The 70,679-nt window shown below is 47.0% G+C and overlaps 3 protein-coding genes across 3 annotated transcripts in view; all 3 read left to right on the forward strand.

Annotated features, from left to right (window-relative positions):
* The first annotated feature begins 32,261 nt into the window (after nt 1-32,261).
* Nucleotides 32,262-40,115, forward strand: ABT1 (activator of basal transcription 1). Its single transcript, XM_060253408.1, has 4 exons — nt 32,262-32,536; nt 35,953-36,237; nt 37,290-37,465; nt 38,406-40,115. The coding sequence occupies exons 2-4, from the start codon at nt 36,021-36,023 to the stop codon at nt 38,742-38,744; spliced, it is 732 nt and encodes a 243-aa protein (XP_060109391.1). The 5' UTR covers nt 32,262-32,536; nt 35,953-36,020; the 3' UTR covers nt 38,745-40,115.
* An 8,734-nt stretch (nt 40,116-48,849) lies between these two features.
* LOC132581337 (lysozyme C-like) lies at nt 48,850-53,274 on the forward strand. The gene is made up of 4 exons (XM_060252544.1): nt 48,850-49,029; nt 49,871-50,029; nt 50,610-50,688; nt 53,001-53,274. Exons 1-4 carry the CDS (start codon nt 48,882-48,884, stop codon nt 53,083-53,085), a joined length of 471 nt encoding a protein of 156 aa, XP_060108527.1. The 5' UTR covers nt 48,850-48,881; the 3' UTR covers nt 53,086-53,274.
* Nucleotides 53,275-69,959: 16,685 nt separating this feature from the next.
* The window catches only part of LOC132581794 (lysozyme C-like), a 6,735-nt gene continuing 6,015 nt past the window's right edge, over nt 69,960-70,679 (forward strand). The window contains exon 1 of the mRNA XM_060253206.1: nt 69,960-70,107. Coding sequence (XP_060109189.1) covers nt 69,960-70,107 — 148 coding nt within the window. The remainder of the gene's footprint in view (nt 70,108-70,679) is intronic.

The following is a 70,679-nucleotide window of genomic DNA, read 5'->3' on the forward strand; positions in this document are numbered from 1 at the left end:
TGGGGCTGCCTCTGTGCCGGACCCGGAAGTTACAGCTAGTGCAGAACGCGGCGGCCAGGCTGTTGCTCGGTCTCCCAAGATGGGAACATGTACGGCCGGGGCTACGCGAACTGCACTGGTTACCGATTGTATACCGGGTCCAGTACAAAGTGCTGGTTATCACCTTTAAAGCCCTATATGGCCGAGGACCAGCCTACCTGAAGGACCGTCTCTCCCCGTATGAACCCCAGAGAGCACTGAGGTCAGTAGGAAAGAACAGACTGACTACCCCTGGGCCAAGACAAATTAAACTACAGAATACTCGCTCTCGGGCCTTTTCGGCCGCAGCCCCATATCTCTGGAACCAACTCCCAGAGGAGGTGCGGGCCCTGCGGAACCTTGATCAGTTCCGCAGGGCCTGCAAGACCACCCTTTTTAAATTAGCTTTTATGAATAACTGAATTATACCGACAACGAAGAAAATCCGCCATCAGTACTAACTAGAAGAGCGTCAAGGATAGTGTTATAATATGTTTTAGTTAATTGTTTTAACAGGTTTTTAAGGTTAATTAATGTTTAATTTAATGTTTCTAATGTAACTGTTTTATTGTTTGGTGCACCATTGGTCATCGTATTGTTAGCCGCCCTGAGCCTGCTTCGGCAGGGGAGGGCGGGGTACAAATAAAAATTTATTATTATTATTATTATTATTATTATTATTATTATTATTATTATTATTATTATTATTATTATTATTATCTTGACCTGCAGTAACCAATTATAAATTTTTGAAATAAGTTTTTTGGGATCATGGATCCCCAAAAGGTCATCCTGTATCCTGTTTCCCTGACAGGGACAGGGTCATCAAAAGGGGGGGGGGAGGGAAATGTCTGCTGGGCACTCTATTATTCCCTATGGAGACCGATTCTGAGGCTCTGGGGGAGGCTGTTTTTTGAGGCAGAGGCACCAAATTTGTAGCATAGCATTCAGTGCCTCTCCACAAAATACCCTCCAAGTTTCGGAAGGATTGGAGCAGGGGGTCCAATTCTATGAGCCCCAAAGAAGGTGCCCCTATCCTTCATTATTTCCAATGGAGAGAAAGCATTTAAAAGTTGTGCGGTCCCTTTAAATGTAATGGCCAGAACTCCCTTTGGAGTTCAATTATGCTTGTCGCAACCTTGCTCCTGGCTCCATCCCCAAAGTCTCCTGGCTCCACCCCCAAAGTCTCCTGGCTCTACCCCCAAAGTCCCCAGATATTTCTTGAATTGGACTTGGCAACTCTAACCTAACCAGAACCTCTTACAAAGTTGCAGAGGGTGGGCCCCAGAGACACATCTGAATCCTCTGCATGAGGTCATGGTGTGAATCTCTCAGACTGTACGTTGTTTTGTCGGCACCTGTGACAATATTACCATCCCGCTTAGGGTCCTCTAGATGGGCTTGGCCTGCCTTTGGTGAGGGGGAGATGACTGACCATCAAATGTTACTTTCACTCTGTCCCCCTAGAGACTGGTTTCTGTCCTGATCTGCTGTCCATCTAGTCCAGCATCCTGCCTCACATCAGTGGCCAACCAGTTCCTCTGGAGGGCCAACAACAGAGCAGAGAAGCTGAGGCCTTCAGAAAAACAGCAGAAGAGCCCTGCTGGATCAGAAATAGGCCATCTAGTCTCACACAGTGGCCAACCAGTTCCTCTGGAGGGCCAACAGCAGGGCAGAGAGACCGAGACCTTTATAAGAACATCAGAAGAGCCCTGCTGGATCAGACTAGTGGTCCATCTAACACAGTATCCTATCTCACACAGTGGCCAACCAGTTCCTCTGGAGCGCCAACAGTAGGGCACAGAGAAAAAGAAGATGAATTGGTTTTTATACCCCATTCTGCAGTACCCGAAGGAGTCTCAGAGCGACTTACAATTGCCTTCCCTTCCTCTCCCCACAAGAGACACCCTGTGAGGCAGGTGAGCTTGAGAGAGCTCTAAGGGAACTGTGACTGACCCAAGGTCACCCAGCTGGTTTCATGTGGGGGAATCAAACTTGGTTCTCCAGATTAGAGCCTAGACATAAGAGAAGCCATGTTGAATCAGGCCAATGGCCTATCCAGTCCAACATTCTGTGTCACACAGTGGCCAAAACAACAACAAAAAAGCCATCAGGAGGTACATCAGTGGGGCCAGGGCACTAGAAGCCTTCCCGCTGTGCCCCCCCCCCCAGCACCAAGAATACAGAGCAGAGGGGCGGGGCGACGCGGCTAATGGCGGACGCTTGAACGAGCTGTTCTCTCCAACTGTCCTCTCGCGCCCCCCCCTGCTCCTTCCAAACACGCTGAACTTGCTCGGGCATGGGCAAACGTAACTCCGGATCTCACAGAGCACCTAGAAAGACTCCTACAACGCGGCAACAGGTACTAACTTTCCCCCCGGCGGCCCCTGAAGCTCCCGCTCTCTCGCCTGGGTCCTTTCCTCCACCAGAGAAAATGGCGTCCGACGCTACTCCCGCCACTGAGGAAAACGCTCTGCTTACCTCCCAGTCCTTCCATACAGCCATGGCTCGATTGGAGGAGACCATCGGGGAGGCTATCTCCAAAGCAACTGCCCCCATCTATGCCGAACTCAAAAAAATAAATGAAACCCTGGCAGCAGTCACACAAACCGCGGACGCTGCTTTTGAGATAGCTACCAAGGCACAAGAAGCTGTAGAGAGCCTCCAGTATTCTGATTTATGGGTGCATGACAAAGTTCTTTACCTTGACAATAAACTGAGGGCGGCAAATTTGAAATTCAGAGGCCTGCCTGAACAGGCTGAAGAGAACCAAGAGATTAAAACTTTCATAGCCACTTGGCTGGCCTCTGCCCTTCACCTCCATGATGACATTGCCCCCTTAATTGACTCTGCATACCGTTTGGGTGCTCTACGACAAAACTCAAAGGACTTCCCACGAGACATCTTAGCTACCATTCCAGATTCCAGGACCAGGTCTGCAATTTTACAAAAAGCCCGGTCTGAGGATGGTCTACTTTACAAGGAAAAGAAGATTCTTGTTCTGGCTGACCTCTCCCCAGAGACTTTGCAGCACAGAAAAGACATGAAACCCATTCTCAACTTGCTTGCTTCACACAATATTCGATTTCGTTGGTCCTCTCCTACCCAGGTCTTGGTCGTTCATCAGGGTCTTCGTCTGACTGCCTCAGATTTCGCTTCGGGATGCAATCTTCTTAACCACCTCCACATCGACCCACCTCCAGCCACTGACCCAAACCTGGCCAATGTTCTTCAACCACTCAGCAAGCCACTTTTCTCCAAACCAAGAAGACGACGTTGAGCTTATTCTACGTTTTGAGTAGCCTGACTGTGTGTTTCCATGTTCACACTAGTTTAGCAATAACTGCCATGCCCTGGCTTTACTTCTATGCTATGGAGGGGAGCAGGGGGAGGGGAAATTTTTTCATTTGTAATTTTATCTAGACGGGACAGTCGAGAGTTCTCTCCTTCTAGCCCTCCTTCTTTGGTTAGTGATCTACCAATATAAACACGATTTTTCATTGATCTCTATTTAGAGCCAATGAATAGTTTAGATAGATTTGTGTTTTATATGTTGTTCTTTGTGTGTTTGTTTAGATGGGAAAGCCTTGTAATGGCACTGTTTATGGACCTGATTGTTCATTCTGTTAACTTCAACCACTTTTGGTCAATTTTGCCTGTTTTTAGCCGTGATTCATTGGTTAAACGGCCCTCTCCAATTAAGCACTGGACTCTGAAATCCTTGTTTGCATTCCAGAAAAGTCTTATGAAGCTAGACCTGAATTATGCTGTTTATGTTTATGTCCTGGTTCCCTGGTTCACGTTTATATTCTTAACAGACGCTGACTTAAGCATCAAAAAAAAAAAAAGAATACAGAGCATCACTTGCCCCAGAAAGAGAGCTCCAACAATACGCTGTGGCTAAGAGCCATTGATGGACCTCTGCTCCATATATTGATCCAATCTCCTCTTGAAGCTGTCTATGCTGGCAGCCGCTGCCACCTCCTGTGGCAGTGAATCCCACATGTTAATCACCTACTGCTCTTGACCACTACAGCACAGGGGCTGAGGCCTTCCCCTGATGTTGCCTCCTGGCTCTGGGGTTCAGAGGCTGACTACCTCTAAAATGTGGAGGTTCCCTTCAGTCGCCGTGGCTAGCAGCCACCGGCAGACCTCTCCACCGTGAATCTATCTAATCCCCATTTAAAGCCGTTCACTCCTGAGGCTCTCACTGCATCCTCTGGCAGCAAATCCCACCTTTTAATCGCTCTCCGTGTAAAGAAGTATTTCCTTTTGTCCCGCCTGAATCTACCACCCCTCAGCTTCACTGGATGCCCTGGAGTCTTTGGGGAGAGGGAGAAAGATTTCCCTTTGTCAGCTCTCTCTGCCCCCCGGCATAATTTTATAAACCTCTGTAAGGAGATAAAAATGCTACAGCTTTTTCTCCTTCAGTTTGCGTGCCTGCAGATTGGGAAGAACAAATTATCTTCCCGGCTCCACCCTGGATTCACATGAACATATGAAGCTGCCTTATACTGAATCAGACCCTCGATCCATCCAAGTCAGTATTGTCTACTCAGACTGGCAGCAGATCTCCAGGGTCTCAAGCAGAGGTTTTTCACGCCTATTTTGTCTGGACCCTTTTTAGTTGGAGATGCCGGGAATTGAACCTGGGACCTTCTGCTTCCCAAGCAGAGGCACTACCGCTGAGCCACCATCCCTCCCCTCTGGCAAACTGAACAGAAGAAGCTCCGTTATTCCTAATCAGATCCCCAGTCCATCAAAGTCAGCGTTGTCTACTCAGACAGCAGCCTCTGTTCCGGAGTTGGGTTAAGGATTTTCACATTGCCTACTGCCTGGTTCTTACTGGAGATGCTGGGGATTGAACCTGGGGCCTTCCGCATGCCGAGCAGAGGCTCTGCCACTGAGCCACAGCTCCTCTAAGACAGGGGACCCCAACCCCCGGTTCATGGACCAAGACCAGTCCGTGGCCTGTTAGCAACTGGGCCGTGAGTTCTATAATTATTTCATCACATATTACAATGTAGTCATAAGAAGAAGAAAACGACAACATTGGATTTATATCCTGCCCTCTACTCTGAATTTCAGAGTCTCAGACTGGCTCACAATCTCTTTTACCTTCCTCCCCCACACAAGGCACCCTGTGAGGTGGGTGGGGCTGAGAGAGCTCTCCCAGAAGCTGCCCTTTCAAGGACAGCTCTGCGAGAGCTATGGCTGACCCAAGGCCATTCCAGCAGCTGCAAGTGGAGAAGTGGGGAATCAAAGCCGGTTCTCCCAGATAAGAGTCTGGGAGATAAGTCTCCCAGATAAGAGCACTTAACTGCTCCACCAAACAAATAGAAATAATGTGTACAATTGTGTCATCATGAAACCATTGCCCCTGCCCCCTGGAAAAACTGTCTTCCACAAAACCGCTCCCTGGTGCCCAGAAGGTTGGGGACTGCCGCTCTGGGAAAATGAATAGAAGAAGTTCTGTTATTCCTAATCAGATCCCCCAGTCCATCAAAGTCAGTGTTGTCTACTCAGACTGCAGCCTGTGTCCAGGGTTGGGTTAAGGATTTTTAGCATCGCCTACTGCTTGGTTCTTACTGGAGATGCTGGGGGTTGAACCTGGGGCCTTCTGCATGCTGAGCAGAGGCTCTGCCACTGAGCCACGGCCCCTCCAAGATGTCCGGGGCAGGGACGAAGAATGAGAAGCTCAGCAAGGAAACACCGGTGGATGCGGTCACGTACATTTCGCCCCAAACCCCATGCGACTTTGGGTACCCGAGCGGTGCCAAACCTCTTTGTGGAAGCAGCCAGCGATTAGGCTCGGATCACGGAATCAGAGAGATGGAAGGGGCCTCCAGGGTCATCTAATCCAACTCCCTGCACGTTGCGGGAAAGTAAAAAAATACCTCTCCCCCATGCACACCCCCAGCGACCTCTGCTTCATGCCAAAAAGATGCAAAACACACACAAACCCCTCCAGGAGCCCTGGCCAAACTGGCCAGGAGAAAAATTGCTGCCTGACCCCAAAGTGACAATCAGCATTTCCCTGGGCGTGTAAGAAAGGGCCATGAGAACTAAGCACTGATGCAGCCCTTCCTGCCCGCCTTCCCGTAATCTGCCTGAGTTAACAGAAGAGAAGCCATGTTGGATCAGGCCAGTGGCCCATCCGGTCCAACACTCTGTGTCACACAGTGGCCAAAATAACCAGGTGCCATCAGGAGGTCCATCAGTGGAGCCAGGCCACTAGGAGGCCTCCCACTATTCCCACCCCCCAGCACCAAAAATACAGAGCATTACTGCTGTACACATAAGAGCTTAAGAGAAGCCATGCTGGATCACGCCAATGGCCCATCCAGTCCAACACTCTGTGTCACACAGTGGCCCCAAAAAACCAGGTGCCATCAGGAGGTCCATCAGTGGGGCCAGGACGCTAGAAGCCCTCCCACTGCTCCCCCCCAAGCACCAAGAATACAGAGCATCACTTGTCCCAGACAGAGAGTTCCAACAATACGCTGTGGCTAAGAGCCACTGATGGACCTCTGCTCCAGATGTTGATCCAGAATCATTGTGGAGCACTGTGGAGCAGGCAGCCATTCCAATTGCCAGCTGACCATGGGCAAACAGGAGCATCCGGGGGTCTGAGACAGATGATCCAAATGGCACCTTCTTCCATACTAAATACTACTGGGCACGATCCACTGGAACAGTCTCCTGCAAGACCCGCACTGAAATGAATGGGAGCTGGTGGAGATCATTCCCATGGAGCTCGTGCAGGACCATACCAGGTGGGTCGTGTCCCTGCGGGTCTCCTTTCCAGTCATCCTTAATGTTCTCCTGGAACCTCACCTGGCACTCTGGTTCTCTCCAGGTGCCTGAGACCCACGCTGGATAAAACCCTGTATGTGGCGCTTCACCTCAGAGCCGGATTAACAATTAGGCCAAGTAAGTACTGGCCTATGAGACTCCACGCCTTTAGGGGCCCTGGGCTGGCTTTCGCCCCTGGTTCCCCCCCCCTGCTTGCAGCCCTCCCAGCCTGAATGTGCAGCCAGCAACTGAGCCGCTCTTTGCCCAACTTGCCCGGTGTGGCTGCTGCTGGCATTGTCGCCAACTTTGCCTCTCTCCGCCTCTCCCCTACAGCTTTGTCAAAGGGGCTTTCGAGAAGGTGCCTGCAGGTTGCAGCAAGGGCCATGGGCAGCGGGGCGGGTGCTCAGACTCTAATTTGTGAGCCTCCCCCCCAAGATTTTGACTGCCTAGGGACCTCTACAGGATTTAATCCGGCACTGCTTCACGCCAGCTAGCAGAGCCTTTTATAACCCCTTCCCCAGCTCTCTTGGGTGTTTCCCCAAAGGCCGAGGGAGCCTGTCTGTTGGTCTGGGCCAGAAGATGGGAGTTCAACAGATGTGGTTGTCCTCTTCCCTGCCCCAGCCCCGGACAATCATTTCAGGTCCCAAAGCCCTGAAAGGGCTTCCTGAGGGTTGGCGCTCTGAGCATGTACAGAGTGCCATTCCAACAAAAGAAAGCAGGGCTCAGGGGCTTCCAGATCGGAAGGACGGTCTTGCCAGATCTAGCTGAGCTCCAGTGTGTCTTTGTCTGCCAACAAAGAGCTTTCCCCCTCCAAAGGGAAACCATGAGAGAGAGAGACAGAGACGGGAAGAGAGAGAGATTGGGAGAGAGAGAGACAGAGACGGGGAGAGACAGAGAGGGAGACAGAGAGAGATAGAGGGAGAGAGAGAGGGAGAGAGATAGGAGAGAGAGAAAGAAAGAGACAGAGAGATACAGAGAAAGAGACAGAGACATAGGAGAGAGAGAGAGAGGAGAGAGAGAGGGAGATATAGGAGAGAGACAGAGAAAGACAGAGACAGAGAGATGATACAGAGAAAGAGACAGAGGAGAGAGAGATAGGAGAGACAGAGAAAGACAGAAACAGAGATAGGAGAGAGATACAGAGAAAGAGACAGAGACATAGGAGAGAGAGATAGGAGAGACAGAGGGAGAGACAGAGAGAGAGATGGTGAGCGAGACAGAGGTGAGAGAGACAGCAAGAGAGAGAGAGAAAGCACTCTGCATAAGCTCAGAGGCTCTCTGGCTCCCCCGTCTTGGCAGGCGCCCTCCCCGCTCGGCCCCTCCCCTCCGCGCCTTACCTGACCCCGTCGCCTGCCGCCTTCCCTGGGGACCCGGCGGGCTCTGTGGCCGGCATCTCTCCGGGGCGCCCTCCTGCTGCCCAGCCGGCCGGGCGCCCGATGGCATGAAGAGACGGCAGCGAAAGGACGGCGGGGAAATCCGCGGGCAAAAGCCGCGCGCCTTAATGCAGCCGGCTTGGAGGGGATTGGAGCGCCGGCGGGAGCGGGAGCGGGGGGGGGGGAGAGGCCGGGACGGAGGGCGCCCCCTCCCCGGATGCATTCGCGGTGAGTGAGTGAGTGGCAGCCGCCAGCGCGCTCCGCTCTGGTTCTTCTCGCGTGCTGGTTACTGCCAGTTCCCACCCCCTCTTTCTTCTCTGCAGCCCTCCCCCTCTTGCTTTCTTCCTGCACCCCCCTCTCCCCTTCTCGCTCCTGTTCTCCCCCCCCCCCTTTGCTAGCTTGGGGGGCTGGGTCGTGGGGAGGGGGACAGGGCTCCCCCCAAGGGTTGCCAGTCTCCGGGTGGGTAGACCCAAAAGAACATCCTGCACAAATAACTATAGAGAGATATCACTGGGGCTTTTTTTTGTAGAAAAAGACCAGCAGGAACTCATTTGCATATTAGGCCACACACCCCTGATGTCACCATTGTCTCCCATGGGGCTTTTTGTAGAAAAAGCCCAGCAATTACTCATGTGCATATTAGGGCACATCCCCTGCCACCAAGTCAGCCGGAACTACGTTCCTGTTAAAAACAAACAAACCCTGGATATAGCTACAACTGCTGTTGTCGTTCAATTCTGATTTGTGCAAATTTCATGCAAAAGTCATAATCTCCGGGACTGTGAATGTTCAAGCACAGAAATCAATGAAACGATTAATAGTCGGGTTGTCGCCCCACTTTCCAATGGATTAAAACAGGGGTGTCAAACATGTGACCAGGGGAGGGGGGCAGCAACTGGTTGTCATTTGCTTTCTTCTCCCTCTTTTTGCTTTCTTCTGCATAACAGCTTGCTTTGCCAGGCTTGCTAAATCGCACAGGAGCTACAGAGCAAAACCTCTATTTTCTCCATTGGCTGAGGCTCCTCCCATGGGGAGGAAGGGGGACGGGAGAGCTTGCTTTGCCAAGCTCTCTCAATATCACATCAGAGCTACTGAGCCAAGCCTCTCCTCCTTCTTTTGGCTGAGGCTCCTCCCCCTCCTGGTCCCCTGGGAGAAGGAAGGAAGCAGCCAGAGCTTCCTTTGCTCAGTTCCCTGGATCCCATGGGAGAGATACAAAGAAAGCACCTTTAAGACTAGCAAGTGCTAATGTTTTAAGCAGGTTTTATTTTAAGGGTTTTTTTTAAAAAAAATCTTTAATTGTGTTTATCTGTGTGCTTTATAAAGTTTATATCTCTGGTACCTAATTTTAAATAGGTACACATGTGGCCCAGCCCAACATGGCCTGGCCCAACAAGGTCTCATTTATGTCAGATCCTAACCCTAACCCTCATAACAAATGAGTTCCACACATCTGGATTATAGGGCCATGAAGAATAGTCCATGTCGAACTGTGGATCGCTGGAAGGGTGCTCCTGTTTGGCCTCTCCCCTAGGTGTTGCCAGTCTCCAGGTGGGGCCTGGAGAGATCTTGGAACTGCAAGTTGATCCCTAGACAAGGGGGTTTGGTTCCCCTGCAGGGGATGGCAGTTTCGGAGGGTAAACTATAGGGCATCACAACCCTACTAGGTTCCCTTCACCATAGTTTCCCCCCAAATCTCCAGTGATTTCCCCACCTGGAGTTAGTAGCCCTGTATCCACATTTTCCCCAACAGCTCTGGTCAATATTCCCTCTAAGCTGCGGAGTCCTGTGAGCAAAAATGCTACTTTGTGAGCTACCAGCATGAAATCTGTGGGATGCTGCATCAGTTAGTTTGCTCTGGGGCTATTTTTCCTGAGCTAAGACAAAAATGTGTGAGCTGGAGACTAAAAAACAGTGAGCTAGTTTACACTATCTCAACTTAGAGGAAACACTGGTTCTGGTGTATCCCAATGTTTTGGGGGAAGCAGCCATCCCCTCTATTGTGGCAAATCTTCCCCCTGGGGAGCTTGGCCTGTACAATCTCCTCAGGCACAGTGGGGTTTTTTGGTGACACCCCCCCCCGCCCATTCAACATTTGTAGCATAATCCCAGGGACCCTTTCCTAGGAGTATGCCCCACTGAATAGACCGGAGTATGATTCTTGAGTAGACCTGCCAAGGGTCACTTTCTTGGTTAAGTTCAAAGGAACAGAAGGGAAATTTGTTCCAAGGCTCTGTGTGGGCAGCAGGCCAAGCTAAAAGGAATCCTTCCTATTGGCCTAGGGTTGCCAAGTCCAATTTAAGAAATATCTGGGGACTTTGGGGGTGGAGCCAGGAGACATTGTGGGTGGAGCCAGGAGCAAGAGTGTGACAAGCGTAATTGAACTCCAAGGGAGTTCTGGCCATCACATTTAAAGGGACAGCACGCCTTCCTTCCATAGAAAATAATGAAGGATAGGGGCACCTTCTTTTGGGGTTCATAGAATTGGACCCCATGGTCCAATCCTTTTGAAACTTGAGAGGTATTTTGGGGAGAGGCACTAGGTGCTGTACTGAAAATTTGGCATCTCTACCTAAAAAAAACAGCCCCCCCCCAGAGCCCCCGATACCCGCAGATCAATTCCCCATCATTCCCTATGGGAATCGTTCATGGAGGTGCATAATGGCTGTGGGGGCAGGGTTTCCCCTGCCGGCCAGCTGGCTGGGGGGAGGGGGGAAGCCTGTAAAATCGGGGGATCCCCCGCTGGGACCTGGGGATTGGGAAGCCTAACCGCTTACCTTCGATCTCCCTTTGAAATTCCTTTGTAAGAGAACCAGGGCTTTTTTTTTTAAGTAGGAATGCAGTTCCGGCTGGCTTGGCATCAGGGAGTGTGACCTAATATGCAAATGAGTGCCTGCTGGGCTTTTTCTACCAAAAAAGCCCTGCAGAGAACTACTACTCTGAGGTCTGCAACTGAATGGCCTGGAAGATTAAAATGTTCCTCTACCTGTTGGAACAGGTAGTAATTGTAATGAGTCTATAATAAAAAAATTGAGAATGAAAATGTTCCTCTACTTTAAAACAAACAAACTCATTGTGGTTGCCAGTGTCAGACTTATCTCCATTAATACTCTGTCGAAGGGACTGGCCTGTTTGTCCTTTGGAAGGGTAATGCTGACAATCATAAGCTGAGATGCAACTTCAGTTAAGACTGTCTGTACAACAGAGGAAATCCAACCAGTGGAAATCCCAGCATTTGGATGGACCAACATATCAAGCAATACGCTTGGCTTAGCATGATGTCTGAATGCATTCGAAGAAGACGACTGCAGATTTATACCCTGCCCTTCTCTCTGAATCAGAGGGTGTTTTTACATTCAGTTTGATCCAGAGTTTTAGAGTCTTCAAATCGCCTGCCACCATTCTGTTTTAATTATTTTCCTTTTACATTTGTGGATTTGCTCTGCTCATTTTGCGTAGCCAATATTTCCTGTTGAAAGCGTTTCAGGGGTTTTTTTGGGGGGGGGGGTCTCTGATCAGAGGGCAGACGGAATACCAGTGCTTAGTTAAATGTATACGATTGCTTGGAAATCCTGTCAACACTGCAAAAACAATACAAATTTAAATTACAAGATGAGGCAAGCAATGATATGTAAAAATTTCAAGTGCTGTCAGTTCTCATGCAAATTACTGCACCTTGTGACTTTTGGAGGAGTCTTTTAAAATGCATGAAAACTTCTACAATACAAGTTTGAAACACCTGTAGAGAAATGACCGGATCAAAACTAGTTTCGAGAAAAACGTTGCAGCAGCAGCACCAGAACTCATCTCACCAAAACAAATGTAGATGCTTCAGGCAGCAATGAAGCAAAACATTTGTGAGAACGTTAGGTAATGTAAAAGGTGAGTTCCCAATGTGGTGATGGAGAGCCACAAACTGTCAGTGCAAAAATACCCATTGTCTCAGAGCAGTTTACAATCTCCTTTATCTTCTTCCCCCACAATCTCCTTTATCTTCTTCCCCTACAATCTCCTTTATCTTCTTTCTTTGGAGCCAGGTGAGAATATTTGGGGAACTGGTCTATAAAGCAGAACACAGCTTGAAAGATGCTAACCCCCCCAGCATTCTGTTTGCAAAAGAGGTTGGGGTTAGTGGCAGGAATTATGGGGGTCAAGGCTCAAGCCTTCCCTGGGATTTCCCCAGAGGAGGCAAAAACCCCTCCTGCCAAGTAGTACACTGAGTATCCAGTATGTGAGTAGTGTGGTTGTTTAAGAGTGTTAGTCTAAGATTACAGAGACCAGAGTTCAAATCCGTACTTAGCTACAATGCACAGTATGCGATCTTGAGCAAATCACACATTCAGCTTAAATTGTGAGGAAAAGAAAGTGGGGGAGGAAGTACTTTCTTTCATAAATGAAATATTTACTCAGATTGTCTTGCTTAAGGAGTTCATGAACAAAGTAGGAGTTAAGCCGCACCTTTAAGACCAACAAAGTTTTATTCAGAATGTAAGCTTTCGTGTGCATGCAGACTTCTTCAGACAATGGAATGGGGTACAGTGGGGTGAAGTACATGTAGTTTTAAGAGTGTAAACTGATACAAAGTTAGGATTAAATGGCGAAATAGTGTAATAAATTGGAAGACCATTTGGTCTGGATAGCAATAGAAGGTAATAAAAGTTGCCTGTTGATTGTTGTCTAGGTAAAACAAAAGGACATGTGTTTCCTAGAGATATTCTTGTTCACCTAATTTACTTTTTAGCATCATTCTATACGTTATAAACATCATTCTAGTTTGCAATTAGAAAAAAAAGAATACATAGTTCATGACATCTTTTGGTGTTCATGACATCAGTTTGATGTCACAGTTAAGAGTGTGGACTCTAATCTGGGAGAACCGGCTTTGATTCCCCACTCCTCCACTTGCAGCTCCTGGGTGACCTTTGGACAGTCACAATTCTCATGGAGCTCTTCTCTCAAAAGCAGTTCTCAAAAGAGCTCTCTCATCTCCACCTACCTCACAGGGTGTCTGTTGTGGAGGGAGGAAGGGAAGAAAGCTGCTCTGAGACTCTGAGTGAAGGACGAGGTGTAACTCCAATCTCTTCTTCTCTCTCTGTCTTCTCTTCCTCTTACAAAGCCCTCTTTCTCTGGCTGAGAGTCAGAATATTATGGATGAAGAAAAGCTATTTTTTTAAAAAACCTACATAGCTAATTGTTGATGGTATATGGTTTTTGGAAATAAACATAATTTCATAGTGAAATCATTTAATATAGATAGCTAAGTATGGACTCAAATCAGGTTCAGCCCTGTGCCCCACCCAGGGCTTTTTTTTGAACAGGAACTCCTTTGCATATTAGACCACACACCCCATGCAGTAGCCAATCCTCCAAGAGCTTGTAGGAGGCTCTTCTAACAGGGCCTACTGAAAGCTTCAGGAGGATTGGCTACATCAGGGGTGTGTGGCCTAATATGCAAAGGAACTCCTGCTCCAAAAAAAGCCCTGTGTGTATTTACTAATTATTGTGGAAGCGAGTGGGTTGATGGCGCTAACTCAGGGCTTTTTTTGTAGCAGGAACTCCTTTGCATATTAGGCCACACATCCCTTATGTAGCCAATCCTCCTGGAGTTTATAGTAGGCCCTGAACTAAGAGCCCTGTAAGCTCTTGGAGAATTGGCTACATCGGGAGTGTGTGGCCTAATATGTAAAGGAGTTCCTGCTACAAAAAAAGCCCTGCAGAAATCTATGCCCTTGCTTGGGGTGTAAATTCCCAGAAGCGGCAGAATACTTTGAGACATCTCTGAAGACTCTCAGCTTTCATTGCAAGAAGAAGACTACAGATTTATACCCTGCCCTTCTCTCTGAATCAGAGACTCAGAGTGGCTTACAATCTCCTTTATCTTCTCCCCCCACAACAGACACCCTGTGAGGGGGGTGGGGCTGAGAGAACTCTTACAGCAGCTGCCCTCTCAAGGACAACCTCTGCGAGAGCTATGGCTGACCCAAGGCCATTCCAGCAGCTGCAAGCGGAAGAGTGGGGAATCAAATCCAGTTCTCCCAGATAAGAGTCCACACACTTAACCACTACACCAAACTGGCTCTCATTAGATTCCCTCTCAGCAGTGGCTGTATTAGAATTGCCAGGTCTGTGTTGGAAAACACCTGGTGAGGATGAATCCAGGAAAGGGCAGAGTTTGACGCCTCAGCATGATCCAATGCCCTAAAGTCCGCCTTCAGAAGCAACCATTTTCTCCAGGGAAGCTGTTCTCTGCCAGCTGGAGATCAGATGTAAAAGCAGGAGATCTCCAGGCCCCACCTGGAGGCTGGCAACCCTGGGCCTTGTGCACTATTCAGAAACCTTGGCTCTGTGGTGCTGGTCATTGGGCCCTCCCTTTATTGTCCGCTGTCACTCGGCTTTTGGTCCATGACTCCTCCCTGTTGGCGTTTTCTCTCTTCTCCTGAGTGCTATTTCTCGAGGTGCCCCGAGCAAGGGAGAGCTGATGGAGAAGAGACGCAGCTGATGGTTCGGAACCTATTCTCCTGCTCTCGTCTGGCCCCGCGGCCTTTGAGTTTCGCTCTCCGCTGTGAGATGACGAAGGTTGACTGTCGGAGGCCGTGTTGGCCTGTTTTCTGAAGGAAGAAGCCAAAGAGGTTATAAAAGGGTATGTTTGTTAGAAAACCGGGGGGGGGGGGCAGGGAGGGCACAAATGACTGGTGTAACTGGTCTCATCCAGTCCACAGAGACTGGCCAAGAATGGCTTGATTTTTGGGTTGCCAACCTCCAGGTGGGGGGGCTGGTGATCCCCAGAATTACAACTGATATCCAGATGACATAGATGGCTTAGTGATGATTTATTTCTTTAAGACATAAAAACGTGATCACACGTGCCAAATAATGCCATTTCAATCCACCTTCCATGCGCTTTCAGATCGGATTTTCTCAGTTTATGCAGTAGAATCCAGTTGGAAAGTGCATTGAAAGCGGATTGAAACAGCATTATTCAGCATGTGTGACTGCAGCCTTATTACACTTCTCCCAGAGAAGATGGCTACTTTGGAAGGCGGACTGTACGGCACTGCACTCTACAGAGGTCCTCCCCCTAAATTCCATCCTCCAGGCTCCACCCTCAGATCTCCAGGTATTTCTGAACCTGAAGTTGGCAACCCTACTTGATTTCTCTTGCATCTTTAACAGCAGTTTGATTCCCCCCCCCCCAGCTTTTCACAAAACAACTGTGTGTGTGTGCGTGTGAATCCAGACATCTGGAGTGTTTTATTTTTGGAGTTGAAGTATTATTTTGCATATTTTTTGTATTTTTGAACATTTCTTATGTAATTTTGTAGATATTTGATTTCAGACTCTAAGACTGGAGTTCAAGCTACAAGCTCTGAGGAAGGCAGAGGAAACAGGAAGTCTGGCTCGAAACACCCCCCCACCCCGTTGTCCTGTCTTGTGAAAAGCTTGAACCTATACTGTGAGAGACTTATGGACACTTGGTTTGACCTAATGGGTTTTGTTTATGCATTTGAGATGGTATCTTTTAAGTATTTGCACAAAATACAGTTCACTTCACACAGTGTTACTTGACATAAGGTTTAGTATCATCCGTTATAGACAAAGTGGAAGGTACTGAAATCTATATACTTGTGCAGTGCTCATCGTTTTGATTTATCCTCCACATCGTGGTCCTTTCTTGTGATCTGGGGGTTGGAAACCCCACCCAGAGGTATTGGGGGGAGGGTGCATTCCAGGTATAATAGAAAGGTCGAGAGTGAAAGTGCCATAGTATAAAACAAGAGCGGCCAAACTGAGGCTCGGGAGCCACATGTGGCTGTTTCACACAAATCGTGTGGCTCTTGGAGCCCCCAACATACTGTTGGATGGCTTGGAGAAAACATTTGTCTCTTTAAATCCCTTCTCCAAGCCAAACCAGCCAGCAGCTTGGAGAATATATTTAAAGCTAAAATTGCTTTCTTTCCACTTCTCCCTCCCTCCCTCATCTATTTTCCTTCCTTCCTTATTCCTTCCTTCCAATATCTGACGTTCATGTCTTGTGTCTCTCAAACATCTGACATTTATTCTACGTAGCTCTTTTGTTAAGCAAAGTTTGGGCACCCTTGGTATAAAATGACAGAATCTGCAGGCAAAAATACAACAGCAGAATGAAAGGATGGGGTAAAACTGGGGGAGCGTTCAAGGTGAGGCCAAGGAGCAAGTGTGGGGCGTCCAGGGACAGATGCTCCATCCAGTTGCCCCCACTTAGATGACAGCTTTCTCAGGAGACCTTGGGTCACCCCAGCTTGTCAGCATTCCCCTCTCTCCCCTCTCGTCACCTCTCGCCTTCCTCCAATTAAATCATCCCGCTTAATTACAATAAAAGGCCAACTGTTTTCCCCAGCTCAACATAATTAATATTTTGCTGGGCCCGGGCCTGCAAAGTTGGGTGTCGCCAGCAGCCAGGGGGTTGGGGAAAGGATTTGGCTGCATTAGCAGGGGACGAGACAGCTGTCTCACTTACTGATACAGGGGAGGGTGCGGATGGGATTAAAAAGGAGCACTTGGCATTAGACTCCGCGGGGTCGTGCAGAAGAGGAGGGGAAACGATCCACCCCAAACACGTCCTCATCGCGGGCCTAATTGCCACATCCCTGCTTTCTTTCTTTAAGAAGGCCTTTGGCTAAAAAGCGGAGAAACAGTTACTTCGCCTCCTGTTCCCTGTGACACTTTTTTATCCTTTTATATTAAAAAAAAATAATCTATGTAGAATAACCGGGGCAAACGTGTCAGCCGAAGAACAAGATATTCAGATAGAGCTGTCAGACCGATGCGAGGCAAGCCGAGTGATGAATGCCAGCGTTGATAGACATTTGGGTTTGATTAAATCAAGATGGCTTTAATAGCGGCAGCTTTGGCTGTTCTCGCTGTTAATCTGTCGAGGTGAGACGTGGGCGAGCTATTAGAGTGGTTGGTTTGGGTTGCCAGCCTCCAGGAGGTGGTCAAAGATCTCTTGAGATTACAACTGATCTCCAAGAGACAGAGACCCAAATGGCTGATTTGGAAGGTGGACTCTATGGCATTATACCAAGGTTGCCAAGTCCCCCCACCTGCGAGTGATGTCATTGTGCCAGTGATGTTGACCGCCAGCTGCTCTAGGCATTTCCAGGAAAACTCTATGGTTTTCCTGGACGCGCTAGCAATTTGGGAGGGAAAACTCTATGGTGCAATATCTATGATACAACAGTGTGGGCCGGCAGGTTGGGAACCTCCTGGGCAGGAGAATCTCCGCCCAGACCGGGGGCTTGGCAACCCTACATTATACCTCATTGGAATCCCTCCTCTTCAGGCTCCACCCCCCAAAATCTCCAGGTATTTCCCAAGTCTGAGCTGGCAACCGTATTACCAACTCCAGGTTGGGAAATCCATGGAGATTTGGGGGTAGAGACTGATGGGTTTTGGGGAAGAACCTCAGCGGGGTATAATGCCATGGACTTTACCCTCCAAAGCAGCCGTTTTCTCCAGGAGAGTAGCGGCCAAACTTCCTTAATGTCAGAGCCACAAAGAATAAACGTCAGATGTTTGAGAGCCACAAGATATGAATGTCAGATGTTCAAGACCTGCAAGACAGGAAGCAAGGAAGGAAAATAGATGACGGAGGGAAAGCTGGTAAAATACTCCTGTTGTGCCCATGTCAAAAGATCTACTTGGGGAGCACAATATGTGTAAATCATGCACGTGTGCTCGAACATAAGTCTCGAATGAAAAATTCTGTGACTGATGCTCCTCTCGTGGAGCATTTTAGAGATTTCCAACTCGACCCGAATACCCTTAGATTTTTTGTTGTAGAAAGGTTTTCTTCGAAACTACAGGGTAAGGTCGATGTTACAAAATGGCTGCTGAGACGAAAAATGAGGTGGATATTCTTATTGCAGACTCTTTCACCGAAGGGTCTAAATAATGACTGGGATCTTTCTTGTTTTTTCATAAAGACTTTTTCTATGGATTGTTCTGTTGTCTGTGTGTTTAACCCAATTCAGGGAGGAAATACTATATTTATAATGCTGTACCTTTAAGAGCCCCGTGGCGCAGAGTGGTAAAGCTGCAGTACTGCAGTCGGAGCCCTCTGCACACGACCTGAGTTCGATCCCAGCAGAAGCTGGTTCAGGTAGCTGGCTCGAGGTTGACTCAGCCTTCCATCCTAACGAGGTCGGTAAAATGAATACCCAGCTTGCTGGGGGGGAAAGTGTAGATGACTGGGGAAGGCAATGGCAAACCACCCCATAAAAAGTCTGCCGTGAAAACGTTGTGAAAGCAACGTCACTCCAGAGTCGAAAACGACTGGTGCTTGCAAAGGGGCTACCTTTACCTTTTTACCTTTAAGGAACATTGAGATTGCATACACCTGTGGATTCATAAGTGAGTGTATTGTGAAGCGCACTAGGAAATTGACCGTACTGAATGGAAGCGACTACACGCATCAGCATTTGAATTGTAGAATAGTTCTTGAAAGGTATAATTTTATGCGACTTTGGATTTATCCTATGGTGTTATGGTAAATATGTCATGTATGGTTTATTGTTTATATTTATGTACAGCTCGTAGAAGCAAATGCGAAATGTGGGATAAGTACAACCGCGCCGCGTATCACTTTTTGCGCCTTGCTGTGCAGAAGAAATCATCTGGAGCACAGGTCTCCGTGGAGAACTTCACCACTGGAATTGCTACCTGCACCCATCTGTTAAGAGATTTTAGACATTCATTCACTTTTCAGTAACTTTGGGTGAGGGTTTGGGCGTTCCTTATGTACCATTTACTGGAGTTATCTATTGTTTAGGATTAGAGACAATTTTTGAATATCATTTAGTAAACAATATTTTGTATACTTTTGGAGGCTGGTTTTCGCAGAGGGTTTTATAACCTTTTCCCCTGCCCTAACTGGTAATTGGCAACCCTATGTCAGGTGCAACCGGAAGGCTGGTATATTATAGTGGGTTCGATGCACGAAGGAGACGAGGTAGCAGTGATCATCGTTCTTTTATTAAGTACAGCATGTTAACAGCTAAACTCAGGACTGGCTAACTGGCCCAATGGGGCCTACTATATACACCTTAACGTTCCCATGCTAGGACGCCATTGGATCATTCAAACCAGCAGGGGGGCCGTGATTGGAGCAGGGCAGCAGGGATTTGGATCCTACCACCTATGGTTCCTGAGTCCCCAAGCTCAGGTCTAAAGGCTCCAATGAGCCAGGCAGGAACACTATCACTAACGCACAACATTAGTCCACATACACAACAGCTGGCAAGCCTCCAATACAGTGAGCGGAAGAGCTGAAGTTTCAAGGGTGACGACAGTACGCTTTATATGAACTGGGAACAGGAGAACCATACACGCAACATTTTGAAATCTACGCACGGATAAACGCATGAATTCCATATCTGCCATCACCGCTTTCAATTTTGCCTTTTCTCAGTGCTATTCCCCTCCCCCTGTTGCTAAGACGATTCTCCCAACCTGCCGTCTCTTCCCAATGTCGGCATCTTTGTGGGTTCGCCAGACATAATCCCATGTCCCGTCGCTGCCATTTCCCGCCATAGCCCTGCTGGGATGTCACAGCGGATTATGACTTCACCAGGGGTGAGGAGGGAGAATTCCAACATAGGGATAATCCCCTGGCCTCTTCTATTGAAAGACATTAAGGGGATCTGTGCAAATGTTAACGAGGACGGCACTTCTCTCTCCCTCAAAGTGAAGGAAACTGAGGCAGCAAAAGCCTGGTGGGTTTATCCTTCCTGCCTTCCTTTTTGCTGTCAAGTCGCAGATGATTAATGGCAATCCTGGAGGCTTTTCAAGGCAAGAGATGTTCAGAGGGGGTTGGGCATTGCCTGCCACTGCATAAGGATCCGGGTTCCATATACTGGTGGTATCTGCATGCATCAAATTTCCCCAGTTATAAACAATCAGGATTCCTAACTTCCTGCCATCAGCACTAGGTTATCATCTATCTATCTATCTATCTATCTATCTATCTATCTATCTATCTATCTATCTATCTATCTATCTATCTATCTATCTATCTATCTATCTATCATCTATCTATCTATCTATCTATCTATCTATCTATCTATCTATCTATCTATCTATCTATCTATCTATCTATCTATCTATCATCTCTCTCTCTCAACTGTCCATCCATTTATTTATTTATTTTCCTTATATCCCACCCAGTTCCATAACATAATGGGTTCTGGGTGGCTCACGTAGATAAAATACAAATATATGAATAAAAAACAATTCAGTAATACAATTAAATAAGGCAGGATGGCAGCAAAAAGCATACATAGCTCTACAGAAGTCCAGTATGCCTCCTGTTAGATGTAAGCAGTTTATGTTTCACTGGAGATGCTGGGGACCAAAGCATCTCCCTGACAAAGCAGATGTTCTACCACATCCCAAGTTAGGGTTGCCAAGTCCCCTACATCCTGGAGTAGGGGGCTTTCACATAATTGCACCAGCGACGCCATGAGCAGTCGCTCTAGGCGTTTCCAGGAAAACTCTATGGTTTTCCCAGATGCTCCAGCCATTTGGGAGGGGGAAAAAATCTATGGTACCTTTTGTACCATAGAGTTTTTCCTCCCAAATGGCCAGAGTATCCAGGAAAACCATAGAGTTTTCCCGGAAATGCCTAGAACAGCTGATGTGCACCGTCGCAATGATGTCAATTCCAGGTGACGTCATCGCGCCGTCAACATAGGGGGAGGTTCCCCCCACCAGCCCAATGTGGGCCAGAGGGTTGGGAACCTCCCAGGTGGGGGAACCCCCATCCAGACAGGGGACTTGGTAGCCCTATATGTGGTAGAACTGTGGATTTCAGTGCCGGATTAAACCCTGTGGAGGCCCCTAGGCAGTCAAAATCTCAGGGCCCACTTGCAAATTATCTCAGAGTCAGAGCGCCTGCCCCACAACCTGTGGCTCCCACTACAGCCTGCAGGCACCTTCTCAAAAGCTCCTTTGACAAAGCTGTGGGAGAGGCAATTTTGGTGATGACACCATAATCAGCCACACCAGGCAAGTCGGGCAAAGACTGGCTCAGTTGCTGGCTGCACATGCAGGCTGGGAGGGCTGCAAGCAGGGGTGAAAGCCAGCCCAGGGCCCCTGAAGCCATGGGGCCCATAGGCAAGTGCCTACTTGGCCTAATTGTTAATTTGGCCCAGATGGATCCAACCCAGTGAAGAAGTGAGCCTAGGAAAGCTCATGCCCTGCCATAAATTTTGCTAGTCTTTAAGGTAAATGTTAAAGGAGCTCCGTGGTGCAGAGTGGTAAAGCTGCAGTACTGCAGTCTGAGCTCTCTGCTCACGACCTGAGTTCAATCCCAGTGGAAGCTGGGTTCAGGTAGCTGGCTCAAGGTTGACTCAGCCTTCCGAGGTTGGTAAAATGAGTCCCCAGCTTGCTGGGGATAATGTGTAGATGACGGGGGAAGACTATGGCAAACCATCACATAAAAAAGTCTGCTATGAAAACGTCATGATGCAACGTCACCCCAGAGTCAGAAACAAATGGTGCTTGCACAGGGACCTTTCCTTTTCCTTTTTACGGTAATGTTGCTCTTTTCTGCTGCTACAGACAGACTAACACGGCTACCTGTCTCGATCTAACTCAGTATAAGGTATTGCCATATGTATGACTTAATCCGATCCAGTCCTCCACTTAGCTGGGAATGAATTTAACTGAGGCTACACCCAGAAGTCATGATAAACTGTTGCTTCAGAAACAGCAGCTTGATTTAACCTCCGCTAGATATGTGCCATCTGAATACAGATGATCCCACAAACAGGTTTGTTTGTAGGCACCAAACTGAATGGTGGCTTGAGAACCGGAGTAGCGTAGCGGCTGTGAATGTGAACCAGATACAGCCTGGTTTCAATTCCTCCCCAGTGACGAATTTGCTGAGTGGTTTTGGGCCCCATTAAGGACAATATTACTGACCTATTTTACAGCAGGCATAAGGATTACTGAGATAATGTGTGTGAAGACCTATATAAATGCTAAATATTATTTACACCAAGATCGGCCACGCTTTTAAAGCCGGCTGGGGTTCTTTTGACGCTCATTTAGCTGGGAAGCCAGCTTGTAGCATCTGATTTGAAAGCCCTGCGAAATCTGCTAGAACAGGGGTTGCCCGATGTGATGCCAACAGGCACCTTTCCTGGCAACCACTATGTGTTCCTGGATTGGAAAGCGGGCAGGGAAAATGTTAGAGGTACTGTTAGAGTTATGCATCACCTCACTCCTTGACTTAGGGCTGCCAAGCCCCTGGTATGGGCGGGGATTCTGCTGCCCAGGAGGTTCCCAACCCACCAGCCCGGTAGGGGGAACCTCCCCCGATGTCGCCGGCATGATGACGTCACCCATGAGGGATGTCATTGGGCCAGCAATGTTGCACGCCGGCCACTCTAGGCGTTTCCAGGAAAACTCTATGATTTTCCCGGATGCTCCAGCAATTTGGGAGGGAAAACTCTACGGTACAATAGGTGCCATAGAGTTTTCCCCTCTCCAAATGCTAGAGCATCCGGGAAAACGATAGAGTTTTCCTGGAAACGCCTAGAGCGGCCAGCGTGCGACGTCGCCAGCACGATGACGTCACTCATTAATGATGTCACTGCACCGGCGACGTCAGTGGAGGTTCCCCCTGCCAGAGGCTGGGGGGGACTTGGCAACTCTACCTTGACATTTTGTGGCCGCTTCTGCCTCTTTTGGCAGCCATTTTGTAGTTGTGTCCACCCCCTCCCATCAGAATCCTGCGCACAGGATGAAAACTGTAGTCCCTGCTGGACATGATACTGTCTTGTCTCAAAGTTTGCCTCACGTTTTCTTCTTAAAACCTAACACTGAAACAGTGAGAGAATGGAACAGGTCTGTCTATGGGACTCTGGAGATCAGTTGTTAATTAGGGCTGCCAACAGTGTTCCCTCTAAGCCAGGGGTGGGATTCTAGCAGGAGCTCCTTTGCATATTAGGCCACACCCCTGATGTAACCAATCCTCCAAGACCTTACAAAAAAGAAAAAGCCCAGCAGGAACGTGTTTGCATATTAGGCCACATCTCCTGACATCACCTTGTTCCGCACAGGGCTTTTGGGTAGAAAAAGCCCAGCAGAAACTCATTTGCATATTAGGCCAAACCCCTGATGCTAAGCCAGCAGGAACTGCGTTCCTTTGCATTCTTACTCAACACCCCCGTATTCTTGCAATCAAATCCCCAAAGGGAAGAATGCAAATGGATAAGAGCCAGAAGACACTTATTCTTACAGCAGGTTACTTAAAACAGGTAGAAAAGCAGGCTCCTTGTGGAGTGTGGAAGCTACCCCGGTGCTAGTTGGAGACAGATGGCCCTGCTAGAGTCTCTTTTAGAATGGTTTGATTCAGCAGGTAGGGAGAATGGGCTGGAAAGACGGTTGCCTGGCTCCACCTATTGAGGGCAAAGAAACAAGCAGTCATTGCTGCTGGTGGGAATTCATCCCTTAGATCAGCCGTCCCCCGCCTTTTTGAGCACACATGGGCACCTTGGGAATTCTGACACAGGGTTAGGGCTCTTTTGGGTAGCAGGATCTCTTTTGCATATTAGGCCACACTAAGGTGGCCAAGTCCAGTTCAAGAAATATCCGGGGACTTTGAGGGTGGAGCCAGGAGACATTGGGGGTGAAGCCAGGAGCAAGGATGTGACTAGCATAACTGAACTCCAAAGGAAGTTCTGGCCATCCCATTTAAAGAGACTGTACACCATTTCGATGCCTTGCCCTCATTGGAAAGAACGAAGGACGGGGCACCTTCTTTTGGGGCTCATAGAATTGGACCTCCTGGTCCAATCCTTTTGAAACTTGGAGGGATGTTTCCCTCCACCCCTCTCTCCTTGCAGCTCTCAAACATCTGACATTTATTTTATGTGGCTCTTACGGTAGACATGTTTGGCCACCCCTGCTGTAGTCTGATCCAGTGTTGAGCAGAGGGGTGGACTAGATGGCCTGTTCTATGGTTCTATCTCCAGTGGCCAATCAGAAACTCTGTGGGGCAAAGAGCCCCACCCACTTTCTAAAACACTTGGTGGGCACCGGGAAATGTGTTGGTAAACGCAACGGCGTTCATGGGCACCACACTGGGGACCCCTGCCTTAAGGCCACATATGCGACTATTACATTGTCTCTGTTCTGCACATAAACTGGTGTTAGTGGTTCCGCCTCTGTTTTTCATAATATAAGTACGGGTTTCATCTTCCTTGTCTGAGCTTTTTTGAATGCATTTTCACACTGAATGTCAGCCTCCGGTCTTGTCTATTCTCTGTTCATTGCCATGGAATTTTCCCTGCCTCCTTTTTCTCCTCTCCAACGTTTGCCCTCATATCACTTTTGTCTCCAAATACAGAGCCCAGGGGATTGGTTTTTGACTCAGAAACCAGCGAACGGGTTGCGACTGTCCTCCATGACTCATTTGAGTGCAACAGTTCTGTGACTTGTTACACTTCACTTATCTCTGGGAACAGAAGAGGTCTCTTTGGCAGGATTGTTTTTGATGGGGACGATTTCATTAAAATGCAAATTCAATTGCATCCAACACAGCGAAATATCACCGGGGTTAGCCCAGGGCTAATTAATTCTCCGTAGCTGCAGTTAACATCTTTTAATAGTTGTTGTCTAATTCACGTTTCAGGAACCTGAGTAATTTCTCTCCCTCTTCCCCCAATCTCTTGCCATACAGCCCCTTGAGTGGCACTATTTATAGGCATGCCTGATCTAAGCGAATCACACCAGGGCTGCATTTAATGAGGACCTCTGCAGTTTCATCATTTGGCTTCAAAGAGTCTGTTCCACACTCCATTTACTTGCATTGCTCGTTTTAAAAAAAGAACGTTTGCCCTAGATCTCCAAGCCCCAAGCCATTCAGATGTTGTATCCGAGCCTTTGCTCTTTATTCCCTGCCATGTATGGCCTGCCTTTCTTAAACGAACCAGAACTTCTTCCAGCTTCAGGATCACTGTGCAGCAATAAGGGTCACCAACTCTGGTGTGGGAAATATTCTTGGAGATTTGGAGTGGGTGGTGCCTAGGGATGGTGGATTAAAGCGATGCTATAGAGCAGTGGTGGAGAAACTGTGGCTCGGGAGCCACATGTGGCTCTTTCACACATATTCTGTGGCTCTTGAAGCCCCCATCACCCCATCGACCAGCTTAAAGAAGGCATTTTTCTCTTTAAATAACTTCACCAAGCCAGCTGGCAGGGTGGAGAATGCATTTAAAGTTAAATTGTTTTCTTTCCACCTCTCTCTCCCCCACTCTTCCTTCCTTCCTTCCTTCCTTCCTTCCTTCCTTCCTTCCTTCCTTCCTTCCTTCCTTCCTTCCTTCCTTCCTTCCTTCCTTCCTTCCTCCCTCCCTCCCTCCCTCTTTCTTTCTTTCTTTCTTTCTTTCTTTCTTTCTTTCTTTCTTTCTTTCTTTCTTTCTTTCTTTCTTTCTTTCTTTCTTTCTTTCTTTCTTTCTTTCTCACCTGAGGTGAGCCAGTTTTTACACACCATGAAAAAGAGCAAATGACTGGATTCTCCCTATTTCAGAACAGTCTAAGGTGCTAACAGATAAGATATCTCTGGGGAAATGGTTGGTTGATGAAATACGAGCAATCGACAGCTAGGTTTCGCACCCAAGCGATCAAACAGAAGAATAGTTTTAAATCACAGGAGCATTTTCTTTTGGTATAGACTTTGTGGAGCTATTACAAATGACTACTGCTATGTACTAAAATTTTGTCTACATTGTAATGTTGCTGTATTATGTGGACATGTATTTTAGTGACATAGCTCTGATAGATTTGTGCTTTTTACCTGGTCTATGACTATTATAATAAACCTGGTCTATAACTATTATTATTTTACCTGGTCTATGACTATTATAATAAACACTGACTGACTGACAGAATCTGAATACAAGCCGTGTTGGTACTCTTGCATATATAAAGATGAAGTTAAAACATGTGGGTATACGCTCATGGAGGACAAACCACAAACCCATCTGCTGCAGAAAGTGTGAACCTGTCCTAACCTGAACACAGCAATAAGCTTGCCTGACTTTTCCTCAGCTGCCATCCACAGTGGAGAAGGATGGCTTACAGAGAAGAGGGTAATTTCTCAGCTGCAGAAAGACAGCTAGCGCGGAGACGGGGATATGTAGCACTAGCAGCAGGCAAGCACTCCAGGAGGCTCTTCAGTACCTGACAGAGCATAGAAGGCAGAAATCTGCCCCTTCCTGCCAGTGATGCCGATGGAGGGGCAGGAAAGAGCCCAGTCTAGAATAGGGCTGCCAGGTCTAACTCAAGAAATATCTGGGGACTTTGGGGGTGGAGCCAGGAGACACTGGAAGTGGAGCCAGGAGACTTTGGGGGTGGAGCCAGGAGCAAGGGTGTGACAAGCACGATTGAACTCCAAAAGGTGTTCTGGCAATCACATTTAAAGGGACCGTGCTCCTTTTAAATGCCTTCCTTCAATAGGAAATAACAGAGGATAGGGGCACCTTCTTTGGGGGCTCATAGAATTGGACCCCCAAGTCCAATCTTTTTGAAACTTGGGAGGTGTTTTGAGGAGAGGCATCAGATGTTATGGTGAAATTTTGGTGTTTCTAGCTCAAAAAACAGCCCCTCTGGAGCCCCAGATACCTACAGCAGCAATTTCCCCCGCCCCCGCTTTCTGATGACCTTGTAGCAGGGGCAGGGGCGGTGCTAGGCTTTCTGGTGCCCTAGGCAAATCACCCACTAGCGCCCCCCCCCCATTATTAAAAAATATAGGGAAATTGAAGAGCGCCAAATTTGAAACTTTTCACATTTTTAATTTACTGATTTTAATTTTTTTTAAATGTGATGTTAGAAAAAAAAATGCAAGAATAAGTGCTTGCCGGCCATGTTAGGAAGGAGGGTGGCAGGATAGGATAAGGTGGGAGGCCAAGTCACACATCGGGGAGAGGGGGTGGCTTGGCTTTGTTGAGGGCAGCTTGGTGATGGGAGAGGACAAGGGGACAGCAGTCAGGAGCCAGAGTCATGCGTCATGGAGGGGGCACCCAGTGGTGCCCCTAGACCAGGTGGCGCCCTAGGCGACTGCCTACTTTGCCTACTCCCACGCACCGGCCCTGAGCAGGGGGAGGGCCTCCAAACCGGGGGATCCCCTGCCCCCAACTGGGGATTGGCAACCCTAGTCTAGAATGTAAACCAGGAAACGTGTAAAGTATAAAGTACTGGGTTCAGATGCTAGTGATTCCAGCATAGCTTTTTATTAGCGAGAAACACCACTGAAAACACACAGTTAGCCCCAACTATGTACACAGAAACTCCACTCAAAACACACCTCCAGCAATAAACAACCCAATAGAAAAACAGGTGCTCAGAACCCTCATTTGCATGAACTTCATTCAAATGGATATTACCTAATTGTCTGGCTCAGCAAGGGTGGCCACTCTGAGTGTAGCTGCAAGGAGTCTCTCAAACAACAGGCTTCATTCAAATGGACATTACCTGATTGGCTGGCTCAGCAATGGCAGCCACTGAGTGTAGTTTCAAGGAGCCTCTCAAACAATGGGCTTCATTCAAATGGATATTACCTCATTGTCTGGCTCAGCAAGGGCAGCCACTCTGAGCATAGCAGCAAGGAGTCTCTCAAACAACAGGCTTCATTCAAATGGATATTACCTGATTGGCTGGCTCAGCAAGGGCGGCCAATCTGAATGCAGCTACAAGGAGCCTCTCAAACAATGGGTCTTCATTTTAAGCTCCCAGTACACTACAAAACTCAAACTTCTCCTTTGGGATTTTTACATTTCCCCCCAAACGGGCAGACTCCTCAGACAATGGATAAAAACATCTCTAGGTTTCCTCCTTGGGCTTGAAGGAGAGCTTCCCCACCTCCTGTTCCCTTGGTGGCCATCTCTCTCGCCTGGCTGCTCCTTCTGGTGAGTAACTCCACTGTGACATGTGCCACCGTGGTGAAAAGGAGAGCAGCAGCAACAGTGTCTTCTGCCTGGTCATGCTCGCAGGAAGGATGTGGTGCTGCAACTTTGGAGGAGCCCTATAGCTCTGGACGGGCCTGGCTGGGTGTGGAAAACCTGGAGGACGAGAAGGACCCCCATGTCTGAGGACAGCCAGGAACAGAGTGGTGGCGAGCAAAGGGGGCAGATTGGAGGTCCTTCAATGGAGGGGCCATACAGATGTAAGGGGGGTTGAATGGAATGGCCTGCCCCCCCCCGGTGGTCTTTCTATCACAAATGGTCAGCTTGTCCAGCATCGTGTGTGTGGGAGTATGAGGGCATTGCCTCTACAGGAGAGCCAAGTAGGGACATATGTAGGGCGTTTTTGGTAGAAAAAGCCCAGCAGGAGTTCATTTGCATATTAGGCCACACACCCTGACATCACCACTGTTTCACATAGGGCTTTTTGTAGGAAAAGCCCACCAAGACCTCATTTGCATATTAGACCACACCCCTGACACTAAGCTAGCTGGAACTGTGTTCCTGTGTGTTCCTGCTCAAAAAAAGCCCTGGATGTATGTCTGCATGGAATGCCATGTGCAGAGAGGGAGAGGACAGAGGGCAGCTCCCAGGGCAAGACTAATTGAAGAGAGGCATCTAATTCAAGGCGATGACACCTATACAGCCCTAGAGTGATGTTGCACCTCCCAATGTCCAGGCATGCTGAGTTGCTCACTCCAAGGACATTGGAGAAAGGTTTTCTTTACTTAAAACAATTTTATTGGTAACATATGGTAATAAATCTATTTCTTACATCCTTAAAAACTTCTTTTATCTACCCCATATATTACTTTCTACCCATGGAGAGCCAGTTTGGTGTAGTGGTTAAGTGTGTGGACTCTTATCTGGGAGAACCGGGTTTGATTCCCCACTCCTCCACTTGCACCTGCTAGCATGGCCTTGGGTCAGCCATAGCTCTGGCAGAGGTTGTCCTTGAAAGGGCAGCTGCTGTGAGAGCCCTCTCCAGCCCCACCCACCTCACAGGGTGTCTGTTGTGGGGGAGGAAGGTAAAGGAGATTGTGAGCCGCTCTGAGACTCTTCGGAGTGGAGGGCGGGATAGAAATCCAATATCTTCTTCTTCTTCTACCCCTCCCCCCATTACTTGACCCCCGCCGGTGTTATTTACTTAAAATGCAAATATTTAAAGGTACCCTTAACTATTAAAACAAAAAATTATATATATATATTTTTAAAAACTTGATCATTATCAAAAATTGTCCAATGTCCTTTTATTTTCCACTCTTTTTCTACATATCTTCTAAACTTTTTCCACTCCATCTTAAAAACTTCTAAATCATAGTCTCTTAATATTCTTGTTAATTTGTCCATTTCACTCCATGTCATAACTTTTATAATCCAATCCCATTTCTCTGGCATTTTTTTCTTGCTTCCACAACTGCGCATATAATGTCCTAGCAGCTGAAAGCAAGTACCAAATTACAGTTCTATTTTCTTTTGGAATTTTTTCCATTTGTAATCCCAACAGAAAAGTCTCTGCAACTTTCTTGAATTCATATCCCAAGATCTTAGAAATTTCTTGCTGAATCATCTGCCAATACTTTTTTGCTCTTTCACAAGTCCACCACATATGGTAGAAAGAACCTTAATGTATTTTACATTTCCAACATGTCTGGCATCTTATTGTTCATCTTTACCAATTTTTTAGGAGTCATATACCATCTATACATCATTTTAAAACAGTTCTCTTTAATACTATGACACGTCGAAAGCTTCATAGAATTCTTCCACAAGTATTTCCAAGTTTCCATCTGTATTTCTTTATTTACATTAATTGCCCATTTAATCATTTGGGATTTCACTACTTCATCCTCCGTAGACCATTTTAAAAGTAATTTATATATTTTTGAAATTAATTTTTCATTATCTCCAAGCAGAACTTTTTCCATTTCTGTTTGTTCTTTTCTTATTCCTTCAGTTTTGATATCATTATCTACCAAGCTCTTTATTTGTTGCATTTGAAACCAATCATATTTATTATTCAACTCTTCAGCAGTTTTCAATTCTATTTTGCCACTTTGTATTTTTAATAATTGATTATATGACAACCACTTTTCTTCACCTATCTCAGCCGTTATTTTTATTACTTCAGCTGGCACTATCCATAATGGTCTTCTCTCATCTCTATATTTCCTATATTTCATCCATGTATTTAGCAAATTATTTCTTATGTAACGGTGAGAGAAAAAACCATCCATCTTCTTTTTTCCATAATACAAATACGCATGCCAGCCAAATTTATTTCCGTGACCTTCCAGCACTAAGAGTTTTTTGTTTAACAGCATTATCCATTCTTTTTATCCACACTAAACAAACTGCTTCCTGATATAATTTTAAATTCGGTAGTTGAAATCCACCTCTCTCTTTTGCATCTATCAAAATTTTCATTTTGATCCTTGGTTTCTTCGCAGCCCACACAAATTCTGAAATGTTCCTTTGCCATTTAGAGCAAGTTTTTCTTAAGTGGCTATAAAATAGTGGGATGGCAGGTGCAGCTTTCTGAAATAAGAGATATTATGGAATTGTGTAGGATAGTGAATTTCTGTAGATACAGGTGTTGTTGTTTTTAAAGGAGGGGTGATCTCCGCAATGCTGGCTAACCCTGGGATACATGTTGCTTAGTTCTCATGGCCCTTTCATACATGCCCAAGGAAATGCTGATTGCCACTTTGGGGTCAAGAAGCAAATTTTCTCCAGGCCAGTTTGGCCAGGCATCCTGGAGGTTTTTGGCTATCTTCTGGACCTGGATCAGGAGTCACTGGCAATGCTCCCTCTAAGCTGTGGAGTCTTGAGCGAAAATTCTGCTTCAGGAGCTACTAGAATACAAAGCCCAAAGCTCACGGCTCTGACAAACTGCAAAATTTATAGAAAAGATACACACAAGAGAAAGTAAAATGCACTTAATTTGCAACGCAGTTGCAATTCATGAACAATTAATGGCGCCAGCATTTTGTGACTCTATAAGCAACTGTGATTGTTATGAATGAGGGTCCCTCCCTGACGGATTAGTGCCTGACGAAGCAGTCATCTGGGAAACGGTTTCGTTACCAGTCCATCGTTGTGCTTCTCATTTCTACATTTTGGGACATGCCATAATTCGCTAGGACTTGCAGTCCAAGAAGTTTGATCCACACGGCTGCTAGAGGAATTGGAGCTTGGGCTTTTTAAGAACTAACCATAAGGACGCAGCCTGTGTGAAATAGCGCTGTATATTTTCTCCAGTCAGTTTTCATTGGTTCAGTTTTGTTCATGAATTGCAACTGCGTTGCAAGTTAAGTGTGTTTGACTTTCCACTGTGTGTATCTTTTCTATAAATGTTGCAGTTTGTCAGAGCCATGAGCTTTGTGCTTTGTATTCTGGTTTCCGTGCACGGCTTCCTCTTTGGTTTTGTTTGCTTCAGGAGCCACTGGCATTCAAGTTGTGAGCTGCATAAATTAGTGTGCTCTGGGGCCATCCTTCCTGAGCTAAGGCAAAAATGTGTGAGTCAGAGGCAAAAAAAACGTGAGCTAGCTCACACTAGCTTAGAGGGAACACTGACCCATGGTCACCAGGCTGGGGACCCCTTAGTTAGGCAGTGCATTTGTCCCTTTCCTGGATACTTTCCTAAATACCAAATAACACCAGCGAAGTGTACAGATTAGTGGCACTTTCACACACACTAAATAAGGCGCTTTCGATCCACTTTTCAACTGGATTTTAGAGTGTGAAATGGCAAAATCCACTTACAAACAGTAGCTGAAGTGGATTGAAACAGCATCATTTAGTGTGTGTGAAATTGCCCCGAAATGGTTGAGCTTCCTCGTATGAAACAAGACAGGTGCATTTTCCCCGCCTTTTCTCTCTCCTCAGAAGGCCGCATCACGTGAGAATACATGGGCGGGGCAGCGAGGCAGGCTCTGCCTTCACACCTGGACAGCCGGCGCCCTACCAACCCCGCCCACCCCTAATAGCGCCTCGCCTAAGCCACGCCCCTGCACGGTGGCAAAGCAACGGCTCTTTCTGTGGCCACAAAGCTCTTCCGGACTACAACGCAACTGCCCCCTTTCCCTCTAACCCGCAATGCAAACCATGAGCGAGCTTTCAACCAGAAAGCCGCAACGAGAGGGGGTGTGGCCGCTAAAGGCTTACTCTAGGGTTCCTAACCCTATGTCGTGTCACCGGAAGTTGCCGCTCTAGCCTTTCCTTTTTGTATGCTCTCCCTTCCTGTTGGGGCAGAAGCTGTCGGAGGAAGCGTGGAGAGTTGAGAGTTTCTGGGGAAGGGGATTCTCAAAGGGCGACAGCAGAAGGGAGGAAGGAAAGGAGCCGTTTCCAGTACGTGAAGCCTGGGGAAGGGGGAGGATGAAGAGCTCGGAGAGTGTGGGATATTGACGGGGAGAGGGGTAATGGTTGGTTTTAAGGTTGCCAATCCCCAGGTGGGGGCAGGGGATCCCCTGGTTTGAAGGCCCTCCCCCCCTTCAGGGTCATCAGAAAGCGTGGGCGGTGGGGGGAAAGTGTCTGTTGGGAGTTCATTATTCCCTATGGAGACCAATTCCCATAGGGTATAATGGAGAATTGATCCGCGGGTATATGGGGCTCTAGGGGGGGCTGTTTATTGAGATAGAGGCACCAAAGTTTCAGCATAGCATCTGCTGCCTCTCCTCAAAACACCCTCCAAGTTTCAAAAGATTGGACCAAGGGGTCCAGTTCTATGAGCCTCAAAAGGAGGGAAGGAATTTAAAAGGTGTGTGGTCCCTTTAATTGACATGGCCAGAACTCCCTTTGGAGTTCAATTATACTTGTCAAACCTTGCTCCTGGCTCCACCCTCAGAGTCCTCAGATATTTCTTCAGTTAGACTTGGCAGCCCTAGTTGGGTTCAAGGCTTGGAAGGAAGGGATGAGCTGTGGAAGAAGTTCACAAATATCGGGGGAAGAGGAACAATAACAGCGAGCAATATAGAACAAAGATAGAGTCTGCTGGCAGGCAAAAGTCTGGCAAAGTTTAAATCAAAGTTTGAGTCCAGTGGCACCTTGAAGACCAACAAAGTTTTATTTAAGGTAAGAGCTTTCGTGTGCATGCACACTTCTTCAGAGGCATGTACACAAATGTTATGCCCAGAATTAAACCGAAGAAGTGTGCTTACACACGAAAGCTCTTACCTTAAATAAAACTTGGTTGGTCTTCAAGGTACCACTGGACTCAAACTTAATTCTATTGCTTTAAACCAGTGGTAACTAAACTGTGGCTCAGGAGCCACATGTGGCCTTCACACATATTGTGTGGCTCTCAAAGCCCCCACTGCCCCATTAGCCAACTTGGAGAAGGTATTTCTCTCTTTAAATCATTCTCGAAGCCAAGCCAACTGGCAGCTTGGAGAATACATTTAAAGTTGCTTTCTTTTTATTTCCTCCCATCTATTTTCCTTCCTTCCTGTCCTGTGGCTCTCACACATCTGATGTTCATGTCTTGTGGCTCTCAAACATCTCATGTTTATTCTATGTGGCTCTTAGTTTAAGCAAGTTTGGCCACCCCTGCTTCAGACCAACACAGCTACCTACCTGGATCTAGCAGAATTAAACTTCGATGGTCTTATTGATTTATTCAACTTACGCCCCTTCCTTCCTGCAAAGCAAGCTTAAAGCTGCCATGGGACTCAAACTTTATTCTGTTGCTTCAGACCACCATGGTTACCCACTTGAATCTATTATGACAGTAGATTAATGTTGAGGGTCAGTGTGAGAGAGAATTAAATAAGAGTTGCTAAGCTCAAGGTGGGGCCTTGAGATTTTCTGTAATTATAGCTGATTTCCAGATTACAGAGACCAGTTTCCTTGGCTGCTTTGGAGAGTGGCTAGGGTTATACCTGGCTAGGGTCCCTGCCCCCAAATTTCCATGAATTTTCCAATCTGGAGTTGACAACCCTGGGGATAACAGCTTTGACCTGACAGGTGGGCAGCAGCCAGCATGCCAGAAATGAAGTTCAAGAATGTGAGGTGTTGGTGCAGGTAGGAGAGGTTAAATGGGTGGGTTCCTCAGCCCTTCTTCCTACACCCACAAATGCAGAGATTTATATCTTGCTTTTCTGCAGAAATTTACTTTGTTTAAGGAGACATTGATACATGGAGCAGAGGTCCATCAGTGGCTATTAGCCACAGTGTGTGTATGTGTGTGTGTCTCTGTCTGTTTGTCTGTCTGTCTGTCTGTCTGTCTGTCTATCTATCTATCTATCTATCTATCTATCTATCTATCTATCTATCTATCTATCTATCTATCTATCTATCTATCTATAAAATTTTTGCCACTGTGTGACACAGAGTGTTAGACTGGATGGGCCATTGGCCTGATCTAACATGGCTTCTCTTATGTTCTTATGTTCTTACATGAATTTATTTATTACTTTAATCTCATATCCCTCCCTCTTCACAGGTGTACTCAGGGCGGCTGACAGTCAATTAAAAAACATGCACAATTACAATTTAAAACGATAAAAATAACAATTTAGAATACATTTTAGGTGCTGTTCAACCTCAGTATAGGCGGGATCTTCTTTCTTCTGGCAGTGATCCTATAATGAAGTTTAAAGTGGGTATATTATGATTTAAGAAAAAACCTGTTGGTAGTTTAAGGTGTTACTTGAGGGCAATGTTGTGTCTTATCTGCTGAGCCAGAGACTGTAAGTGGCAGTGTGGCGCTAGAAGAATACACAGAAAAGTATATTAAGGCTTATGGTGTGTCACAAACTCCCCCTATTTGTGGCACCTATGGCCCATGATCGATTGCGTATAATATACAGTGTGTAGGCAATGGGTGTCAAGGAAGGCCTTGTCTTTTGCAACCTGAGGAGGGTTTTTTCCTCTCCACAACTGTCTCACAGAGAGAGAATCTCTAAACTCAGGACTTGTTTAAAGCAGGAATGCAGTTCTGGGTGGCTTGGTGTCAGGGGGTGTGGCCTAATATGCAAATGAATTCCTGCTGGGGGGGTTTCCTACCAAAAAGGCCCTGTTCAAAACAATGGTCATGTCAGAGGTGTGGCCTAATATGCAAATAAGTTCCTGCTGGGCTTTTTATACAAAAAAAGGTTCTGTTTAAACTGTACCAATAGAAATGAGCAAGAGTCCAGGAGCGCTCCTAAAGACTAGCAAAATTTGTGGCAGGATACGATGTTTTGTGAGTCACTGCTCACTTCTTCAGAGCGGTGACTCATGCAAGCTCCTCCCCTGCCTCCAATGTTGTTAGTCTTCCAGGTACTACTGGGCTCTTGCTCTTTTCTGCTGCTGCAGACAGACTAACACGGCCAGCCATCTCGATTTATACTGTAAAGAGCTTTTTCCCAAACTGAAAAGACAGTGTTTAAGCTATCCACCACATAGAATCATAAAATCATAGAGTTGGAAGGGACCTCCAGAGTCATCTACTCCAACCCCCTGCACAATGCAGGTAAATCACAAACACCTTCCCCTAAATTCACAGGATCCTCATTGCTGTCAGATGGCCATCTAGCCTCTGTTCAAAAACCTCCAAGGAAGGAGAGCCCACCACCTCCTGAGGAAGCCTGTTCCACTGAGGAACCACTCTAACGGTCAGGAAGTTCTTCCTAATGTTGAGCTGGAAACACTTTTGATTTCATTTCAACCCATTGGTTCTGGTCCTACCTTCTGGGACCACAGAAAACAATTCCACACCATCCTCTATATGGCAGCCCTTCAAGTACCTGAACATGTCCTTTCCTTGTGCTTTCCCCCCTGTACAGCACACAGCATTAATGATAAGACCAACACTTCGGAAGACAAGGGTGAAGAGAAGCAGCAGCTGACCACGATGTGTGAAGTAACGGACAGTAATGAAGGAGAAAGGGTGGAGATCAAGGAAGAAGAAGGCGATGCAGAGTTGGACCTTTCTACCCAAGATGTTGCCAAGAAGGTTGTGCCTGGCATAATCTACCTTGGTCACATCCCTCCCCGCTTCAGGCCCCGGCATGTCCGCAACCTCCTTAGTGGCTACGGCGAGGTGGGACGTATTTTCCTGCAGCCTGAAGGTGGGTATGTGTTCCTTAAGAGAGGAAGTTTGGTGAGTTTGGAAGTTGAGAGAGCCAGTTTGGTGTAGTGGTTAAGTGCGTGGACTCTTATCTGGGAGAACTGGGTTTGATTCTTTTAAAAATATATATAAGCAAGTTTATTTCAATAAACAGATTAACAATCAGAATCACAGTGAAAATAATAATCAAAATTATGATCCAACAAAGTCAGCTAGCCACCAATTAACATCCAAATGAACCACAAGCACAAGCAGTGCAAAATCAAATTAAAAACAAATTAATGCCAGACCAGTATATTATGTGCAGTTGAACCAAAATTCCCACAAGAAGTAATCCAGAAAAGGGGTCACTTTGCTAAAATAGTTGACCTTCGATGTGGAGTATGCCTCCCTTCTAAATTATGTGTAATTTTGTCCAAAACAAAATACTCCCAGCGTTTGCTTAACCAAGCCACCAATGAAGAAGCTGACCTCTGTCTCCAGTGTAATGTGATATACTTAGCCGCGTTGAGCAGCAAAGAAATCAACTTCTTTAATTCAGAGAGTCTAAAATCATCCCAAATGTTTAGGAGACAAATTTTAGGGGATAGTGGAATCCTTACTCCCGTAATATACAAAATTTCCATAATGACTTGTGAGGGTTTGATTCCCCACTCCTCCACTTGCAGCTGCTGGAATGGCCTTGAGTCAGTCATAGCTCTTGCAGAGCTGTCCTTGAAAGGGTAGCTTTAAAGGAGGTTGTAAACTGCTCTGAGACTGATTCAGAGAGAAGGGCAGGGTATAAATCTGCAGTCTTCTTCTTCTAATCCTCTTTTATAGCCATCTATAGCCTTCCCTGACACTCTGTCTATTGATATAGTGTTTTATTGTAAGCTTGTGGGCAATCCTTTTTTTGGTTCTTTAAGTCCTTGCATCCAGTTGCTAGCGTAATGTATCCTTTTCTTGAAATGAGCAGCTTGCACAGCAGCCCAGATCACAGCAAAGCTCTGCTTTAGCCCTCTTCTAGTTGCCGAGATTCTGTGCTGTTCATTGGTCTCTTTCTGTGTTCTTCAGAGCGATTTATACGGAAGAAAAAGAAGAAAGCTGGAACCAATGCCAAGAACTTCACAGAAGGCTGGGTGGAATTCCGGGACAAGCGTGTGGCGAAGCTGGTAGCTGCCAGTTTGCACAACACGCCAATGGGTGTCCGCAAGAGGAGCCGGTTCCATCATGACCTGTGGAATATGAAGGTGGGTGTGTTGCGGTAAATAAGGTTTTCTTACTCTGACTCCAATCAGTGATTTATCATGCACTCTCTAGGCTTGTGAAGACTTTATTGCTAGGTAATGCCAGCTTTAAGAGACAGCCTCCAAAGATGACACGGCATCCAAACCGGGACCACAAAGGTTTCATTGCCAGCAAAACCACCTGAAAACCTGTCCGTGCAACATGAAAATAAATTATACAACTTCTTCAACTTATCCAGTGTTTACTAATAATAATCATAGCTACTTCCAATGATAAACAAACAATATTATGCAACACAAAATCCTTCTGGAACAAACAGCACATGCCAATCCTACTGTACTGTGGAACAATCTCCTGAAGAATATGATGAGCTGTAATATAAGTCTGACAATATACAAAACCGGTCTGATATTGTTTCGAGTCCAAAGACTCTTCCTCCTGGGACCGTTGTCTTCGTTATTTATTCGGTAGGTAAGTGATGCCTTTTTATGTTTGTAATAGTCTCATTATGTAGTAGAACAAAACCTTTTGTTCTCGTTGTGTAGCAGAACAGCATGTGCTGTTTGTTCTGGAGGGATTTTGTGTTGTATAATATTGGGGTTTTTTTAATCACTGGAAGTCACTATTATTATTATTAGTAAACTTTGGATAAGTTGAAGAAGTCGTATAATTTATTTTCCATGTCGCACGGAGACGTTTTCAGGTGGTTTTGTTAAGATACAGCCTGCCTGATTTTGAGAGTGCCAAACTCTGATGGTCCATGGGCTCATGCCTGGAGAATAGCAAGGTCCCAGAACACATGGAAGTTGGCCATTCCTAAATTATATGATGGCTGGATCTTCTAAAGATCTGTTCCTAAGGTTCAGGAAAAGGGGAAACGAGGAGTGGTATACTTTTGTCTGCCTGAAGCATTAACGCATCCCCTTGCCTTTTGGTCCCCAGTATCTGCACCGCTTCAAGTGGACTCACCTGAGCGAGCGGCTGGCGTATGAGCGCCAAGTGCAGCAACAACGCATGCGCGCTGAGGTCTCACAGGCCAAGCGTGAGACTAATTTCTACCTGCAGAACGTGGAGAAGAGCAAACGCTTTTCCAAGAAGGACAGTCGGGGAGAGCAGGAGGACAAGAGCTGGGGCTTCGTACAGCGTCGCACCGAGGAGGAAATCCAGACCAGCAAGGGGAACAAGCGTCTCCGAAAGCAGCTGGCCAAGGCTGCGGAGATCCAGGAGAAATCCCAGTCAAACCGCTCTCTGCTAGCAAAGATCTTCAACACTCAGCAGTAGTTGCTAGGCCTGAAGAGTACAGGACTTGACCATGGTTTATTTATTTATTTTTTAATTTTTATTTACCTTAGATTTATATCCCGCCCACTCCAGAAGTGGACTCAGGGCGGCTAACAGTCATAGTAAAACCAACAATTTCAGTTACAGATTTAAAACGGCAAAACGTGAACAATTAACAATTTAAAAACTAGGTATTTGGTGCTATACAAAATCTTGAACATAGGCCGATCAGATTATCTGTTGGTGGCCCTTCTGGTGGTGTTGCTCAGCAGCACAGAAGTGGCAGCTTTCTCCCACTTTTAGGCCTGTCGGAAACGTTCGGTTTTACAAGCCCTGCAGAATTGGGAGAGATCCAGCAGGGCTCTTACGGCTTCCGGGAGAGCATTCCACAGCATTGGTGCTGCCACTGAGAAGGCCCTGGCCCGGGTAGAGCCTAGTCTGGCCTCCCTTGGTTCGGGGATGGACAGCAGTTTTTGAGTTCCCAAACTCAGTGCTCTCTGGGGAACATATGGAGAAAGGCGGTCCCATAGATAGGCAGGTCCTTGGCCATATAGGACTTTAAAAGTCAAGACCAATGATGTTGGTCTAACTGTTGGCAGTTCTTTCTCTTATATGCCGAACTGATGTGGGACACTGTCAGAGCAAACAAAAAATAAAAAATAAACTGCTTATGTTGTCATATTTTACAGACATGCTGAGGATATGAAACTTACTTGGGGGTGAGTGGTCCTGGTGTGCAGAATCCCTCTTCAGGAAGCTGTCTGATTCTGTGGGGCCAGCATAGAATCTTTCCCCACTGGGGATCTGGGAGGAGTGTAACTTTTTCACTTCTTCCCATGGTCACTGGGGTTGGTGCTGACCATGTGGGGGAAGACGAGGTGACGTTCTCTAGAATGCAGTTGCCGACATTACATGTAAACTTTTCTCCTCTTTCAAAAGTGTGGCAATTTAGAGGAACAGGCCTAGCTCTCATTTCCAGAACTTTGTATAGTTTGTGGAATATCAAAGTATTTTTCACTTGCAGCACTGATTCAAAGTGAGAAGTGTCAAGTAAGAATCCTAAATTCTTTTGAGGGTAAAGTATAACTTTTAAGAAAATAGTTTTTGGCTGATATTTCAAATACTGGCTGGACTAAGTTTTCCTGGATTGAAAAGATACCTTTCCTAAAATTGTTGCATTTGGGCTTGCTTAACATCTTAAAATGTCCAAATCTTGTTAATTAAGAGCACAAGGCTATTAATAAAAATCACTTATAGCATTGGTGGTATGTGGTGCACTGGCAATTATCTTTAATGTTCAGCATTTTTCTTGGGGACCAGATATCGATTGAATGTTGGTAGATAATACTAATAAAGAATTTTATTAAAGGATTTTATTTAATTCATTTCTACCCAGTGGGGATCCAAAACAACTTACAACATTCTCTTCTCCATTTTATCTTCACAACAACCCTGTGAGGTAGGTTAGGCTGCACATGTGTGACTGGCCCAATGACATCCACTAAGCATCCATGGCTTGACTAGGGAATCCCTAGTTATTAAAATTCCAAAAAAATGCAGAGTAAGGAGAAAACTTTGGGTTTTCCCCTGGTGAGGAAACATCTACTGTGGAAAATTCACATAATATGCAGTTTTTAATATGTCAATGCGGGGAATTTCATTACTGCGGAGATGGTCTGAGTGCTGAAGGCAGGGTCACTCTGGAGTCATTCTGAAGTCAATCAGTCTGAAGTCATTCTGAAGTCAGCCAGTCAGTCGGCTTCTGACAGAGTCAGCGAGTCTGACAAAGTCAGACAGGTTCACCCTTGGAGTGAAGGGAAACCTTAACTGCCTTAACTGTTTCCTATTGTTTCTTAGAAGGAATTCAGAAGAACTTAGGCTGTGATCACAAACACTAAACTAAATAATGCAGTTTCCAACTGGATGAACTGGCAGAATCCAGTTGGAAAGTGCGTTATTTAGTATGTGTGACTGCAGCTTTAGAGTCTAAGCCAGGGGTGGCCAAACTTGCATAACGTAAGAGCTGCATAGAATAAATGTCAGATGTTTGAGAGCCACAAGACAGGAAGGAAGGCAAATGGTGAGAGAGGTGGAAAGAAAGCCGCTTTAACTTACAATGCTTTCTTCAAGCCACCATCTGGCTTGACTTGGAGGAGTGGTTTAAAGAGAGAAATGTCTTCTCCAAGCTGGCCGATAAGGCAGTGGGGGCTTTGAGAGCCACACAATATGTGTGAAAAAGTCACGTGGCTCCCGAGCCACAGTTTGGCCACCCCTTGTCCAAGCGTTACACGGATACCTGAACTGGGACTGAGATTTGGCAAGGGTGATTGGATAGTGTGTGGAAGTTCCATTTCAGGTCAGAAGAAAAGAGTTATATCTCCTGAGGAGAAAAAGAATAATTCCTGCCCAGTTACACAGGGGGCTTAGCTCTGAGGAGCACCTTGGTCTGTTGTGAAGAGGACTGGCTTTAGACACCTCAGTTCATAGAAATAAACTGGTTTCCAAAAGGGAGAGGAAACCTGAGGAATCAAGGAAGCTCTTTGAAGAAATGTTATAACCAAGTCCTTCCCCAACTGGACAAACAATTGTGGTAAGAAAGATTCTTCCGTCCCTGATGAAGGGATCTTTGATTCTCAAAAGCCTATACCCTGAAGCTCTTTTTGGTTTCTAAGCTGCTACACCGGGGTTATTTTGTAGAAAAATATGTGGTGGAGCTCATTAGCATAATTTGCCCCCCCCCCCAGCAAAAAGCAACCCAATGCAAGAAAGGGGAGCCCCAGACGAGTGAGGCTTGCTTGGGCTGGTTAGAGATCCAGCCAGCCCAAGCAGGCCTCGCTCACCTGGGGCTCTCCTTAGCCACCACCCCCAGCCAAAGACCAGCAAGCCACTTGCTGCCCAAAATCACGTAAGAAGTGGAGAAAGGGTGGCACGGGCGTCTCCAGAGGTTAATGAGGGCTGTTGGGAGTTTGGCAAAGCCCCTGGTGGCTGGCTGGCTGGCTGCCCGCTCTCCTCATCCAGGGATTGTTATGTAGCTGCACCTACTGTTCAGTGGACGAGGTAGGTAGGTGGGGAGGATGAGAGGGAACCCTCAGAAAGGTTCAGGAGCTGTGCTGTGAGCTCCTGAATTCAAGGCCCGGTGCTACAGGAGTTGAATTTTGCTGTTCTGCCGCAAAACAACATGCCTGCCTGAGTCAATTGCTATTTCAATATGATCTCCAGTTGTTGAACCAACATGCTCTTACCTTGCCTGAAAGGAAAGGATCATGCAAACCTGAAGCTAAAAGCTTGCTGTGTAGATACAGCAGAAGGGGACCTACAGTACGTCACAGAAGTGAGTCCACCCCCTCGCATTTTGTAAATATTTAAGTATATCTTTTCATGTGAACACTGAAGAAATGACACTTGGCTACAATGTAAAGGAGTGAGTCTACAGCTTGCATAACAGTGTAAATGTGCTGTCCCCTCAAAATTACGCAACACACAGCCATTAATGTCTAAACTGCTGGAAACAAAAGTGAGTACACCCCTAAGTGATAATGTCCAAATGGGGCCCAAAGTGTCAATATTTTGTGCGGCCACCATTATTTTCCAGCACTGCCTTAACCCTCTTGGTTGTAGAGTTCACCAGAGCTTCACAGGTTGCCATTGGAGTCCTCTTCCACTCCTCCATGAAGTCGTCACACAGCTGGTGGATGTTAGAGACCTTGCGCACCTCCACCTTCCGTTTCAGGATGCCCCACAGATGCTCAAAAGGGTTTAGGCCTGGAGACATGCTTGGCCAGTCTATCACCTTTACCCTCAGCTTCTTTAGCAAGGCAGTGGTCATTTTGGAGGTGTGTTTGGGGTCGTTATCATGTTGGAATACTGCCCTGCGGCCCAGTCTCCGAAGGGAGGGGATCGTGTTCTGCTTCAGTATGTCACAGCACATGTTGGCATTCATGGTTCCCTCAATGAACTGTAGCTCCCCAGTGCTGGCAGCACTCATGCAGCCCCAGACCATGACATTCCCACCACCATGCTTGACTGTAGGCAAGACACACTGGTCTTTGTACTCCTCACCTGGTTGCCGCCACACACTCTTGACACCATCTGAACTAAATAAGTTTATCTTGGTCTCATTGGACCACAGGACATGGTTGCAGAAATCCATGTCTTTAGTCTGCTTGTCTGCAGCAAACCATTTGCGGGCTTTCTTGTGCATCATCTTTAGAAGAGGCTTCCTTCTGGGACAACAGCCCTGCAGACCAATTTGATGCAGCGTGCGGTGTATGGTCTGAGCACTGACAGGCTGACCCCCCCACCCCTTCAACCTCTGTAGCAGTGCTGGCAGCACTCATACATCTATTTCCCAAAGCCAACCTCTGGATATGACGCTGAGCACGGGCACTCAACTTCTTTGGTCGACCGTGGCAAGGCCTGTTCTGAGTGGAACCTGTCCTGTTAAACCACTGTATGGTCTTGGCCACCGTGCTGCAGCTCAGTTTCAGGGTCTTGGCAATCTTCTTACAGCCTAGGCCATCTTTATGTAGAGCAACAATTCGTTTTTTCAGATCCTCAGAGAGTTCATTACCATGAGCCGCCATGTGGAACTTCCAGTGATCAGTATGAGGGAGTGAGCGATAACCTGCTCCCCCTTCACACCTGAATACCTTGTACCACTAACAAGTCACATGACACCAGGGAGGGAAAACGGCTGCTTGGGCCCCATTTGGACATTATCACTTAGGGGTGTACTCACTTTTGTTGCCAGCAGTTTAGACATTAATGGCTGTGTGTTGCGTAATTTTGAGGGGACAGCACATTTACACTGTTATGCAAGCTGTAGACTCACTCCTTTACATTGTAGCCAAGTGTCATTTCTTCAGTGTTGTCACATGAAAAGATATACTTAAGTACTTACAAAATGTGAGGGGGTGGACTCACTTCTGTGACTTACTGTATGTTTGTGTCATAATATTGTAGGATGGCTGAATAGTACCCACAAGGAAATTAAATTTTTATGGTGGTAATGGAACTGTCTCATCAGATTTAGTAGATTTCTTTGGAGGGAGACAAAGATAGGGAGGTCTGATGTCTTCTGAGAAAAGCAGAACGTTGGGTTGGATAAAGCAGCAGTTTTTCACTCACTTCCTAAAAAATTCCCAGGCTGAAATGTGTCCTAAATCCAACCACAATAAATCATTAATCATCGGTTACTTAACACTGTATTCCTCTAACTTTGTAGTCCTGAAACTAGCCTGAGTTAGGATCACCATCTTAAAGAAAATGAATGGCTCTAAACGGATTTTTCCTTCCAAGTTTCTCAAACTGGTTTGGGGAAGATGTGCTGTTTTAAGGGTCGTGGTCAAGAACCCAGGGGCATGCTTGCAATTCCAGATGTGCAGATACACATGAAGTTCAGTTCAGTTTTATTGCATAGGGCACTTGACTGTTACAAACACTAAAAACAGCATACAATAAAATGCAGTAAAACTAGATCAAAGCTCTATAAAAATTACATTTTGGAGCATCTTTCATAAAAATGTAAAAACTCTTTCAGAAGCCCAGTGGACTGCAAGGGAAGTACTGATGGGTGCCATATGGGGAACGCTGGTCTACTCAGAATGGCAGCTGCTCTCCAAGGTCTCTAGCAGAAGTCTTTCACATCACTTCCTGATTCTTAAAAACTTTTTCTTTTAAAAATCCAGCGGTACTGAACAGGGGTCACCTTGTAGAAAAATAGGTGGTGGAGCTCATCCAGGGATTGTTATGCAGCTGCACCTACTATTCAATGGGCGAGGTGGGGAGGAGGGAGGGTGGGTCAGAAAGGTTCAGGAGCTGTGTTCCTGTGAGCTCCTGCTGAATTCAAGGCCTGGTGCTGAATGGAACACTCTTTATGCCTAAACGCAAGGCTTTTTTTTCTTTTTTAAAGCAGGAATGCACAGGAACGCAGTTCCGGCTGGCTTGTGTCAGGCAAATAAATTCCTGCTGGGTGACATCAGGGGGTGAAACAAAGGTGACATCAGGGGGTGTGGCCTAATATGCACATGAGTTCATGCTGGGCTTTTTCTACGAAAAAAGCCTTGCCTATATGAATATTTGAAATTAATGGAACTACAAATAGGATTTATACAAGCACTTTATTAAACTATCAAGACTGGCACAAGAATTTATTTATTTTTTTACTTGTCAGTGGAGAGGTGATTATTGCACATTAAGAGACTGTTGAATTTGCCTTTTGTGGACTGTATTTGAAGGATGGACATATAAAATAGAACTTTAATACTTACCTGATGGAATACCGATGGGAAAAAAATCATTCCTGAAATGTATGAATTTGGATTGGTGTTCGTTAATTCATTCACCTATTTTGGATTCAGCCTTGTTGCATGGATCTCTTTGTATTGCAGCCTCTAGGTGGTGGCTGGAGATCTGGGATTATCAGAAATCAGTTCACTTGGAGAAAATGGCTGCTTTGGAAGATGGACTGTATGGCCCTGAGGATCCTCCTCTCCCTGGGCTCCACTCCCAAAATCTCCAGGTATTTCTGAGCCTGTAGCTGGCGTAGGGCTGCCAAATCCAATTCAAGAAATATGTGGGGACTTTAGGGGTGGAGACAGGAGACAAGGGGGTGGAGCCAGGAGAAAGGTTGTGACAAGCATAATTGAACTTCAGTTCTGGCCATCACATTTAAAGGGACCGCACACCTTTTAAAAGCCTCCCCTCCATTGGAAATAATGAAGGCTAGAGGCATCTTTTTTTGGGGGGGGGGCTCATAGAATTGGACCCCTTAGTTCAATCCCTTTGAAACTTGGAGGGTCTTTTGAGGAGAGGCATTGGATGCTATGCTGCAAATGTGGTGCCTCTACCTCAAAAAACAGCCACACAGAGCCCCAGATACCAGTGGATCAATTCTCCATTATTCCCTATGGGAATCAGTCTCCATAGGGAATAATGAGAGCCCAGCAGACATTCCCCCCCTGCTTTCTGATGACCCTGAAGCAGGGGGAGGGCCTCCAAAATGGGGGGAATCCCCTGCCCCCACCTGGGGATTGGCAACCCTAAGCTGGCAGCCCTCAGACCTTAACAGGATATAATGCAATAGAGCCCACCCTCCAAATTGGGTTGCCAGGTGGAGTTGGGACAATAGTGGGGGGATTTGGGAAGCAATCCTAGAGTGGGCGGGAATGTCATCATTATTCTCCAAAAACTGTGCTTATGAAGTAGACTGTTTGGTTTTGTTGGATTGCAAGGAAAGGACTTACAGGACTACTTTCAGATCCAGATTTACACTAGAACATGCACAGAACATGCACCGAGTGCCAGATAGATTTGCACTAATCTGAATCACAGAACATATTTGCACTAGCTATAGTCATGAAACTTCCTGAATATGCACTTCTCTAATGGAACACAGGCCCATAGAGGTCTTAGCATGAAGCCTTTTGAGTTCAAAGAAAGAAGTCATTGTATATCACAAAGTAGGTTTCTCTAGCAAGAAAATGTTATCAGAGCATTTTCTGTAAATGTCCTTTGATAAGGATAGCTTCTCCCTACCATTTGGAGTACTGTGTGCAATTCTGGTCACCGCGCCTCAAAAAGGATATTATAGCATTGGAAAAAGTGCAGAAAAGGGCAACTAGAATGATTAAAGGTTTTGAACACTTTCCCTATGAAGAAAGGTTAAAACGCTTGGGTCTCTTTAGCTTGGAGAAATGTCGACTGCAGGGTGACATGATGATAGAGGTTTACAAGATTATGCATGGGATGGAGAAAGTAGAGAAAGAAGTCCTTTTCTCCCTTTCTCACAATACAAGAACTCGTGGGCATTCGATGAAATTGCTGAGCAGTCAGGTTAAAACGGATAAAAGGAAGTCCTTCTTCACCCAAAGGGTGATTAACATGTGGAATTCACTGCCACAGGAGGTGGTGGCAGCTATAAGCATAGCCAGCTTCAAGAGGGGATTGGATAAAAATATGGAGCAGAAGTCCATCAGTGGCTATTAGACACAGTGTGTGTGTGTGTGTGTGTGTGTATATACGCATATATATATTTTTGCCACTGTGTGATACAGAGTGTTGGACTGGATGGGCCATTGGCCTGATCCAACATGGCTTCTCTTATGTTCTTACCTCAGGAAAGACCCCCTAGCCTGAAAGCCATCAAGCCCACGCAGCAGAGATTTTACTTATTGGCACATTTTCTGGGACCAAGCCAAAAATCTAAAACAAAGAACTTGCACAACAATCTTGGCCATCTGTACATTCTTAGAGGAACACCTAACCACAGAGTTCCGTCCAGATGCTATATGCCAGGAAGACAAGAGATTGTGAGTAGAGAACAAAGAAATCTCCAAGGAATTGCCTCACCCTGGCAGAGACGGGTTTCTTTAAGTCAATGAGAGACCACAAAAGGCTAAAAGCGAGGATTTGTAACCAATCAACGAGACCTGCTTTGTTCTCAGAAGTTGTATAAATATGCTATGTTTTATAAAGATGGGTTGGAGGAAAAATGCAGGAAGGATGGTGGTACAGAAAGAGTATGGCTTTTCCCTCCTGCCACCGGTGGTAATAAAGGAATCTCTGGATCAACTCACTTGGAACTCTGGTTGTTGAGTCTCTTAAATTGGGCTGGAAGGACTCAACTTTTGGCACAGATGGTGTGTGCAACAAAACCGCTCTTTGAAAAAACATATAGAATGGGCTTTTCAAATACTGTGAGATCTACTGGTGTCACCTGGAGGCTGCCAACCCTACTTTCCAGTATTAGAACCTTTGATACCCCAGTGCCCAAATGTACAATGTAGGTTTGCCAATCCCCAGGGGGGTGGGCAGGGGATTCCCTAGTTTGAAGGCCCTCCCCCCGCTTCAGGGTCATCAGAAAGCAGGGGGGGGGGGAAATGTCTGCTGGGCACTCCATTATTCCCTATGGAGACCTATATAATGGAGGGTATAATGGAGAATTGATCCATGGGTATCTGGGGCTTGGAGGGGAGGCTGTTTTTTGAGGTAGAGACACCAAATTTTCAGTATAGCATCCAGTGCCTCTCCCCAAAATACCCCCCAAATTTCAAAAAGATTGGACCAGTGTCAGACTTTGGAACTTCAAATGAAAACGAATCATATTTTGTTGCAAAACGAATTCATTTATTTGACAGCTAGTGGTCTGGGTAGAAGCAGATTGAGTTTGATACATTCCAAGGTTACCCTTGGTCTTTTGTATGATACATGAAAGAGAAACAATAAAATCATTCTCACACCCTGAGAGACAGTTGTCTGTTCCCATACCCGCTTATCTCCTTTCCCAAGGAAAGAACCCTCCTGGTTGCCTTGAGGCATGTCACCTTCAAAGGCTCAGGGCGTCTTTGCATGCCAAGTGAGAAATTCCTCTCTTGCCTCCTCCCGTTTGAAATGCAGATCTTGCTCTTCTGGTTAGTAAAAGCATCCAATATGGCGTTAGTCAGGTCAAGAAGGGTTTCAATTAATACAACTAATGCAGATACTAGTAAAGCAAGTTACAATGTCTGACAACCAGGGGGTTGCCCCTATCCTTCATTATTTCATTAAGGTGCCCCTATCCTTCATTATTTCCAATGGAAGGAAGGCATTTAAAAAGGTGTGCGGTCCCTTTAAATGTGATGACTAGAACTCCCTTTGGAGTTCAATTATGCTTGTCACAGCCTTGATCCTGGCTCCACCCCCAAAGTCTCCTGGCTCCACCCCCAAAGTCCCCAGATATTTCTTGAATTGGACTTGGCAACCCTAGTACAATGTATTGAGCTTTTCTAACTAATTAGAACCCAATTCCGGTTTACAAGGACACAAATTGGCATGGAATGGTGACTGACATACTGAGAAAGGGTGGCCCTTCATGTTATTGATGCAAGGAGAGAATCCCTCGCTGTCTGTATGGCGCAATTTGGAAAATGTTCATCTCATGAGCTGCATTCGGAAGGCCCCTGGGGATTTTCGCAAGGGCAGCCAAGGCAAAAAAGCACATGCTTGGCAATGGGCCCAGGCAGAAGTGAGAAAGAATTGTGCAAAAACTCCACATGGGATGTCATGAGCAGTTGCCGCCCTCATGAGGTAGCTCCTCAAGAGCCAACATAAAAGCAGAAGGTGAGTGAGAGCCTCACGCATTGACTGAGTTCTGCCAAGATGAAGACCCTTCTGTTTCTGGGGCTCGTCCTCTTCACAGCGCTGGCACTGCCGAGGGCTGAGAGCAAAGTATTTGAGAGGTGTGAGCTGGCGAGGGACCTGCGGCAGCATGGCTTTGAGGGGTTCGTAGGCCGCAAAGTGGCTGACTGTGAGTAGACTCCCCCCGGCTTTGCTACTCCAAGATCAGCTCTGTCCTTTGGGTGGCCATTCCGTGGGGCTGTAGATCTGTGGTAGAGCATCTGTTTAGCATGCAGAAGGTCCCAGGTTCAATCCCCAGAATCTCTAGCTAAAAGGACCAGGCAGGCAGTGACGTGGAAGACCTCTGCCTAAGATAGGGCTGCCAAGTCCAATTCAAGAAATATCTGGGGACTTTGGGGATGGAGGCAGGAGCAAGGGTGTGACAAGCATGACTGAACTCCAAACCGAGTTCTGGCCCTCACGTTTAAAGGGACCGAATACCTTTGAAATTCCTTCCCTCATATCGGAAATAGTGAAGGATAGGGGCACCTTCTTTGGGGACTCATAGAATTGAATCTCCTGGTCCAATCTTTTTGAAACTTGGAGGAGAGGCATTGGATGCTATGCTGAAGATTTGGTGCCTCTACCTCAAAAACAGCCTCCCCCCCCACCCCCGACGACCGCGGATCAATTCTCTATCATAACTAGTGGGAATTGGTCTCCATAGGGAATAATGGAATGTCCAGCCAACGTTTCTCTCCTCCCACCCTGCTTTTTGATAATCCTGAAGCAGGAGGAGGGCCACCAAACCGGGGATCCCCTGCCCACACCTGGGGATTGGCAACCCTAGCCTAAGACCCTGGAGAGCCACTGCTAGTGTGAGCAGATAATACTGACTCGATGGACCAAGGGCCTGATTCAGTATAAGGCAGCTTCATACGCTCTCATGTTCTTGCTTTGGGGTTCCTTCATGTTGCCCCTGTGGGTTTTGGGGTTGCCCCTGACAACCTGCCTGCAATCTCTTTCCACAGGGGTCTGCCTGGCGCAACACGAGAGCGGATACCGAACTGACGCTGTGCATGACAACGGCAGCAGCCGCGACTACGGAATCTTCCAGATCAATAGCCAGTATTGGTGTGATGACGGCAGGACTCCCGGTACCAAGAATGCCTGCCGAATCTCCTGCAGCAGTAAGTGTGTGAGAGACTGTAGGTGTGTAGGTGTCAGCAGGAATCACCAAACATACAAATGTCAACAAAGAATAAGAGATTCCCCTCCCCCTCAGCTTCCGTTTTGGTCCCCCTCTTAGGGTTGCCGAATCCAATTCTAGAAATATCTGGGGACTTTGGGGGTGGGGCCAGGAGCAAGGGTGTGACGAGCATCATTGAACTCCAAAGGAAGTTCTGACCATCACATCTAAGGGGACTGGACACCTTTGAAAATGCCATCTTTCCTATGGGGCACCTTCTTCTGGGGCTACTTTACAGGGTTGTCGTGAGGAAGAAGTATGGAGGAATTAGGGAATCCATGTATATAAGGAGATTTTTGGGATGGGGCCTGGTGAGGGTGGTGTTTGAGAAGGGGAAGGACCCCCAGAAGGGCAAACTGTCACATAGTCCACCTGCTAAAGTAGCCATTTTCTCTGGGGGATCTGACCTTGGTTGTTTGGAGATCAATTGTAGTAGTGGGAGATCTCCAGGTGGCAATCCTAGGTTGAGGGGCCAAGCAGCATCTGCATTTCTTTCTCACATCCTTTCCTTCTTCCTCCAGAACTTCTGGATGACAACATTGAAGATGATATCCGCTGTGCCAAGTTGATCGCCCTGGAAGCCAGAGGCCTGACCCCCTGGTAAGATGATGATGATATTGGATTTATATCCCACCCTATACTCTGAATTTCAGAGTCTCAGAGCAGCTCACAATCTTCTTTACCTCCTCCCCCCACAACAGACACCCTGTGAGGTGGGTGGGGCTGAGAGAGCTCTTACAGCAGCTGCCCTTTCAAGGATAACTCCTACGAAAGCTATGACTGACCCAAGGCCTGTTTTGTCACTAAGAATGGGTTGGGGGGGTGGAATGGGGTCCCTTGATTCTGTTCTGCCATCTCCCATAGGAAGGAGCTTTCTATTAGCACAGGGTTAGAAAACCCTCCCCCATCCACTGTGGTGATCAGCTTTAATAGTGGGCACAGTATCCTATCTATGCAATCTTCTCAGTGGTGAAATTTGTTAGCTCTGTTGATTGGAAAGCTTCCCTGTCACTTGCATTGTCTGCTGACTTACTCTCTCCCTGTCCAACTGCCCTTGTCAAACGACCAGATAGTGAAGTGTTAGAAATTACAGAAGAGTAACATTTGTTGTTGTTCAGTCACACAGTCAAGTCCAACTCTTTGCGACCCCATGGACCAAGTCATGCCAGGCCCTCCTGTCTTCCACCATCCTCCGAAGTCTGCTCAAATAGTTACCTCAGTAATACTGTCCAGCCATCTCCTCTTTTGCTGTCCCCTTCTTCTTTTGCCTTCTGTCTTTCCCAGCATCAGGATCTTTTCCAGTAACATACTTTCCCAAATATTAACAAACCACGGTTATTTCTCTAAAAAAAATCATGAGTTACAATACAGAGGTGAAAGAACAGAGTAGATTTGTTTGTGTTCTTTTTTTAAAGAGTTACTCTCCAAATGCTCATTTGTCCACAAAAAGCTTGCCTTCTGCACCCTCGCTGCTGTAACAAGTGAAGATTTGGTGTCTTTCACTCCCTCTAAATCTCCTTCCTCCCTTCCTCCCTTCCTCCCTTCCTTCCTTCCTTCCTTCCTCCCTCCCTCCCTCATCCAGCCTGAGAAAGTGTTCTGTGTTACCTGAAAAAGCACAGTTGCAGATTGGATTTCTGGAATCGGATAGAGACTTCTTGAAGCAGGAGGGTAGAAACTGGAACATCCAGGACTGGGACCTCTGTCCTCTTTGCCCTGGGCCTCCTCCAGAGAGGAGAGTGCCATAGCCTTCAAGCTTTCCTGAGCTGGCCCCCAGTTTGAATTAATGGATCAACCTCTCAGGCAGCAGAGTGGGGACCCATTCAGGGCCATCATGTGGCAGACAGTCATGTGTCATCACAGCCGTATGTAGAGTTGCCAGCCTTCTGCTATTCCACCTGATCTCCAGATGACAGAGATCAGTTTCCTTGGAGAAAATGGATGCTTAGGGTGGGCTCTAAGGCACAGCACCCTACTAAGGTGCCTGCTCTTCCCAGGCTCCATCCCCAAATTTTGAGGGGTTTCCCAGCCTGCATCTGGCAAGCCCACATCCCATCCCACAGCTGAGGCTAGGGGGACCTGGAAGCCCTAATGCATGCAAAGAGGTGTGATGCTTCTGCTCTCTATGCCCATGCACAGTAGCAGTGAGGCCTTTACAACAACCATTAGGAATGGCATCAGAAAGAGAGGTGGGGGCGGATCTTTCTAGGGCATGGGGATCCCACCTCTCTTTCTGCTGGTGAGGGTGGTGTTGGCAGCAGGGGTTGCTTTGTAGAAATATAGGTGGTGGAGCTCATCCAGGGATTGTTATGCAGCTGCATCTACTACTCAATGGACAAGGTGGGGAGGAGGAGGGGAAACCCTCAGGAAGGTTCAGGAGCTGCGTTCCTGTGAGCTCCTGCTGTATCCGAGGCTTGGTTGGAGGGAAACTGGAAGTTCCTTTCCCTCCATCACAGTGCTGAGAGAACGAAAACTTTTAAAGGTGCGTTTCCCTAGAAGAAGAAGATATTGGACTTATACCCCACCCTTCACTCTGAATCCCAGAGTCTCAGAGTGGCTCACAATCTCCTTTCCCTTCCTTCCCCAAAACAGACATCCTGTGAGGTGGGTGGGGCTGAGAGGGCTCTCACAGCAGCTGCCCTTTCAAGGACAACTCCTACAAGAGCTATGGCTGACCCAAGGCCATTCCAGCAGCTGCAAGTGGAGGAGTGGGGAATCAAACCCGGTTCTCCCAGATAAGAGTCTGTGCAGTTAACCACTACACCATAGCTCTCTAGTGTATGTTTGTTTGCAAGGGCAGTTGCAACCCATCGACTGGTGACTGCTGGTCTAGGGTGAGTGACATTTCATGTAAATTGTGTGAAAATTTTAACCTGTTTCTCTCCCCTCCCCCTTCTTTTTTTTTTTGTTGGCAGGGTGGCTTGGAACGAGTATTGTCAAGGAGATGTCGACCCCTATGTCCAGGGCTGCTGGCACAGTGATCTTGGAAATGTCTTGTAAATGTTTGAAGCCAAAGATCAACACTGGGGAAGATGGCATTGGAAAATGTTTGGATCAGTCATCGATCAGTGATTCGTCTTGCATCTCCAATGGAAACATGCTGAATTAGCGTGATTTGAGTAAATCCCCCCCCCCCCAAAATGATTTTACAGTAAGATATTTGGGATTAATAAAGCAAATATGAAGCCACAACGTTGCTTTTTTGGGGGGAAGTGATTCTTTTTGTGGTTTCTTTCTGTGAGGAAAGGTTGTACGGTACAAGTCAATGCATTATGACTGTAAGCAATTAGTTACTGGCACTGGTGTGTTTTGGGGGTTTAAATGCCGTTTAGGGTTGCCAAGTCCAATTTCAGAAATATCTGGGGACTTTGGGGGTGGAGCCAGGAGACACTGGAGTGGAGCTGGGGGGGGGGGGGGAAACGGCGCCAAGAGCGTGGCGAACCGCCCCATCTCAGAGCAGGCGGCCGCTGCGCTGCTGCCGCCTCTTCTCCGCTCACCGTAGCTGCTCCTCCGAGATGGGCTCAGGCTGAGCCCATCTCGGAGGAGCAGCTAAAATGAAGCCGAGAAGAGGCGGCAGCCGCGCAGCGGCGTCGCCCGCTCCGAGATGGGGCGGCTCGCTGCGCTCCTTGGCACCGTTTCCCCCCTCCCCCCGCTTCCGTTTTTTGGGGGAGCGGGGGAAGAGGCTGGAAATCCTGGGGTCCCCCGCCAGGGTGGGAGGGTTGGGAAGCCTAATGCCGTTATTAGAGAAAAGCTGTGTATCAAAAAATCAAATTTAAAAAAATTCAAAATTCTGCATTAAGAGGCTGGAATTCATGACTTGCAAGTCAGCAATTTAAGCCAGGGGTGACGAACTCATTTGTTATGAGGGCCAGATCTGACATAAAAGAGAGCTTGTTGGGCCGGGCCATGTCAGGCTGGGCCATGTGTGTACCTATTTAAGATTAGGTAGCAGAGATATAAACTTTATGAAAAAAACAGATAAACACAAATATATATATTTTTAAAAACTTAAAACATGCTTACAACATTAGTACTAATTGGTCTTAAAGGTGCTTTCTTTGTATTTCTCCCATATGATCTAGAGAACTGGGCAAAGGAAGCTCTGGCTCTTTCCCTCCTTTCCCAGGTACTGGGTGGGAAAGGAGCCTCAATCAATGGAAGGAAGAGAGGCTTGGCTCAGTAGCTCTGCTGTGCGATTGAGAGAGCCTTGCAAAGTAAGCTATTCTTCCCCAAGGGAGGAGCCTCAGCCAATGGAGAAAATAGAGGTTTCGCTCTGTAGCTTCTGTGCAATTGAGCAAGCCTTGCAAAGCAAGCTGTTATGAAGAAGGAAGCAAGATATAAGGAGAAGGAAGCAGATGACAGCCAGTTGCTTGGGGGCCTGATAAGAGCCCTCCAGGGGCCTGATTTGGCCCCAAACTGCATGTTTGGCACACCTGATTTAAGCACATCTTGGGTTTTCCCTTGTTTATTCTGGTTCTGCTAATAATGGTGGTAGTGGAAAGTGTTGACAAGTTGCAGCTGACTTATGGTGATCCTGTAGCAGGGCCGGCTCTTCCACTAGGCAAACTAGGCATTAGCCTAGGGCGCTGGCCCTAGTGGGGCGCCAAATTAGGCACCCCCACCTTTTTGTTTTTAAAAACTCCTTCCCCTCCCTCCCTGAATTGCTAGTCTTCCCTTTGCCACCACTTTTACCCGCCTCCTTCCCCTCCCTCCCTGAATCGCTAGTCTTCCCTTTGCCACCACTTTTACCCGCCTCCTTCCCCTCCCTCCCTGAATCGCTAGTCTTCCCCTTTGCCGCCGCTTCTCCTGCCTCCTTCCCCTATAGATAAGGCTGTGAAGGGGCGGTAGGGAGAGTGGGAGGGGCAGTGCACGGCAAGGCTGCCTGGGGCATTGCAGGCTCTAGGGCCAGCCCTGCCTGTAGGGCAGGTGTTCTGAACCCCTGGGCCACGGACTGGTACCGGTCCATGGCCTGTTAGCAAATGGGCTGCAGAGTTAGGCAGAGGTGCTGCACTGCCCCTTTCGCCCGCCTGGAACCTGGGAGGATGAAAGAGCAGCGCAGCCTCACTCTGAAGCACCACCTCTTTCATCTGCCCAGCTTCTGAGCAGGCGGAAGGGGCAGCATGACAGCGACCTTCACCTATCCCACATTTAAAGACCCCCCCCCCATGGGGGGCAGCCTGGGGCAGCAAAAACCCCACATCCCACCCCCCACATACACACACACCCTGGTCGGTGGACAAAATGTCTTCCCTGAAACCGGTCCCTGGTGCCAAAAAGGTCAGAAGCCACTGCTGTAGGGTTTTCAAGGCAAGAGGCGTTCAGAGGTGGTTTAGAGTTGCCTGCCTCTGCGTCATACCCCTGGACTTCCTTAGAGGTTGCTCATCTGAATACTAAGAGAAATGTCAACTGTGGGGGGACATGATAGAAGATTATGCATGGGATAGAGAAGATAGAGAAAGAAGTACTTTTCTCCCTTTCTCACAATATGAGAAGTGGGCATTCAATGAAATTGCTGAGCAGTTGGGTTAGAACGGATAAAAGGAAGTCCTTCTTCACCCAAAGGGTGATTAACATGTGGAATTCACTGCCACAGGAGGTGACGGCGGCTACAAGCATAGACAGCTTCAAGAGGGATTGGATAAGCATATGGAGCAGAGTTCTATCAATGGCTATTAGCCACAGCTTATTGTTGGAACTCTCTGTCTGGGGCAGTGATGCTCTGTATTCTTCGTGCTTGTGGGGGGGGGGGGCAAAGTGGAAGGGCTTCTAACCCCACCGGTGGACCTCCTGATGGCACTTGTGTTTTTTGGCCACTGTGTGACACAGAGTGTTGGACTGGATGGGCCATTGGCCTGATCCAACATGGCTTCTCTTGTGTTCTGATGCTCTAGCCTGGCCGACTCCGCTTAGCTTCCGAGATCTAACAAGATCAGGCTAGCATGGGCCATCTGGCTCAAAGTTCTGCTAATAATAAAAGAGAAAAATTAAGGGCTTTGAAGACCTCTTTGAACTGCTGGGAAGGACATTCAGCTGTCCCTTTGAAGCCTGTGGTCCCCCAGATATTGGCCACTTTCTTCTTTTCAATGTAAAAAAAGAAGAAATCTTTCATGGTTGATAAAAGAACCATCTTGCTAGCCTCACTCTTTTAGGTGTTCCCAGGAGGCTGGCAAACCCCGTCCCCTGTCTCTGTTTGGCACTGCTGTCCCTTTCACTCTCAGCAGGGTACCAGAAACAAAATAGGTCATCACCGTCACCCTCAGCAAACAAGATTGTGTCTCCTGCTGGACAGATTTGAAGAAACAGCACTCTGCTAGACCTGCACTGCTGTTGGGAGCAGTGCCGATGCTAGGGTTTGTGGTGCCCTAGGCGAGATGCACCATTCCCAGAAATTTTAAAAAAAGTCCAGAGAATTGTAGGAGAAATGAAGAAACTTGAAACTTTACATTTCTAAACTACAGGGGTTTTTTATTTTAAATTTTAATTTTTTAAAAAAATTGTGAGATTAAGCAATACAAATTGTGAGAATACTACTTGATCCTTTTAGTTGGAGGTGCCAGGGCCAAGACCATCACATGGCCATTTCGACTTGATCCTTTTTAGCTGAAGGTGCCAGGGACAAGACCTTGTGCATGCGAGAAAGATGCTCTACCGCTGAGCTACGGCTCCCACCTCATGGCTCTGTGAAAGTAGAGCAGGAAGGATGAGTGGCAGCAGACAACTTCAACGGGAGTCAATTTTTAGAAACTGTGATTGGCTCTTCTTCAGCTTTTACAATTGGTTAATTTATCCCTAAATGAGCCTCATGGTGCACAGTGGTAAAGCTGCAGAACTGCAGTCCAAACTCTCTGTTCATGAACTGAGTTTGATCCTGGTGGAAGCTGGGTTCAGGTAGCTGGCTCAATGTTGACTCTGCCTTCCATCCTTCTGAGGTCGGTAAAATGAGGATCCAGCTTGCTGGGGGGAAGTGTCGACTGGGGAAGGCAATGGCAAACCACCCTGTAAAAAAGTCTTCTGTGAAAACACTGCGATGCAACATCACCCCAGAGTCAGAAACGACTGGTGTTTGCACAGGGGACTACCTTTACCTTTTTAATTTATCCCTGTTAGGCTCCGAGGAGCACACTGTGCAGGCGCCGTCCACTTCTGCATTTCCCAGGTCGGTAACAGACCCGAGGAACGGAAAACCGACCAGGCAACATCTGCGCTCCATGGAGCCTGCATTCCATTGGGGAAGGCAGGCTCCAAGGAACACGAATGCTGCCTTAGGCAGGAAGGAAGGAAGGGTCTGGCCACAGCACAACTCTATCCTTATGGAAGGCAGTGCACGGCGGAGCCGCTCTGAAAGCACAAATGTCACTTGCTCATTTGCAAAACATGAGTGCCACTAGAAGTGCTGTCTTCCCTGATATGAGGTGCAAAGGTATGGTAGCCGTAGGTTCAAAGGGAGGCTGCATGAGCTGGCTCAAAACAAGGGTTAAGCTCCACGATGGTAATAGAGGATGGCTAAAGGATGGAGATGTAGAAGTCCTTTTAGAAACGATTTTGTGACAGAATGGGAGAAAATAGTGCATCCATCCACCGGAGGGTGGAAAGCAGAGATAGCAGATAGGTGAACTTTTAAGGAGGAGAAACCCAAACCAGTGTCACAAAGAAATAAAATGTAAGATAAAATTTCAGAGGCAGATTCTGGAATAACATAGTGCGGAGCAGCATAAACTGAAAACCACTTCCATTTGTGCGAGTCGGACTTTCGGGTCGAGGGTTTGCAGGCATTAAGTATCCTGGACAACCGGGGAAAGATCTAAAAGTGGATTCTTTAGGCCATTAGACGCAGCAGAGCCGGATTGTGGTGCAACGCTCACCCGTTTTGCTGAGAGAGAAGGTCCTTCGCAAGGGGGAGCTGGTAGTAAACACTGCGAGATAAGTGGAGCAGTCTGGTGAACCACGCCTGCCAAGGCCACCATAGGCCCTGTTCACACAGCATGTTGAGTCTGTGTTAAACTGACTTGGTTCCATTCCAAATATTTTTGTTTCGAATGTTATCGTTCAGACTGCCATACTACAATTCGAATCACTCCACGGTGAAACCATCTTCTGCCATCAACACAACGGCACCATGCAGTTCTTTTTTTGTTTTGTTTCCCCACTATTATGTGCATATGAGCATAATGAGCGTAAGCACATTAGGTCAGAAAACATTATGATATGCAGTTATGCGTATATTGCTAAGTAGTAAAAAAAATATGGTGGAATTATCCAGACAGAAAACTACGAGGTGAAACCGGACAACTCAAAAAACACAGTAAAGGAGCAGGTAACAAAATAATCCTGTTTGGAGAAGGATGGGGGGGGGGGTGACAACAATTGACCACCAGGAGGCAGACGTTGCTGTCTAATCAGCCACTTTTAATCCAGTAGGAAACAGCAGCGAGAACTGATTAAATTGTGCATCTGAACAGGCAGGTAGTGTGATGAGAATACAGTTGGTTTGATCCAGAGCAATTTTCTGAAGAGTTCTGGTGATTAGAGGAATGGGAGGGAAGAGGTAATGAAGAGGACCCGACCACTTGTGGAGAAAGGCATCCCTTGAGACTGCAGAGATGGAAGGTCACGGGTGTAAAAAATTGGACATTGTGCATCGCCTGGGGAGGCAAAGACACCTATGGTTGGATGGCAGAACACATCAAAGCCTGTTTGAAGGTAACTGCGATTCAAATTCCATTCGTGGTCGTTCACAAGGCATCGACTGAGAGTCTGTCCAAACATTGTCCATACCTGGCACGTGAATATCCGTGAGAAATATATCGTGATTGACGCACCAATGCCAAAGGGACAGAGCTCTCTTGCAAAGACGTACTGATGCCGTCCCTCCCTGTTTGTTGATGTAGAACAAAGTTGCTACATTGTCCGAGGTGACTTGGATGTGTAGACCCTGCAACACAGGGAGGAATGAGTGAAGTGCATGGTGGACAGCTGTCAACTCCAGACAACTGATGTATAGAGCACTTTCTAGGGCTGTCCACTGACCTTGAATGGTAAGATTGCAGAAGTGGGCTCCCCAACCCCACTTTGAGACATCCATGGTGACAATTGCTGTTGGTGATGGGCAGAGACTGATGCTGGCTAACACCCAGTCATTTGGCACGCTTTCTGCCATCGTCAGTGGAGGTAAGGATGTCATCAGTAGTGGAAAAGACCTTCATCGTCAAAGGGTAAGTCCTCAATCTTGAATTTAATATCTGGCTGTAAGGTTGTGGAACGATGCCAAGCATGGCAATGTAAAGCAATGGCTTTTTGCAAGACTTTTTGAAGAGCAGGAAACTGTATGACAGACAGAGTCCATTTTTGTCTGCTGACACGAGAGATCTCAGTGTTGAGTGGCAGGTTTTTGTGAGGGAGAGAGGGAACAAAGGTATCAAGTTGAGAGGCAAGGTTAAATGTATAGACGGAGAAATATGCCAAATAGTTGTGGATATTTGAAGTGGTAGTAGCTAGAGAGTAGATTATTCATCCCAGAGCGTCGAGCTTCTTACTTTCTTGGTCAGGAGGGACAGGGTGTCTGGTCTGTTTAGATTTAGATGCTGAATGCACAATAACTGAACTCGGAGCTGGATGATTAAAGAGAAACTTGGACTCTGGAGCGTGAATAAAGACTCAAAGCACCTAGAGGCAGGAGGCACAAAAGCAGGTTTGTCCCACACTTCCCGCAAGCTGCCCAGGTGCACAAGGAGCATGGGAAGAAGTGAACCAGCTGGCAGATTGGCATGAACTAGACCGTGGACAAAATCATAAACTCTTGGCAAATCAGTGGTAAGCTTAATATTCAAGGCATTTGCCATACTAGCAATCAAGTGAAGGTAAGCTTTTGAGCCCTCAGGTGGTGAAAGGTCAGTAGGTTTGGTGCTCTCTGAGGCTGGGGAAGCAGAAGCACTGTCATCAGAAGAAGAATCAGACTGATCAGAGTCATTTGGGGCTTCAGGTGGTGTTTTTGGATACGGAACATCACCCAGAGGCTTATCTGGTAAGTGCAGAATATTGTCTCCAGTAGGCTGAGTATGTTGGTAAACTAGAGAGAGCTTTGAAGGTCCAGGCAGTTGAGTTGCAGAGTGAAACTGCTGGGGAGTGTCTATTCGGAGGGGAGTGTCTTTTTGGAGGCATGTAAAAATGTAGTTCACGTCAGCATGGAGAGAAATCTTCTTTGTACCGACAGCGATAGTATTAATCAAGAATACCTTGAATAGTGATGGCGATAACAGTGAGGACAACCTCTTGGTGAAGGAGATCTCGACATCAAAGAGCTCTCAAAATGGGTGTAATAGTAGCCGTCATGATGGGTTCTGAAACGAGAACATCTTAGATGAGCATAAACTTGAGTAGAGAGGTCACAATAGGCTGGCGAGTATAGATGCCGAGATCGAGAGCACTGAGGCTGATCGCAGAGTTGCGTAGATGACTCTCTGTAAAGTGGAGACACTGCAATTTCTTTGAACAAGTGAGTGTTGAGGAGGTTTGCACACTGGGTTTGAAGTTGAAAAGTGGGAGCTTCCTGCGGATCAGAGGCAAGGATTTCCTCATGCAAGCCACTGTGAATGGAAGGAGATTGAGAAGGGGTGCGAATGACATTGGAGGCGAGAGGCGAGGTCTGCAATGAGGCATCAGTAATAACTTCAGTCAACAATTCCAAAGGGAGCTCTGGTGCTGTAGGAGCCAAGGTTAGGACCACTGAAGTCGAAGCAGAGGCCGAGGTTGCAGACACTGAAGCTGAAGTTGAAGCCAGTCAAGAGAAAGAAGCCAAGGTTAAAGTAATTTTAGGTGCTGGAGCCCTTGATACTGAGGTCGAAACCGAGGACAACGCATGCAAGTTTGGATAAGTGTGAAACTTGTGCGGCGAGTTGGAGAGACAGCACGACTTCTTAGAAGGAATACAGTCAGTGTCTGAAGTCTGCCTGGAATGCTTCTCAGACTTGTGCTTTTTGGGAACCGAAGTCACTGAAGCCGCCGAGGAAATCGAGTCCCTTTTTTGAGCGAGGGAGATCAGCAAGAGATTGGGTCCTGAGTTGTGGGGCATAGGAGGGCACAGATAGCTTTTGAGTCCAATTTTTTCTCGCTCGTTTTCCGAAGTGACTGCAATGAACACAGTTCTCTATGCAATGGTTCCCTGAGACAAAAAAAAAGCAGTAAGAGTGTCTGTCAGTTGAGGGGATTTTTAAATGTAGTTTCCATCTTTTCCTTCCATATGCCGAAGAAGAAGGAGTGGGGGCTGGGAAGGGGGCGAAAAGAGTTCATTGAAGGTGAAATTAAAGGGGATTTTTTTTTTTTTTGTCATTTCAGGAAGAGTGAAGAGAAAAATAGAGGAAATTAAACAATACCAATCGGTGAAGGAGAAACAACGAAGTGAGGCCTGAGAGAAGAAAAATCTGGAAGATGTGCAATGAAGAGAGGTGTGATCCGAGCAGCGGTTAGGAAGAAACTGAGTGGGAGGAGCACTCTCCCCTTGCTCCAGGCATGCACAGTAGATGCCTGCTCCCCAGAGCGAGAGGATAAGTGCGCCAAAAACGCCTGAGGCTAGCTAATCTATTCTCCGAGATGGAGTTCATGGCTGAGTGTAGAACCCATGTGTGGGGCTGCACAGAGACCACGATAAAGATCATCACGCTCATGTATTTTTATGTCATACAACAACATTGTTCCGAGATTAAATGATAAATAAGCTTTGTGCTTCCACTGAGGTCTGCCAACAGGCCCTACAATAAAGTCATTGCTAAAAACACTGAGTGCCACAACAAGATTTACTGCCACTAGTACAGTGAACACATCCACACTGGGGAGGGACGGTGGCTCAATGGTAGAGCATCTGCTTGGGAAGCAGAAGGTCCCAGGTTCAATCCCTGGCATCTCCAAAAAAGGGTCCAGGCAAATAGGTTCGAAAAGCCTCAGCTTGAGACCCTGGAGAGCCGCTGCCAGTCTGAGAAGACAATACTGACTTTGATGGACCAAGGGTCTGATTCGGTATAAGGCAGCTTCATATGTTCATATGTTCACGCACACACAAAGCTGCCTTATACTCAATCAGACCATCAGGCCATTGAAGGAAGTATTGTCTACTCCAGGGATCCCCAGCCATGTTCCCTCTAAGTTGAGTTAGTGTGAGCTAGCTCACAGTTTTTTAGCCTCTGGCTCACACATTTTTGTCTCAGCTCAGGAAGGAGGGCCACCTGCAGAGCAAACGACGTTATTCAGTAGCCAAATTGCTCGCTCACAACATTAATGCCAATTTTAAACGTAGAATTTTAGATACTGAATTCCAAAAACTAGATCAGTGCTGTGAATACATTTTGCTCCCTTTTGAATTTTGGAATTTCCCCAATTATTGGTCATCTGCCTTCCTATCTATCAACTCTCCATGTTCCACAATTACGTAGAGCGTTTACTCTTGCCAGATGCAATACTATCCCATCAGCAGTTGCCTATGGTAGATATTAAAAAATCCTTCTCTCGTTAAGACTTTGTACATGTAATTTAAAACAAGTTGATTCATTGTCCCATATTTTTCTTTATTGCTCCCAATATGATACTATACGCCTTAGGTTTCTAGATCCAGTTTGGCTCAATATGACAAGCTTCTCAGATGCTGCAAAGGCATTTTGACTTCTGAATGACTTGTCATCTGAAATAACTGAAAAGATTGCTTTATTCTTGAGTCTGGTAATCAAGGATCGATTGTCCATTGTGTAGTTGCATATGACTGGCTTATTTTGTTATTTCTGTACCTTTTTATTGCTTTATTTATAATCTGAAATATGCCAATAAAGGCTATTGCTAATGCTTTAATGCCAGTAGCTCATGAAGTAGAATTTTTCCTCAAAAGACTCTGCAGTTTAGAGGGAACGTTAGTTCCCAGCCAGTTTTGAACTTGCGGGCACGTTAAGAATTTTGCTGCCACAGGAGGAGGAGCTGAATGGAACACCTCCTGCCTTACAAGTTCTGAATGTAGGAAAGCTCAGATGCTTGCAAGTCTTCCTGAACCTCTGGTGGAAAACCTTCCATTTGACTGGGGTCAGCCAATAATAAGCCCCGTCTTACAATTCCTCCACCCTCTTCCTGAAGCTTGGTGGACATCAAGGGAATTACGGTGGCGGGGGGTGGGCGCCATGTTGGGGAACCCCGGTCTACTCAGACTGGCAGCAGTTCTCCAGGGTCTCAGGCAGAAGTCTTTCACATCACTTACCCACTGGTCCTATAAAAACTCTATAGTTTTAGACCCTTAAAAAAACCTCAGCCCCTGATCCATAAGAACATAAGAGAAGCCATGTTGGATCAGGCCAATGGCCCATCCAGTCCAACACTCTGAATCACACAGTGGCCAAAAAACCCAAGTGCCATCAAGAGGTACACCAGTGGGGCTTGAAGCCCTCCCGCTGTGCCCCCCCCCCCCCAAGCACCAAGAATACAGAGCATCACTGCCCCAGACAGAGAGTTCCAACGATAAGCTGTGGCTAATAGCCACTGATGGACCACTGCTCCATATGTCGATCCAATCCCCTCTTGAAGCTGTCTATGCTTGTAACTGCCACCACCTCCTGTGGCAGTGAATTCCACATGTTAAATCACCCTTTGGGTGAAGAAGGACTTCCTTTTATCAGTTCTAACCTGACTGCTCAGCAATTTCATTGAGTGCCCACGAGTTCTTGTATTGTGAGAAAGGGAGAACAGTACTTCTTTCTCCAGAGGTGCTTGCATGCAGCAAGGGTGCACAAAACTGTGTTCAGTGGGGACTTGTCAGAGAGTGAAGAAGAGAAGATGATATTGGATTTATATCCCGCCCTCCACTCTGAATCTCAGAGTCTCAGAGCAGCTCACAATCTCCTTTATCTTCCTCCCCTACAACATACACCCTGTGAGGTAAGTGGGGCTGAGAGAGCTCTCCTAGAAGCTGCCCTTTCAAGGACAGCTCTGCGAGAGCTGTGGCTGACCCAAGGCCATTCCAGCAGCCGCAAGTGGAGGAGTGGGGAATCAAATCCGGTTCTCTCAGATAAGAGTCCGCACACTTAACCACTGTACCAAACTGGCTCTCATGTATGTTCCTGGTGCAATGTTCCCTCTAAGCTGTGGAGTGTTGTGGGCAAAAATTTTACTTTGTGAGCTACTCGCATGTGCGAGCTTAAATTTGACTGTCGTGTAAAAATCCTAGGTCCTGTATATGGACTTGGACATCGATGGCACTTGCTTGCACGTAAATGTTATTCAGGACTGCAGTCTGCAACATGGGAGACCTTGAAGAAACTGCACTTCAGCTCAGTACCCATAAAAATGGGAATGTTCTACCAAAATGAGTTTTGAGGATTAGGAAGATTAAAATAAAAATACAATACGCAATGCTGCTAGACTGCTAGAAGGCGTCTGAGCAGGAAAAAAAAAATAAGATTCAGCGCGCCTTAGAGGGAACACCGGTTTCCGTCTGTAACAAAAGATGAATGAGAATATGGCCTTTAATCCCTGTGTTCTTGGTTGGGGTGTGTGGATTCTGAGAATTGCATTGCATATGCATGTCTCTTCCATGTAACCCCTGGCATGTAAGAACTCCAGCCCCAGTACGCCTGAGCAATAAGCACATTAATTTTGAGCCACCATCCTCCACCCAGAGTTGTTGATACCCGCTTCTACTGGGGTTGCCAGTCTCCAGGTGTGGCCTGGAGATCTCCCGCTTCCCAGTCTTTTGGAGTTTAGTGCCATTTTGAAATCTTACCGGAGACTTTCTGTCCCGTTTGTCCATTGGGAGTTCTATGTGCAGTCTTTGGACGCGCTGAAAAAAGAATCTTGTGGGTTTTGCAGCTTTTTGCAACTGATTGATGCATCAGAAATGCTTTGATATTTTTTCTGAGCTTTTGCCTTTGGTTGAGATACGTAGTCGGAGCAACGTATGCTGGAAGAGGATTCAAAGCACGAATAATCAAGTCGACCTCCTGTTCATTGGGACACCTTTGCTGGAATTGTAAAACTTTTGGGGAACTGTTATTGCTCTTTAGTCTTCTATTGAACATATTTGTATTCGGTCACTATAACTTCGCTTGTGCTGTCTTTATCCAACAAGTGACCTCTCTCCCTTTACCAATCCCCAGGTGGGGCCTGGAGATCTCCCGCTTTTACAACTGATCTCCAGCTGGCAGAGATCAGCTCCCCTGGAGAAAATGGCTGCTTTTGAGGGTGGACCATGCTGAGGCCCCTCCCCTCCCCAAACCCCACCCTCTACCAGTTTGGTGTAGTGGTTAAGTGCGCAGACTGTTATCTAGGTTTGGGTTTGATTCTCCACTCCTCCCCTTGCAGCTGCTGGAATGGCCTTGGGTCAGCCATAGCTCTTGCAGAGTTGTCCTTGAAATTGCAGCTTCTGGGAAAGGTCTCTCAGCCCCACACACCTCACAGGGTATCTGTTGTGGAGGAGGGGTGAGGTAAAGGAGATTGTGACTGCTCTGAGACTCTGAGATTCAGAGTATAGGGCGGGATATAAATCCAATATCATCATCATCTTCCCAGATCCACCCCCAAAGTCTCCAGGTATTTTCCAACACAGATCTGGCAACCCTAGCTTCTGCCCTTCAGTTGCCAATCTTCTTTGCATCAACCTGTCCTTCATTAGGTTTGCCAACTCAGAGTTGAGAAATACCTGGAGATTTTGCCTGGGGAAGGTGGGGTTTGGGGAGGGGAGGGACCTTGGTTGCCAACCTCCGGGTGGTGGCTGGAGATCTCCTGAGATTACAACTGATCTCCAGGTGACAGATATCAGTTCCCCTGGAGAAAATGGCTGCTTTGGAAGGTGGACTTGCAGGGATGTCAAACATGTGACTCCTATCAGGCCCCCGAGCAACTGGCTGTCGTCTGCTTCCTTCTCCCTCTCTCTTGCTTCCTTCTGCATAACAGCTTTCTTTGCCAGGCTCTTTCAATCGTACAGCAGAGCTACTGAGCCAAATCTCACTCCTTTCTATTGGCTGAGGTTCATCCCTTGGGTAGGAAGGGGGGAAGGGATAGATCGCTTTGCCAGACTCTCTCAATTGCACAGCAGAGTTACTGAGCCAAGGCCCTCTTCCCCATGGTCCCCTGAGGAAAAAAGGAGGCTCCCCCCCATGGTCCCCTGAGGAAAAAAGGAAAACTGCCCAGTTCCCTGGATCACTTGAGAGAGATACAAAGAAAGCACCTTTAAGACCAATGAGTGCTAATGTTTTAAGCATTTTTTAAAAACAAAATCTTTAATTGTGTTTGTCTGTATCCTTTATAAAGTTTGTCTCTGCTACATGGCATTACATTTTATGACACTCATGGCCCGACCTGACAAGGTCTCATTTATGAAGAAGAAGAAGATATTGGATTTATATCCCACCCTCCACTCCGAAGAGTCTCAGAGCGGCTCACAATCTCCTTTACCTTCCTCCCCCACAACAGACACCCTGTGAGGTGGATGGGGCTGAGAGGGCTCTCACAGCAGCTGCCCTTTCAAGGACAACCTCTGCCAGAGCTATGGCCGACCCAAGGCCATTCCAGCAGGTGCAAGTGGAGGAGTGGGGAATCAAACCCGGTTCTCCCAGATAAGAGTCCGCACACTTAACCACTACACCAAACTGGCTCTATGGATTTATGGCAGATCTGGCCCTCATAACAAATGAGTTCGACACCCCTGCTCTACAGCATTTAACCTTTTGACATCTCTCCCCTTTGTAGCCTCCACCCCCAAAACCTCCAGGGATTTCCTGGCCTGGAGCTGGCACCGCGAAGACCTCAGCAGGATATAATTTGTTATTTATTAAATTTGGCTTTTATTCTGCCCTCCCCGCAAGCAGGCCCTGGGTGGAGTACAACAAAATTCTATAAAATACATATAAAATAATAAATAATCTAAGGAACAATTCTAAAAATAACCAAAGCCCACACGGCATCGTACTAAAAAGGTAGTCTCCCAGTTTACTTTGCTTTAATAGTGGGGGGAGAGGGGAAGAAGCAGTTGTGCACCAGCATCTGTTCATAACTGATTAACCCACTAGACCAGGGGTGGCCAAACTGCCACTTGGGAGCCACATGTGGCTCTTTCACACATATTGTTTGGCTGTTGAAGCCCCCACTGCCCCGTCAGCCAATTTGGAAAAGGCAGGTCTCTCTTTAAATTACTTAGCCAAGCCAAGCCGGCTGGCGGCTTGGAGAATGCATTTAAAGTTTAAGTTGTTTTCTTTCCACCTCTCCCTCCCCTCATCTATTTCCCTTCCTTGTGGCTCTCAAACATCTGACGTTCACGTCTTGCACCGCTCTCAAACATCTGATGTTTATTCTATGTGGCTCTTACGTTAAGCAAGTTCGGCCGCCCTTGCACTGGACCGTTGATGTTAAAAAGCCGTAGGTGTTAAAAAACATCGCTGCCCTCAGCCATATGCTTGGCAAAACATCTCTGCCTTGCAAGCTCTGCGAAATTGAAACAGGTCCTGCAGGGCCCTGATATCAGTAGGTGGAGAGTTTCCTTCCACCAAGCCGGAGCCAAGACTGAAAAGACCCTGGCTCTGATTGAGGACAGCTGGTAGGCTTGCCAGGTCTAACTCAAGAAATATCCAGGGACTTTGAGGGTGGAGCCAGGAGCAAGGTTGTGACAAGCATCACTGAACTCCAAAGGGAGTTCTGGCCATCACATTTAAAGGGACTGCACACCTTTGAAATGCCTTCCCTCCACTGGAAATAATGGATAGGGGCACCTTCTTTGGGGGTTCATTGAGTTGGACCCCATGGTTCAATATTTTTGAAACTTGGGAGGGGGGTGTTTTGAGGAGAGGCATCAGATGCTATGCTGAAAATATGGCGCCTCTACCTAAAAAAAAAAGCCCCCCCCCCAAGCCTCTGATACCCACAGGTCAATTCTCCATTATAACCTATGGGAACCGGTCTTCATAGGGTATAATGGAACGCCCAGCAGACATTCCCCCCGGCCTGCTTTCTGATGACCCTGCAGTGTGGGGAGGGCCTCCAACTGTGGATTGGCAACCCTAACAGCCAGACGTTCTTTGGGCCAGGAATTTCCAACAGATGGCCTAATGCAGAGTTGGCCAAACTGGCTCTTTCATACATACTGTGCGACTCTCGAAGTCATCATTGGCCAGCTTGGAGAAGGTATTTGTCTCTTTAAATCACTTCTCCAAGCCAAGCCAGCCGGCAGCTTGGAGAATGCATTTAAAAGTTGCTTTCTTTTCACCCCCCTCCCCATCTATTTCCTCCTTCCCTGCCTGCAGCTCTCAAACATCTGATAGTTCATGTCTTGCGGCTCTCAGACATCCCACATTTATTTTACGTGGCTCTTATGTCAAGGAAGTTTGGCCACCCCTGGTCTAATGTGAGAGAGCCCACCTTCCAAAGCAGCCTTCTTCTCTGTGAGAGAGCCAGTTTGGTGTAGCAGTTAAGTGCGTGGACTCTTATCTGGGAGAACCAAGTTTAATTCTCCACTCCTCCACTTGCACCTGCTGGAATGGCCTTGGGTCAGCCATAGATATCGCAGAGGTTGTCCTTGAAAAGGTCAGCTGCTGCGAGAGCCCTCTCAGCCCCACCCACCTCACAGGGTGTCTGTTGTGGTGGGGAGGAAGATAAAGGAGATTGTGAGCCGCTCTGAGTCTCTGATTCAGAGAGAAGGACGGGGTATAAATCTGCAGTCTTCTTCTTCTTCTCTCAGCCCCACCCACCTCACAGGGTGTCTTTTGTGGGGGGAGAAGATAAATGAGATTGTAAGCTACTCTGAGTCTCTGATTCAGAGAGAAGGGTGGGGTATAAATCTGCAGTCTTCTTCTCTCAACCCTACCCACCTCACAGGGTGTATGTTGTGGGGGGAGAAGATAAAGGAGATTGTAAACCGCTCTGAGTCTCTGATTCAGAGAGAAGGGTATAAATCTGCAGTCTTCTTCTTCTTCTCTCAGCCCCACCCACCTCACAGGGTGTCTGTTGTGGGGGGGAGAAGATAAAGGAGATTGTAAGCTGCTCTGAGTCTCTGATTCAAAGAGAAGGGAGGGGGAATAAATCTGCAATTCTTCTTCAGTTCTTCAAGGAGATCTGATCCTTGTCTCCTGCAGAGCAATCATAATAGTGGGATATGTCCAGATCCCACCTGGAGGTTGGCAACCCTACTTCCCAGTATTAAAACCTTTGATACCGCAGTGCCCAAATGTACAACGTATTAATCCTTTCTGAGTAGTTAGAAACCAGTTCTAGTCTTCAATTGGCACGGAACAGTCACTAGTCCTGGTAAGGGGGGCCCCTTGCTTCACTTGTGCAGGGAGAGGATTCCTCACAGTCTGTCTGGCACAGTTTTGGGAAATGTTCATCTCGTGAGCCGTGTCTGGAAGGCCCTAGGGGATTTTCATAATGGTAGCCAAGTCAGTTTGTCTGGCAGAATTTTTGGGAAATGTTCATCTCATGAGCCGCGTTTTGGAAGGCCCTGAGGGATTGTGTCTTACCGCAGTGCTAGCCTGCTATTGCTACCATCATTTAATCTGGGCCTAGAATTGTTTATCTTGTATGATGCGACCTTTCTGCCTGCGGTGCACTTTATTTATTGTTGTATTGTTTCTACAGTTTAATTTTAATGTATTGGTTTAACTCCAAATTGTAGGTCTTTGTTGTTGTTACTGCATGTTGTGATCCGCCCTGAGCCCATTTATGGGAAAGGGCAGAATATAAGATCACTAATTAAGTAAATAAGTAATTTTTCACAAAATTACAGGGTTGGGCCCAGGCAGAAGTGAGAATTGTGTAAGAACTCCACACAGAGTGTTCATGAGCGGTTGCCGTCCTCATGAGGTAACACCTGAGGAGCCAACATAAAAGCAGGAGGCGAGCGAGAGCCACACACATCTGCTGAGATGAAGACCATTTTGTTCCTGGGGCTCATCCTCTTTGCAGTGCTGCAACTGCCCAGGGCTGAAGGCAAGACTTTTGGGAGATGCGAGCTGGCGAGGGTCCTGTGGCAGAATGGCTTTGAGGGGTACATAGGTCACAAAACGGCTGACTGTGAGTAGACTCCCCCCTGGCTTTGTCCACTCCAAGATCAGTTCTGTCCTTTGGGTGGCCATTCTGTGGGGCTGTAGATCTGTGGTAGAGCATCTGCTTGGCATGCAGAAGGTCCCAGGTTCAATCCCCAGAATCTCCAGCTAAAAGGACCAGGCAGGCAGTGACGTGGAAGACCTCTGCCTAAGATAGGGCTGCCAAGTCCAATTCAAGAAATATCTGGGGACTTTGGGGATGGAGGCAGGAGCAAGGGCGTGACAAGCATGACTGAACTCCGAAGGGAGTTATGGCCCTCACATTTAAAGGGACCGAACACCTTTTAAATACCTCCCCTTCACTGGAAATAATGAAGGGTGGGGGCACCTTCTTTTGGGGCTCATAGAATTGGACCCCCTGGTCCAATCTTTTTGAAACTTGGCAGGTGTTTTGAGGAGAAGCACTGGACACTATACTGAAAATTTGGTGCCTCTACCTCAAAAACAGCCCCCCCCCAGATGACCGCAGATGAATTCTCTGTCATAACTTGTGGGAATTGGTCTCCATAGGGAATAATGGAATGTCCAGCCAACGTTTCT

The sequence above is a fragment of the Heteronotia binoei genome, chromosome 13 (genome assembly GCF_032191835.1).
Source record: "Heteronotia binoei isolate CCM8104 ecotype False Entrance Well chromosome 13, APGP_CSIRO_Hbin_v1, whole genome shotgun sequence".
NCBI lineage: Eukaryota > Metazoa > Chordata > Lepidosauria > Squamata > Gekkonidae > Heteronotia > Heteronotia binoei.

Excerpts from the sequence above, each read along its gene's own strand:
- LOC132581337 (XM_060252544.1), top strand. The coding sequence starts at position 48,882 with ATGAAGACCCTTCTGTTTCTGGGGCTCGTCCTCTTCACAGCGCTGGCA. Across the intron at positions 49,030-49,870 it reads AGGCCGCAAAGTGGCTGACT|GGGTCTGCCTGGCGCAACAC; the intron begins GTGAGTAGACTC and ends CTCTTTCCACAG. Across the intron at positions 50,030-50,609 it reads CTGCCGAATCTCCTGCAGCA|AACTTCTGGATGACAACATT; the intron begins GTAAGTGTGTGA and ends TTCTTCCTCCAG.
- ABT1 (XM_060253408.1), top strand. The coding sequence starts at position 36,021 with ATGTGTGAAGTAACGGACAGTAATGAAGGAGAAAGGGTGGAGATCAAG. Across the intron at positions 36,238-37,289 it reads TATTTTCCTGCAGCCTGAAG|AGCGATTTATACGGAAGAAA; the intron begins GTGGGTATGTGT and ends TGTGTTCTTCAG. Across the intron at positions 37,466-38,405 it reads ATGACCTGTGGAATATGAAG|TATCTGCACCGCTTCAAGTG; the intron begins GTGGGTGTGTTG and ends TTTGGTCCCCAG.